This window comes from Homalodisca vitripennis, unplaced genomic scaffold, assembly GCF_021130785.1.
Source record: "Homalodisca vitripennis isolate AUS2020 unplaced genomic scaffold, UT_GWSS_2.1 ScUCBcl_2492;HRSCAF=7318, whole genome shotgun sequence".
In the NCBI taxonomy this organism is placed as follows: domain Eukaryota; kingdom Metazoa; phylum Arthropoda; class Insecta; order Hemiptera; family Cicadellidae; genus Homalodisca; species Homalodisca vitripennis.
In genome coordinates this window covers 1-71,587 of record NW_025778619.1, presented here as the reverse complement: position 1 = coordinate 71,587, position 71,587 = coordinate 1, and the positions used below count along the sequence as shown (strand labels likewise).

At 34.7% G+C, this 71,587-nt stretch overlaps 2 protein-coding genes across 2 annotated transcripts; one reads left to right on the top strand and one right to left on the bottom strand.

The window, feature by feature from the left end:
- Positions 1-18,694: 18,694 nt before the first annotated feature.
- Positions 18,695-38,490, top strand: LOC124372085 (apolipoprotein D-like). Its single transcript, XM_046830452.1, has 5 exons — positions 18,695-18,841; positions 21,768-21,901; positions 23,673-23,764; positions 33,715-33,825; positions 38,194-38,490. Exons 1-5 carry the CDS (start codon positions 18,809-18,811, stop codon positions 38,343-38,345), a joined length of 522 nt encoding a protein of 173 aa, XP_046686408.1. The 5' UTR covers positions 18,695-18,808; the 3' UTR covers positions 38,346-38,490.
- A 22,336-nt stretch (positions 38,491-60,826) lies between these two features.
- LOC124372086 (RB1-inducible coiled-coil protein 1-like) lies at positions 60,827-69,658 on the bottom strand (the record flags this gene model as incomplete). Its single annotated transcript, XM_046830453.1, has 7 exons — positions 60,827-61,197; positions 62,794-62,988; positions 64,370-64,483; positions 65,940-66,089; positions 66,880-67,059; positions 68,248-68,434; positions 69,474-69,658. Coding segments are annotated over 7 exons (1,269 nt in total), but the record flags the coding sequence as incomplete, so codon positions are not given.
- Positions 69,659-71,587: the final 1,929 nt, after the last annotated feature.

The window sequence follows — 71,587 nt, the reverse complement described above, 5'->3', positions numbered from 1 at the left end:
GAATGTGCATAAAGTAAAGGGAATACTCACTGCGACTTGTTGACGGTAAATCCATTGTTCCCGGAGAACTGAAGAAACTGAAAATGGCTGATGTTTTGGCTTGAGCCCTATCCAAAACGAAATGGGCTGATGATGAGAGGGCCACATGATACTGAACAGTTTTTTTTCGGGACAGTTTCGGGGAGATTTTAATAAGCGGTCTACACTCGTTATTAGATTGTTTTTATCGAACATCTCGATATGTTATCCAACTTCGATGTATTTTAAAATCGTACACAATGAGTTATAATAAATTACAGTAATAATAAGAAATATCTACATTACACTTTTAAATCAATAAATTTTACCATAACATTACAAAACCAACTATGGCCTAGGCTTAGATAGCAAATAAACCTTACAATATTTATCATTTTCCCAGCTTGATATCAATAAGTAACAGCTATTGTGTTATAGGCGAAGAATTCACTCCATGTGTTACCAGCAGCCAAAACCACATGTTGAAGCCACATAAACAAATCTCGTCACTTGTGAGAAATATCTGACATATTCATCGCCATTTTCAAAGTCTCAACATATAAATTACTTCTTATTGTTTATGGTTTACAATCAAAATTACTATAACTAATAAGTTGAAATCATATGCTAAGTTAAATAAATTGTAATATCGAATTATACTTCAAATAAAAACAATCGAACCATTCGAAAATAGCAATCGAATAACGAGTGTAGGCCGCTTATTAAAGTAATTAAGTCTGCACTGATGGCCAAGGGCATTTCGGGTTTAGCCTTTCACGTGATCTTAGCTCGAATTTAAGAACTATCACGAGGATGTTTTTTCTTTTATTTTGCTAAAAGTGCGAGGTAGAGTACGATAAGTGGATCTGGTTTTTATATCGAAAACTATCAAACGATAGTTATTGATTAATCAACCAATAGTAATTATTTAGAACAATAAATAAACCATCTGCACAGACTGCGTCAGCTATGCCGGCTTCGAAGTGCACTTTTTTTTATTAAAGTACAAAGTACATGATTGGACCTCCCCGGGATTTCAACCCGTGATCTCTCGGTTTGAGAGCCAAGAATATAACCATTAGTTTACGGAGGAGGACTAGAGTATCTAGTTCACTCCAACTTGAAGTAATCTCATATAAACAGCTGTTAAGATTCAGATCACCATGATTCAGACCACAACCGCTGTTGATATGAGATTAAGTCAAGTTGGAGTGAGATAACTAATACACTATCAGCACACCGCAGTATAAGACCTACTGGTGCTGTGTTTACAACACACAAAACATATTGTACTTAACCAATTAAACTATAGTAGCCTACATTTAAAATAAACCAAAGTACGGAAGAAATAAGAACTGTAATCAACAGTGGAACTACAATAGTAACTTTTCTACACAAACATTAACTGATCCTAGTTCAGTGCCTTTCTGTTTCAAATAAGTTGTTGCGAACAGCTAGAACAGGAAAAATCAGCTCGCTGCATAACCCTCCTTAGCTTGTTATTCCCGAACCAGAAACCCCGATTTCCCTCGGTCCTCTAGATTGTTGAACTATTTGAGGTATAACCTAAAATTTCAAACACATCAGTTATTGTGAAATTATGGATCGCGACCACCTAAAAATTCTTTTTGGGAATGAAAATATACTATTATAAGACATTGATAAAGCCATCGTTATAGGTGACGTGGCTAAAGTAAAGTGCAACCGAAACTTTATGTGTAATACAATGGCCAATAAGAAGAAAATTTAAACTTGATGTTTATCATATAAACGAAAGAAAGTAAGCCGATCTTCAATTTTATTTACCATGGACATACATCCAATGTATACAATATTGACAGATGACTTACAGTTAAATAATAACTAGCTACAAAGTATACAGAACTGAACATTGTCAGAAAAAACATAGTTTAGCCTATAGTAAAAGAAACCACAAGTAGTATACTTTGGCCGTTCCTGGGACAACGCACCCGAGACCGGTTCTGGGACAAACCGTGTGAGACCGAATCTGGGACAGAAAATTGTTAGAGAGCGACTAAGAGTGTGAGTACGGGTGGTCAGAACCGCGCCGCGCGAATCACCACGCATGTCATCGCTGTCCCGCCACCGACACCACGCGTTTTTTTTTTTTTTTTTTTTTTTTTTTTTTATCTATTCGTTTATTAAAAAACAGGCTTAGGTATAAACACCACGCGTTGTTACTGTAAGTATGCAAGCAATCGGCACGCGCCTCGTCAGCACCGCGCCGCGCGACTGCTGAACCGTCCACCGCCAAGCAATTGGCACGCGCCTCGTCATCACCGCGCCGAGCGACTGCTGAACCGTCACCACCACCGCGCCGTGTGAGACACCGCGTGTTGTTTCTATAAGTATACAAACAATCTGTACGCGCCTCGTCACTGTCCAGTCACCGCCGCGCCGCGCGACTGCTGAACCGTCACCACCACCGCGCCGTGTGAGACACCGCGTGTTGTTTCTATAAGTATACAAACAATCGGTACGCGCCTCGTCACTGTCCAGTCACCGCCGCGCCGCGCGAGACACCGCACCTTATAAATTACTAGTTTGGTATAATGTAAGTGTATTGTGGATAGTATTAATGAATCAGAAAAGTCGGAAAGAAATCCTGCTTCGAGCATTAGAGGTTCATAAACCTGTGGTTAAGCGATTCCCTAAGAGAAAAATTGTAACTTTGGGTATTGATGATTTGTGGGCTGCAGACCTTGTTGTAATGATTAGGTTTTCAAAGGAAAATGATGGATTCAGATACATACTTAATGTAATTGATACGTTTTCAAAATATGCGTGGTCAGAACCATTAAAAACTAAAAGCTCACAAGAGGTTACTAAATCGTTTGGTAAAATATTAAGAAGAGCGAAATTGGTTGGTCACAAACCCCCGAACCTTCTTCACACGGATAAAGGACGAGAATTTGTTAATAAGGAATTTAGAGAGTTTTTTACACAAAAATCAAATAAAGTTATACCATACTGAAAATGAGGAAAAAAGTGCCATTATAGAGCGTTTCCATAGAACTCTCAATGAAAAAATGAAAGTGCACTTTGAAATTCAAAACTCTTTTAGATGGGTGTCACATTTACAGAAGCTTCTACGTCAATATAACAGTAAATTTCATAGCACTATAAAGATGAGCCCATCAGAAGTGAATTCAAGCAATGAACAAACTTTAAGAAACATGTACGCAAACACTGGACGATGTCTAGTATTTAGGCCCAGACTTTCGGTTGGAGACCGTGTAAGAATTACTATAAAGAAAGATGTATTTGGAAATAAATACCGCAGAAATTGGACAAGAGAAATTTTTCGGATTGTGGCTGTCAACAAAACTTGCCCTGTTACCTACAAAATCGCAGACCAGTCTGGTGAGGAAATAATAGGATCGTTTTATGAAAAAGAGTTACAAAAAACTATGTTCTAGTTCAGAGTCAAATGTATTAATAATGCTCTCATCCTTCCTTCCACTCATCCCACACACCCACCCTCTTCCTACTCCTCTTCCTATTCTCATCCATCCATACCTCATCCTTTTCCATCGTCAATCGCCCATACAATAAGAGAGTAGCCAGCTCTATAATAATGGTGTTTTATCCTGCTAGCAAGCAAACAGCATTTCTCAATGCTACGGATGGTCTTCGAAGATCATCAGTCAAGAAATGTTCGAATTGTGGAGAAGAGGTTACGGCATCTAACCTATCCCGCCACCAAAAAAACAAAGAAGTGCATCCATACCTCATCCTTTTCCATCGTCAATCACCCATACAGTAAGAGAGTAGCCAGCTCTATAATAATGGCGTTTTCTCCTGCTAGCAAGCAAACAGCATTTCTCAATGCTACGGACGGTCTTCGAAGATCATCAGTCAAGAAATGTCCAAATTGTGGAGCTGAGGTTACTGCATCTAACCTATCCCGCCACCAAAAAACAAAGAAGTGCATCCATACCTCATCCTTTTCCATCGTCAATCACCCATACAGTAAGAGAGTAGCCAGCTCTATAATAATGGCGTTTTCTCCTGCTAGCAAGCAAACAGCATTTCTCAATGCTACGGACGGTCTTCGAAGATCATCAGTCAAGAAATGTCCAAATTGTGGAGCTGAGGTTACTGCATCTAACCTATCCCGCCACCAAAAAACAAAGAAGTGTATGTCAGCGTCAAATCCACCAGCTTATGCTTCTTCCAACGGATTCAATGAAAAACCTCCTTCGATGAAACAAGTATGTTCAAGGTGTGGTGTTGAAGTCAGGAACTCCTCCATGTCCCGCCATAAAAAAACAAAGAAATGCATGTCCACGTTAGACAGACAAACTCCGGATTTTGATATGTCTATGTTGGAAAACTACGCTGATGCTGTGAGTGACAATCAATTCCAGAACGTGATTGCTGATTTTGATATGTCTATGTTGCCAGAGTCCTATTCAAATCTCAGACCTGAAGAACAAGACGCGATTGCTGATTTTGATTTGTCTATGTTAGACACTCCAGATTTCTATTCCAAAATTAGAGCTATAATTGGTCCATCTACAGCTGACGCTCCAAAGTTTGAACCACCAGTAAAAAGGATACACCCCGATTCATCGAAAATTATATCAATACTTGGTCCACCACCATTTGAAGTTCCGGATAAGTCAGACTATTCACTGCATATACCATATAGTCCTGTATACCATTCACCACTACATATCCCAGAGAGTCCAACATACAACGTGCTTAGTCCGACCGATGTACGTGCTCAAATAAAACCCCAGAAGAAACCGTGTCCAAAATGCAGTAAGGAAATAACGGTTTCCAACATGGCTCGGCACCAAAAATCTCAGAAATGTGCCAAAAACCAGCATGGTATGACATATAACGAACGTCTGAAAAAGATGGAAATCAAACCAGCTCCTAAAAGTAAAATGTGTTGGATTTGTGAAACACCAATAGAGTCATCCAACTGGAACCGTCACAAACAATCGAAACGTCATATCCGTTTGTCAGCACTTCATGAAGGTCCTCGATACAGGAGTGAAATATTACCCATTACGAGACTGACACCAAGACTGCCGGCACCTACTCCAGACATCAACATGCTGGTAAAGAAATACCCAAAACGACCAAGGGAAGTCAAACAAGTACCGAAGGTCAATACAAACGATATAGCTCTTGAAGCGATGATCCGAAAACCGACTAGACCGCAAAAGATTACTACAGGTGTGAAAAAGATTATTAGTGAGACACCGACTAGTACAATTAATAGTGAGAATTCGATTAGTCCTACCATGGAAGAGAGAGAGCTTCTGTCTGAAACAGAATCACCTTCAACACCTCATCTGGTTCCGGTACGTACTCCAGAGGAGTCACAGACAATACTTGATGAAATATCAGAAGTCCAGTCGGCATTCACGGGAAGATTGAAAACGTATGTGATTATGAACAAACGTGGGATCAAAGATCCAAAAATGTTTCTTGAGATATGCAAAACCACTCGTTGTTGACAAACTTCAGGAAGCTGTAAAAGAAAAGAATCTTAAGGTAAACATGGTTTATCATGCTGAATTCAAGAAAATAATAAACGATGTGGAGGTGACTCAAGTCATGAACTTTAAAACGAAAAATGAAATTCTTTACTCGACAACGTCTCTGTCTGACTATTATAACTCAGCAAAACTTAAGATGTTGGTTGAGATGGAGGAGTTTGAGGCAAACGGTTCTCAATGGTCACTAAAAAGTGTGAATGACTTGGAGATCAGAGTCAACCGATACGTTCCTTTTCACGGATCCAGCTATGTGGTTCTACCAAAACAGATTCAATCCAAAAAGGCTGTTATTAATGTAAAAAACGAAGATCAGAAATGTTTTATGTGGTCTATTCTGGCAGCTTTACATCCAGTTAAGGTTCATCCAGAAAGAATCAGCAATTACGAACCTTTCAAACGAGAGCTGCTTCATGCACTAGCAACTTGCGAATGCCCCATGAAACTTGATGATATAGCAAAGTTTGAAAGACTTAGTGGCATTTCTGTTAATGTCTATGCTTATGATGACAAGTTCGATATATTCCCGCTGAGAATAACTGATAACGAGATGGAAAAACATGTTAATCTACTGTTTATCAGAGAAAAAACAAACACTCACTACTGCTGGATCAAAGATATGTCCCGTTTGGTTAGTTCACAGATCTCACGAAATGGACATAAGATGTGGATATGCAATAGGTGTTTGCAACACTTTACGAGAGAGGATTTACTCATCAAGCATAGAGAAGACTGTAACACACACGATGCTGTGAAATTGGAACTACCAGAGCCAGGAACTGTAATTAGATTTAAAGATTTCAATTGCTCAATGAGAGTGCCCTTTGTGTATTACGCAGACTTTGAATGCTGTCTAGCACCTATTTCAACATGTCAACCGTGTAAAGTGGATTGTAATGGTAATCATCAGTCGTTCACTATCAAATATCAGAAACATAATGCCATTTCCTTCTGTATGTATGGGGTGTCAGAGGACGGCTTTTCCAAACCACCGATTAAATACTTTGGAGACGATGCTGCACATGTATTTGTAAAATCATTGATTGAGGAGTCGATAAGGATTAATGAACTTTACAAGAGTGAAGCAATAGTCCCCATGCAGTTGATGACAAAAGAGCAACAGGAAATGTTTGAATCTACAACTACGTGTCATATCTGTGGAAATTATCTTGGTGATGATCGTGTTAGAGACCATAACCATTTGACGGGTTTGTTTAGAGGAGCAGCTCACAACAAGTGTAACATCAATTTCAAAAAACCTAGGTTCATTCCTGTTTTCATTCATAATTTAGCAGGTTACGACACTCACCTATTCATTAAAGAGTTTGGTAAGTTCGAAAATCGCATATCATTGATACCCAACAACGAGGAGTGGTACATTTCCTTTACGGTCAGTGTGGAAGGTGGAATTGAACTACGATTCATCGATTCATTCAAGTTCATGTCACAAAGTCTCGATAGGTTGGCAAAGAATCTGACTAGATCTCAATTCAAACACATCTCAACATATTACAATGGTAAGGACCTCAATTTATTGCTACGAAAAGGAGTGTACCCTTACGACTACATGGACAGTATAGAAAAATATAGTGAAACATCACTACCTAGTCAAGAAGAATTTTACAATAGACTGAATAAACAACACATAACAAATGAAGATTACAAACATGCGTGCGATGTATGGACCGCCTTTAACATTCAGAACATGAAAGAATATACAATGCTATATAACGAAACCGATGTCTTGCTGCTTGCAGATGTTATGGAAAACTTCAGGGATGTATGTCTCAATACATACAAATTAGATCCTGCATGGTATTTCACAGCACCTGGGTTGGCTTGGAACGCAATGCTAAAAATTACAAAAGTCGAACTGTCTCTATTGACTGACATCGATATGGTACTCATGGTTGAAAAGGGTATTCGTGGTGGTATTTCACAGTGTTCTCATCGATATGCGAAGGCAAACAATCCCTACATGAAAGACTACGACAAATCGAAACCAAATAACTACCTCATGTACTTGGATGCAAACAACCTGTATGGGTGGGCAATGTCTGTAAAACTACCATATGCAAACTTTCAGTGGAGCAGTACAGACATCGATGTAATGAAAGTTAGTGACGATTCACCCACAGGCTACATATTAGAAGTTGATTTGGAATATCCTGAAGAACTACACGACGTACACTCTGATCTACCTCTCGCTCCAGAACGTAGAGTCCCACCAGGATCGAAAATGGCAAAGCTTCTGACAACTCTCTACAGCAAAGAAAAGTATGTCGTACACTACAAAAATTTAAAGCTTTATTTGAGTCTGGGTATGAAACTAAAACATGTTCATAGAGTTCTTAGTTTCAGTCAAAGCAATTGGTTGCAACCGTACATTAATCTGAATACCATGGAGCGTACAAAGGCGAAAAATGATTTTGAGAAAGACTTTTTCAAATTAATGAACAACTCAGTTTTTGGAAAAACTATGGAAAATATGAGAAATCGTGTGGACATTCGTTTGGGTACTAAATCCAAATTAGTGGAAAGATGGGTTAGCAAACCGAACTTTAAGAGTCGAACCATCTTTACAGAAAACCTAGTTGCTGTACATTTTAGTAAGAAAAAACTTTTGTTAAATAAACCTATTTACGTAGGTATGAGTATTCTAGACATATCAAAGACACTGATGTATGATTTCCACTACAATGTAATGAAAGAGAAGTATGGATCTAACATAAAAATGGTGTACACTGATACCGATTCCCTGATATATGACATCAAAACGAAAAACTTCTATGAAGACATGAAACATTTAATTGGATTATTTGATACAAGTGACTACCCCAACCCCAACCAATATGGGCTCCACCACGTAAACAAAAAAATTCTGGGTAAAATGAAAGATGAACTTAATGGTCGAATCATGCGAGAGTTTGTAGGACTACGATCCAAGATGTATGCGAGCAATATAGAAGACAACCATTTCATAAAGAGGTCTAAGGGTGTGAAAAAAGCTGTAGTTGAAAATGAAATTACCTTTAGCAACTATAAAGACTGTTTGTTTAGTAACATCGAGCACTACAAAACGATGAATACAATTCGGAGTCAAGCACACAATCTCTACAGCGTAGAACACCATAAAGTGGTACTTTCATCAAAGGACGACAAGCGTTTCGTACTCGAAGACAATATCCGAACCCTAGCATGGGGTCATTATAGAATATGCGAAAACTGTTAAATTGTAAATGTATGTAAGAGAACATACTATGGAAGTTCAAGTGTATTGCAAAGATAAATTCGAAGACCAATTTTTACCTAGACCGTTACGGTGTCTTATTGTAGGACCGTCTGGGAGTGGTAAAACGAACTTGTTATTGAATTTCATTTACAACAAAGATGGAGTTCCGTTCAAGAATCTATACGTGTTCAGTCGTTCAATAGAACAACCTGCATATGTAGATCTGCGTGAACAATACAGTAGATTAGAAAAAAACCTTAGAAGACAAATAGCGTTTTTCTATTCGTCCTGTCAAGATCTCATTTCTATCGATGACTGCAAACCAAACTCACTTGTGGTATTCAATGACTGCCTCCTAGAAGAGCAAACTAAAATCAAAGACTATTTCATTAGAGGACGTCATAAAGGGATTTCTTGTGTCTACCTGAGTCAGAGCTATGGTCGAGTTGATATGCAGGTCATACGAAACAATGTTAATCTGTTGTGTCTGTTTACAATGAACAAGTACTATACAAAGAGAGTGTTCCAGGACTTTGTAGGTTCTGACATGACTTTCAACCAATTTGAGGCTCTCTGTTTTGAGTGCTGGAAAACACCTCATGGATTCATATCTATTAATACTACAGCTAAACCACAAAAAAGGAAATACATGTGCAATTTAAAAAGGAAACTAAGTGTTGAATAATACTTCGCTGTACAACGTACCAGTATAAACGTAATTTGACGTTTAAGTATAAACGTAATTTGACGTTTAAGTATAAACGTAATTTGACGTTCAAGTATAAACGTAATTTGACGTTCATAAACGTAATTTGACGTTCAAGTATAAACGTAATTTAACGTTCATAAACGTAATTTAACGTTCATAAACGTAATTTGACGTTCAAGTATAAACGTAATTTGACGTTCATAAACGTAATTTGACGTTCATAAACGTAATTTGACGTTCATAAACGTAATTTGACGTTCAAGTATAAACGTAATTTAACGTTCATAAACGTAATTTAACGTTCATAAACGTAATTTGACGTTTAAGTATAAACGTAATTTAACGTTCATAAACGTAATTTGACGTTCATAAACGTAATTTGACGTTCATAAACGTAATTTGACGTTCATAAACGTAATTTGACGTTCTCTAAACATAATTTGACGTTCATAAACGTAATTTAACGTTCTCTAAACGTAATTTGACGTTCCAGTGTAAACGAGATTTGAAGAATAACGCTGTATCTATTACTATAAGTATACAACATGGCGAATAAACTAGATGCAAAAGAAGCAAGGCGACTTGAAAAAATTCAGACTGTCTTGGCTGCAAAGTTCAAACGTGCTGAACAGGATGAATTAAAAAACTTCTCAAACAAAAATACTATATCATCAAATGCTAATGAGACGTCTGCCAATCGTAACATATCAATAACACATGATCGACAGCTCACTGTTTCTAAAGCTAGAAAGTTGGATGAGTTAAACCGGAAATTACAAAGTGAGTTTGCTCAGACCCATTTTAAAGAGTTAGAAGATGTTCGTGAAAATGAGAAAAAGTACGAACCAATCACCAGAGCCATTAGGGAACAACAACATAGAGAATTGGAAACACAAAAGATACGTAGTCAAAACCGTATGAAACAGTTGGTAAGATTTCAACCTCAAGCATCAGATCGTCGAACGTTTGAGGATGTAGATTACGATGATGAGCCAGAAGTACAACCTCAAGAGCAATCGATGAAACAGTTGATGGATTCTAAAGTAGTAACACTTGGTTCTCTAGGAGCTCGATACCTTCCAAAATCCAACGACAAACAGTTTGGTATTTGGTACGATGAAAATCTAGAGCAGCCGATGATCGGTTCCGAACCGATTACATTTGATTATGATGACATTATATTAGTCAGCTCTCAAAAGAAATACAAAGGGACTGAGGGTCTTTGGAGATTGTTGACGAAAAACAATATAGTAGAGAAGGATCTGTACACCGATGAAGACTGGAACTCTTACAAGGACATGTTGGTGAGGACAAACTCGCTTTTCCAAAGAAACAATCCCAAAAGTAATCGTCCCAAATCAAGTCAAGGACTAAAGTGGAAACATATGATAAAACCTATTTGGGATGAGTTGGTGAATGGAAAAGTGGCAACAATTGGTTCAGGGTTAAAGGTTTACAATGAAAGTCCGGTCGAATATAAGTACATAAAGAACTTCAAAGACCTCATTGACAGGTTACACTACATTCAAGCGCAGGAAGAAGCTGGAAACAACAACTTTCATAATGAAAAACTGTCTGTAGTTGATTTCCTTCACGATGAAATGGAAGACCTAATTGCTACACCTAAAGGGTTGAAGTACCTAGTCAGATGTTTGTCTGTTTTGCCTGAACATGTTATAGAAGGTAAAGGGCTTTTGAACGACATCATTAACAAGTTACCATTCGAGTTACATGCGCCCAAGAACTGGAATCTTGATACGTACAACTACTGTGGGCCCGGCACCCAGCTTGACAAGAGACTTGCTAGGGGAGATAAGGGAATTAATCCCCTCGATGAAGCTTGTAAGAAGCATGATATATGGTATAGGGATCATAAAAACACAGAAGACAGGTGGGAGGCGGACAAAATATTACAAAAGAAAGCTTGGGAGAGGGTTACCTCAGATGATGCTGACTTGAATGAGCGTATGGTCGGTCTAGCAACAACAGGAGGAATGTGGTTGAAACGTAAACTCGGTATGGGGTTAGGAACTTCAGGATGTATCTACCCATCAGATATATAAAGCAATGAAAGCAAATATTTTTTGCCCTATATATAAGAGAGGATATAATAGAACAGTGATCAGTGGTAAAACCAGTGATGGAGAAACTGTATATTGAATTTTCGAGCGGTATAGCAAGAAGTGAGTATAGAACTGCAATGCCAGTTTCAGAGCTCAACTTCAATGCACCCAACAACAATACAACATTCAAACTGGATCATGGAGACGCATTTTATGATTCACGCATAATGTACCACATTCAAGGAAAGTATGTGCAAAAATCTGATGGATCTGATTATCAAACTAACTCTACCGTCAAACTGGTAGACAACTTCGCGGCCTTCTTGTTTTCAAGAATAGAGCTGAGGAAACACAATACATTGATCGACACAGTAGAACTCCCCGGCATCACCAGCACTATAAAGGGGATTGTTAGTTACAGTAACACTGAAAAACAAACACTCTCAAGTAGTGGTTTCTCATCATCGTTTACAGGAGGTGGGAAGTTTGAGGCACTCGGCACACTTGGGCATTTAGGATTAGGGTTCTTTGACCACATACGTTACCCGATGTACAAGGGAGGTTTTGAAATCACATTTACTAGGAATGAAGATAATGATGCGTTGTTTCACTGGAAAGGGGCAGGGTCCACAGCAACCTGGTGATGGAAAAATTGTGATAGAGTCGTTTGTGTTACGAGTCCCCATAGTCGATTATACCAGCACTTCCAAAATCCAGTTAATTGATGGTATGAAACATCTGAGTGACAAGGATGCTTTAGTCTACAACTTCTTTCAATGGCAATGCATCGACAAAAGAGGGGTGTTCGGTTCATCGTTCAGCTTCGATATTACAAGTGTTTACAGAAATGTGTACAATCCTAGATTTGTTATAATCGCACTTCAGACAAACAGAACAAACACCCAGGCAAAAGATCCTAGTAGATTTGACAGCTGCAACATCAAAAATGTGTCTGTGAAAATTAATGGAGAAAGGTACCCTCAGGAATTGCAGAATTTTGATATTACTAATGGTATATACAGGATCATGTACGATCAGTACCTAGGGTTCCGAAAAATAAACTTCGGAGACAATAACGTGTTAGTAAACCTGAAAGAATTTATTGATAACTCACCTTTGGTTGTAATTGACACACATCTACATCAACCAACAACAGACAGATCTCGAAGTGACATTCAGATTGAATTAGATTTTGTAAAAGCTATTGCATCTCCACAGGGGAGCAGCGGCACCACAGCATATGTTGTCGTTGTATCTGAGGCACATTTCTCATATGACATTACTCGAAACATAATCAAATTCTTGTAAAAACAAATAAAAAAAACAACAAAAAACAAAAAAAAACAAAAAAAAAGTAAAATAAAAATGTTTTTTTTTTTCATTAGTAGGCGGCAATTATTGTTTTCATGTAAGTGTTTTGTATATAAGAAAGCGTATAGAATGGAAAGTCAGCATAATTATACAGTTCGGCTATCCGAAGCTCAAAAACGTAAACTTCGTACAGCGTACAAAAGACGGAAACCTACAGTAATCAGATTATCTAATGAACAGCTGTCTCACGGAAGTGATCGTATACTTCTTTCTGGAGAGCAACACAAAGCCGTTTCTAGAGCCGTTAAGAACAAAAAAGGTTTACAATTGCTTCTAAGTTACAACCAACTCGTATCTAATAAACAAGGAGGGTTTTTGAAGGAAATTATGGAAATGGTGGATTCGTCAGTTCCTGGAGGTAAACGTTTCATCTCTCCATTAATAAGAAGAAAGGTGGCTCCTTTACTGAGAGAAAAATTTATACCTTGGTTAAAGAGTTTAGTCGATGAGGAGTTAGACACCATTATTGAAAAAGATCCTACGGGTAGAGGGTTGAAACGACGTATTGGTCGGAAGCTTGATGCATTGTTGTCTGTGAATAAAAAAAAGAGATCTTCCCGCTGTCTCTTGGTGAAATAGAAAAATTAGCAGGTATATTAAACATTAATGAGTTTAAAGGTGTTTTCATGCGACAGTTACTTCCAGACAAACCTACAAATATCGAACGTGGTATTGTAAATCTTGGTGACCTTTCATCTGGTGGTACTCACTGGACGTGTTATGTGAAACGTGGTGAAAAGAAATTGTATTTTGATTCATATGGCGATGTCAATCCTCCAATAGAAGTAGTCAGGTACTTGGGGCCAAAAGGGTTGGTTTATAACTCAGAGCGTATTCAGGGGTTTGACGATCCTCCTATCTGTGGACATCTGTGCCTGGAGGTTCTACGACGAGATTCAGCTGGTGAGGACTGGGAACATATTCTTCGTAGTATAAGAAACAATAAAAATGCATGGAAACCGTGGTTTTATTTTCAACAGATTTGGAGACGAAATTGAAATTGGATCAATACCAACTCAACCCAATTCAGACCCTTCTCCTGACGAGATAATTGAGCTTGCAAGTGATGTATCAAAAGTCTCACAAGATTTATCCGAAGTCAAGAAATTATTGGAATCGCATTTGGTAAAATCGGAAAAAATAATAAATGCGATCGAGATTGTCCCCACTAGTACCGTAAATGGTGAAAAGATATGGGGCAGCTTCCTACTGAAAAACCACCAGAGAATTGGTCAAGTGAGCAAAGCAGTGGAGCCATATGATGTGGTTGTCAAAGTTCAATTGAGTGAATTAGAAGGCAAGATATACATCATGCAGAAAAAATTCAACAACGAAATAAAAAATATATGGGAAGAGGTTTTGAAGACTTCCATGATGGTAGCAACTTCATCTAAAACTTGTATAGAATTATAAGTATATAAAAAACTGCAACCATGCCATTACTCAAACTAACTGGAACTGAGTCTGTACTGAATCTCCATCTAGAACACCCCATCCACTTGGATCCAAACGCAGAGTATTATATGGCTCTTGTTGGATTTTACTCTGAGAACAACATATACAACTTGTTGCAACATGCAAAAGTCTATTTTTGGGACTTGGAAATACATTTCATTCCGAAACCACTGATACTTCAATGCGGTTACTGGACCATTGAAAAACTTGAAAAGAGTTTCAGAGATTACATACAATCGTTGAATCTTAGTATAAATTCTGACGATTTCAAGATCTTTAAAGATGGTGACAAAATATCAATTAATTCTCCAATTAAATTCTACTTGGATAAAACCGTTAGTGATCTCTTAGGTTTTGAAAAATATGATGCAACAAACTTACAAAAAGAATCGTCTTACTTCAACTCAAATGAAAATGTAATTGCATCGAATCCACCGAATCTCAGAGCCGTTGATGTCATCGAGATACACTGCAATATTGTCAACAACAGTCTTGTCAATCATGATGTTCACTCTCACAAACATTTGGAGACAGCAATCCTCTACTCCTTTTCCCCTAATGTACCACACGGCTACAAAATATCTCAATCACCTCAAGAAAAACACTACATACCTCTTCGGAGCGGTTTACGAAAGATTCAACAGATCACAATCACACTTGTAGATCAAAACAACCAACTGCTCCAGAACAACCATGTAAACAACATCGTCTATTTAGATCTGATCAGTAAATCACAAACACATACATTCTCACAATTGTGGTAAATAAACACACGCGTGGTGTCGGTGGCGGGACAGCGATGACATGCGTGGTGATTCGCGCGGCGCGGTTTTGACTACCCGTACTCACACTCTTAGTCGCTCTCTAACAATTTTCTGTCCCAGATTCGGTCTCACACGGTTTGTCCCAGAACCGGTCTCGGGTGCGTTGTCCCAGGAACGGCCAAAGTATACTACTACCACATTCAAAGTTTCTTTAGAGAATAATAAATACTAGATAATCCGTGTACAAGAAAGTCACTCAAACTAAATCGGAGTGTTAGTACCTAACAGAGGTAGATAACTGGGATAGATGAACCGGAGAAAAGTTCAGTTGCGATGTGGTTGCCCAGCAATTGTATCCGTTCCATTGTAGTGTTGAACTCCAGGAAAGATGAATGGGTCCTTCTCTCAAACAACTCTCGGATCTTATACGCCCATGACATATAAAGTAGACATGTTCCAGAAGAAATAGAGAATATATCAAATTTTTAATAAGCTTGTAAAGAAACGTGGCATCTGGAACACTTAAAGCCTCCAGGGAGTTCAAATGTAGGTCTTTTTACAAGTATGGAGATTGGTACTTCATTAAAGTCAGTGATGTGACGAGTCAAATAGTTCTACTCGGTCAACTCGAGTGACAATTCCGTTCTATTCGAGTAGAGTCAACTCGCACTTCGTATTCTACTCACTAATCACTATCCCAAACCAAAGAGAACCCGAGATTTGACGACTCGGTACGAACTCGTCCGACTCGGTACGAACTCGTCCGACTCGGTACAAACTCGTCCGACTCGTTACTCCGACTCGGTTTACTGGGTCCGACTTGGTTACTGGATTCGCTCCGAACTTTTAGCGCGATCCATCTCTTGTCAGAATAAGTCATTTTGTTCATAACTCTAAGTAATGTTTTGAAAGTGATCTGTTGCCAATTTTCGTTATATCTAACTATGGCTAGGTACAACGAAAATCTGTGGTATGGGAGTATTACAAGACAACTACAGACAGTCGAGTGCAATGTAAGCTGTGTTCATCTTCCTATAAACATTTCGGAAACACATCTAACTTAGTAACACATTTAAAGAATAAACATCCGGTTCAGTATTAGGACAGTTCTGATAGACAGTCATCTCCTAGAATTTCAAGTAAGTCAAGCACGAATCTTTCAGTTGATTCCCTTGGTTGATTCCATAAGTAATGCCGCTTCTACTAGTGGAACACAAAGACAAGATACCAACATATCATGTCGGGATAATTTTGACTCAGAACCTCCACGCCAACGCAATAAACAAATGAAGCTAGTGGCACCTACCAAAATAAACAAAAAATCTGTTGATGATCCTTTGTTAGACATGATAGTTTTAGATTATCAGCCCTTACAAATAGTAGAAAACGTTGGTTTCAAAAACTATACTAAGAAACCCGGACTACACTTTTCCAAGCAGAAAACTGCTATCGACCAAATTACTCAATGAACGGTATAAGGTATGCTCAGAAGCCCTTAAACAAAAACTAGCAGAAGTTGAAAATGTTGCATTGACAACAGATATCTGGGCGTCAGATAGTAATAGAAGTTACATGTCTTTAACATGTCATTTCATCCTTGATGCCAAGTTAAATTCTAATGTGTTATCTACCTCCGAGTTACCCTTGGATCATACATCTGATAACATAACTAACGCTATAAAAACATTTCAGAAGAGTAGCAAATACATCATAAAATCGTCACTGTTGTTACTGACAATGCCAGCAATGTTAAAAAGGCTGTCAGAGAAAGTTTACATTTGCGCAATCACTACTGTGATGCGCACACATTAAATCTTGCTGTTAATGATTGCACATCGAAGGGCAATGATGAAAATGATAATTTAAAATATGATGAATTGATCAAAATTATCAACAAATGTTGTTCAATTGATTCATTTCAACCATAGCACTAAATCGTCCTATAAATGGAAAGATATTCAAAATCAAATGGGTCTGGAAACGCTTAAATTGAAGCAAGATGTCTCTGCTCGATGGAATGCAACTTTATTTATGTTGAAACTGTTGGTCAAAGTTAAAATTCCTCTTTCAGCTGCTCTACCACTTATACAGTCACCTGTACCATCTCTAAATGCTTCTGAGTGGGATATAATTGACGACTGCATTGCTTTACTCCAGCCTATAGAGAAAATGTCATCATTTTTGTGTGGAGAAGCTTACCCTACACTAAACAGTGTTATACCATTAGTAAGAGAACTTCAAGGTTGAATAATAAAAACGAACCCCCAAACATCTAAAATCATCACTAATTGAAGTCATTGACAAAAGACCGAATGTTTATGAAAGTAACAGGACATTTAGTTTAAACTGTGTAGTGTATAATACAGACTAACTTGTGACAAATTCATCCAATTAAATTTTCCAATAATATAAAAAGACACTGTTTTTTCTGAGATACATTTTTTACGATGTGTATATTCAATTGAAATGTTGTGCAACATACTCGTATAGTATAATATTGTAACACAAAAATATATTACGGTACTGCAATCTTATTTGTTTAACTATTCATATACCATTTATAGGGAAGAGAGATAATAGGATGTGTGTATATAATATTTTTTAATTTACATACAATACCAAGCATTACACAAAAAACCTGTTTTCTTCTATCTTCCAGAAGAATTTTCTTTCTCAAGTATAATCTTTGCCTCTTCAGCCTAGTTGACTTTACTTTCTCAATCTTGTCGCGACGACGTCGATCCCACATCTTGGCAATTCTGCTGGTCTGACTTCCAGGTGACAATGAAGCTTGAACCATACTTGGGACTGTAGCAATATTCCCAAAGTTACACTTACTGCATCTGCCACAGCAGTTTCTACAAGTCTTTTGGAAGCACTTTTTGTCTTGTCCCATTTACACCAAATGTGTCTATGAAGGCTTTAGTTGCTATTTTGGGTCTGGCCTTGAGGCACCTTAGCAACAATTCTTTTTCTGACAACCTTTTATAAATGGGGACTATGTACTTCAAAACTGTATTATTTATAGGTATTTTTATGTCTTGTACATAGTTACCAGGTGTTTCATTATTCCAATATTGCCACCACTAAAACTTTTAATTCACAACAGTTATTTATGGATCTTGTAAATGCTTATGAAATTCCCTAAACTTTTAGTAGGAAAGAGTGTTTTGAATCTTGAATGATTTTCGAGATATCAATTAATTAAATGTAAATCCCATAAGAAATTAGGCGTTTGTGCGTATGCGTGTGTGTGTGAGGGCATTTTAAAGATAATTCACTTAATTGTAGACCTGATATTCCGAACTCCCTCTATCAATAAGAGTTTGCCTTAAATTTTGAGTCTACACTTGAACATAATCTGTGTGGTATATTTTAGAATTAACATTTCTGTTGGTATTTCTAAATAAAGCTTTTTTACTTTGCACATATTCAAAAGGTATGAGTGGTGGTGTGGGCGGAACTCTCGCCTTTCCTTATAGCAATAATCAGTTGTCTGTAGATATGTGACGAAAATTATCTTTAAAAGAAATGTTATTTAGTCTACAAGTCGCATTTAAATTCTGTAAACTTACAGGTGCTCCACAATTTTAACTCTGATTGTCCTGTTTGTTAATTCGACAAATGGGTGGCATTGGCCTCAATTTGGTAGCTGCCCTCAAATGGAGGTCAAAGGAAACTTCAACCTTCAGGATGTAAGAATATGTTCATTATATATAATTAAAATAAGAGTTACAGATGAGAATATGATCATGTATGCTTATGAGAACTTTAATGTAAATGAGTTATAGTGTTTAGCTCACAGACATAACGACATATGTTTTTTAACTCTAAAATATCGATGATAATATGACAGACAATAGACAAGTTCTGTATTTACATAATCTTGGAGATTAGTAATGTGTCATGTGGTTACAATAATGGTAATTATTAAATATATGTCTTTTTCGCGTACTCATCCATTGAGTGAAATGGTCTCTTTATCAGCCAGTCCCTTGTTTAGTTGTTGTGCAGGTGTGTTCTTCAGTTCTTCTGGCAGCAGGTTGAACAATTTCGTTCCAGCATATGTTGTTTTTTTTGCTGAACAGACTTAAGTGATGAGGTTGTAAGACAAAGCATGTTAGGGTGGTGTATATCTTAATTTCTTGGTTTTAGACAAGTAGAGACTGTGTGCAAGATAAGTTCTTGTATATACAGTGCCACCATCTTAGAATTTTAAGTTCGGCAAAATGCTGTTCAACAGCTTTCTCTGTATCCAAGACATCTAACAGCACGCTTTTGTTGTACGAAGACTCTTTCTAAATTTGCAGAAGTTGTTCCACCCCAAGACGCTATACCATATCCTTTGTGAGACTCGAAAAAGGTGAAGTAGGCAGTTCTTGTTACCTCTGGAGTACAAAGTTGATTGAACCCAGCAGAAGATAAGTTCCCAAGCAGAGTTTCCTGCACAGTTGGACTACATGTGGCTTCCAACATTTAGAGTCAATGAGACGATTATAGTCAATTGCAATGCCAAAATACTTTGTATTAGTTTTAAGGTCATTACCAGTTATTCCTACATCTACATTCTTGCCTTTGGTTTTGAAAACTACTTGGACAGTTTTTTCTTTGTTAAGAACCAAGTGATTAGGAGCACAGTATTCTTTAGTAGCATTGAAAGCTCTATCTGTGTTAATTAGCGTTTGCTCTTTATTCTTTCCTTCTGTAGTAATGACAGTATCATCTGCATACATTATTGTTTTACAGATTCCTTGCATATGAGTTGGTTGGTAGGTCATTAGTCAGGAGAAGGAATAATACTGGTTCCAACATAGATCTTTGTGGTACTCCTCATTTTACATGGAGTGGCTTTTATTGTACTTTTTCTGTTATGTTACGGTACTGGTTGTGTGCTGCATCTCTATGAGCTGTTCTCAATTACTCAAATAGGTATGGAACCCCTTTACTGATTCTCCTTCTGTACCTAGTGCTTTCAGTTTTCTATTAAGCAGTTGTGATTGAGGCAGTCAATTACTTTACTGAAGTCTACAAACAAGCTGGTTACAACACAGCCCTCTTCTAGTTTGTCTATGATGTGCTCTACAAGTTGTACGAGAGCAGTTGCAGTTGATCTGCCTTTTAAGAATCACTGCTGTGGATGAGTCATGAGTAAACAAGGATATGTTGCTCATGGTAATGTAGAAGCTGTTCCAAGACTATCTTTTCAATAACTTTTGAGAAAGTAGGTATGAGAGAAATAGGTCGGTAATTATTTGTTTCCTTTTGTACTTTGGATATACTTCAGCGATTTTAAGTTGGACTAGGAAAACTCCTAACTGTAATGATATATTTGTTAGTGGAGCAGTCAATTCTTTTACAGGTTTTTGCAAGGTATCCCTTTAAATTATTTAGGTTTCGGAGTGTCTATTATATTAATAACATCCTTTTCAGTCATTGATCGAAACTGGAATCTGTTCACAGAATATATTGATAAACATTACATTCGAAACCCTCATTATGCATAACTGTTATTTCTGAATTACAACTGTTCTCGCTCAACTGTAGTTGGCCATTTATATTATAAGTTTTTTAAAAAGGTGTTCATAGAAAGCACTCTATGAGAATTTGAGATATGGTTATTTTTGCTAAAACAACAATATTTGTAGACTCTAGGTGTGGAATATTATAATGTAATCTATTATATTTTATTATTTATCATCACATTTTTTAACCAACTGAATGCATAACAAAAATTATATCAGAAACCATTTTGTTGCAAAATTTATGTGTGACATTTTGGAATGAGAAAATATGTTTTTCCTTAAGAAATACAATATTTTCACAGTACAAATGGGTTTTTAAATAATGAGCTTTTATTTTAATTACAAATATAGATAATGAAAACTAGATTTATCTTACATGAGTGTTTATTTCTTTATTTTTTCATGAATAATGGTAACATTTTTAAGTAAGTGTTTATGAACATTGTGTCAGCACACCATGTGAGGTATCAAATTATTTGATTTAAAATAAATGTAAATAGTGTTAGTTACAGGGGGTTTTTCAAGCAAATTAGTGATGCTCATCGTTCAATGTGTTGTGGGCATGTCTATTTTACACTGAAAATTGGATCTGCATTTACTCTATCCAAATCTGTATAAGACACATTTGTAAAAAATGTTACTTGTACGTTTCTTAAAGTTAGCGATTAAGGGGAGAGGGGGGATATTTAAAAAATGATCCGAGAGAGTGTTGACAGTTTTTCCTTTCAGAGGAAAAGTCTTCTCTCTAAGAAGATTTCAATTTTATTTCAAACCAATTTCATCAGTCAAATGCCATTTGGTAGAAACGAACACTCCCATCTTTTCCTTTGTAGATAAGTGTTACATGTTGTGTTGCAGTAAATTCATAGAAAAATAGCAAGAAATAGCAAAATTTAACTCTTTGAACTTTTTAATGGAGTTTATAATACTTTTGATACTAACTTAGAAAATCTAGCCCATACATAACAATAAAACCCTTGCTTTTTTAGTATGCGATGCAGACTTTATGTGGTCTGTTGTATTATTATAAGAATAATCTAGGTTATGCAATAACAATTACAATTGTTTATTAAAAACAACTAAAAGTGGAACATTTCAGTTCTTGGGCATTTGGTACCAGCAAGCCAGTGCCAACATGGAGTTTGAGGGAAGAGGACGGTGTGTAACCGCTAACTACACTAATGGAGAAAAAAACAATACAGTGGACGTAATCAACTCTATTATCAGAGAACCGTAAGATTATTATTATTATTTGCCCTTAGTATCACTAGTTATTTGGGATTTATTAAATAGGAGAGAATAGTACTGTATTTTATAGCTATAACAATTGTAGTATCCATATAATATAAAGGAAAAAAACAAATTACAACTAATGAATGAAGTACAATTACTCGTAATTACGATCCGGCTGTAGCGTAACGACCTTGAATTTTATCCCATAAAAGCACTGTTAAATTTCAAACACCTTTTTGTCCTTTTTTGTTTACTTAGGATTTGAATGAGAAACCTCTCATTGCACAGCCCTAAAGGATGTTTGCACTTGCTTCTAGAATGATAGGATATTCAGGAGGGGTAAGGTTGGGAGTAGGGGCCGCCTCCTGTGGAAGTCCCCGGAGGATGGATAGCGGATACCTTATTGGTCCACTGTACCTGTTATGTCTCCTTGGAAGAAGGGGAGGCAGCTCTGTTTCAGTCCCTCCAGAAAAAGTGGGGGGGGGCAGCAATTTCTCGTGTCAAAGCCTTTAACACGACAATAATTTGAGATATTATTCTCCCAAATAGAGTAACATATTTTTGAGTCCAAAAATATATCATTAATAATTTATTCCGTAATGTTTTGTATATGGGGTAAAATTAACTCACATTTTTCAAAATAAAATTATGTGAATCCCTCAGGATATATATCACATACTTACTGTAAAAGTTTCAAGTCTTTATCATCAGCAGTTTTCAATTGTACCTGTTATAAAGTAGCCCAAAACCACCACTTCAGATGTCTATAGTTACTGGTGAAATGGTCCAAAACTTTTTTTCAACTTTCTCGGCATCCAAGACATACTGAAAGATTATGGCAGTAAAATAAAAAAAAAATACTTAACTCAAAATCGATTGCATCACCTTAAGGGGGCTCCACACACCCTGAGAAGTCATCCTCTACAGTAGGCTAGACCTATTGATTCTCCTTTTGACCCCCCAATATCTCGACATTTGCAATTAGTCAAGTACCCCTCCTGGACAACCATAGGGTTGCCCAAATTTAAGTTACACGTTGGTTAATACGTAATGTGAAAAAAATAAAAAATCCACAATTTCAGAATGGATTTCTTCTTTTACTAATGGTAGAAAATGAATGGGTATCAAATTAAAAAATGGGTATGAATTTAAAAAATTATGAATTGAAAACCACATTTTTCGATATAATACTTTTATAATTTATTAGCTTTTGGTCTTCACTTATTAGTTTTAAGTTTCTTTCTTTTTTATCATATTTTTTCTATTTTATACGTATGTTTTTCTGTAAACAATAACTGATGATGCCTTAACCGGCGAAAGCGCTTTTAAATAAATTAAAATTGTGGAAGAATAAAAATTTCTTTAATATTAAAAATATGAAAAACCCTAAAAAGCTAATTATATTTTTAAAGTGAGGTATCATCCATAATTCTACGATTAAAAATAAGAGCCCAATTGTTTCAAGTTAACATTGTTGATCGTCTTTTATAGTCATGCAGGTTTTGAGTGTTTTTTTTTACTGAACATGAAGAAATGAAATGATTGAGATTCGTGTAGAAACGTGCAGCAGCTGGTGCAAATGGATATCTCAAGTAATGGTATTTCACCACCTTTAGCTGTTACTTGTCAGATTTAACCCTGTTATAGTTGTCTTCGAAATCTTCCTCCTCTGTTATCAATTAAATGATTTAGTCTTTTACCTTAAAAACAATCATGCATTATCACTTTGACTGAACACGATCACCTTACGTTTTCTATTCCTGCTTAACAGATCCAACAAAATTTTCACAATGGATGGTACCATGGTGCTTGAAGATCCAAGCAAGAATGAAGGCAAATTTGAGGTTATTCTTCCAACACACTGTAAGTTTAGTTGTTACTAACATATATAAGGTAGCAATACATTCCCATGGTGATCCATACAAAATGACAAAAATTTAACTTTGGAGAGAAAACTACAGTAAAAAATCAATTAATTACTGATGATTGTGGTTTATAATCCAGTGGCATAGTAGGGAGTGATCGAGGAAACCTTTTTGTGCCTAGTAAAAATAGTAATCCTTTACTGTTATCAAAAAATCATGGATTTTAAAAATCAAATAAAGGTATAAACTATTATCTGTAACTGATACGAGATAACTCATACAAATTTTGATAATTTAATTTTAAGTAAAACATTATAAACATTAGTTTTCTATAGTTTATTTTATAGTTACTGTATTTTAGGCTGTGATACAGATTTAAGAAGTTAGTGTTTTGAAAAAGAAAAACAGTATAAAAGAAGAAAAGAATCAGCATTTAAACCAAAATTTATAAATTGTTTGTAATGGACCAAATTTAGAAAACTATTGTTTAGTTTTATATGAATTATTTTATATAAACCGGCCTACCCTTGATATTTAACAAATTTGAGTGTTGGGCGGTATTCGTATTTCCAATATCAATCTCTTTTCTATCCAAAATAATGTATTTTTAGGTATAATACATTTTTATAAACATGAGAGAAATGCTTCTTCCTGCAATGAAATTAAACATCACCTGGTGCTAAGGAAGAAAGAATTTAAGGCGAAACTAGTTCAGACTAAAAAATAAACTACCATGATAATGTAATAAGTAACTCGCATAATGTCTGTAAAACAATATGGAGAGTAATTAATTATGAAGCATGTAATAAGGGAAAATCTCTAGACTCTTTTGATGCTTATTTTGATTTAGGCACAGGAGAATCATGTAATCTGTCTGAACTGTGTGAAACGTTTAATAACTTATTGTAATATGGTAGAAGAGCAGATTAAACTTAATTTGACTCATAGCTGTGTGTGTAGAATGTTTTTGCCAGTGAGGATTCCAATGGTTTCTCTCTCAAAACCATCTCTGAATTATACTTGGAAAAAATAGTTTCATCACTCGTTAATAAATTTTCACTGGTTATGGTGATATTCCAAAGCCAATAATTAAATACTTATGCCAAATCATTTTTAATCAAACCACTACTTCATGTAATTAATGCATCCCTTATTAGTAGAGCTTTTCTTAGCAGGCTAAAGATTGCTTACATAAAATCTATATTCAAGATTGGCAAAACAAAAGATTTGAAAATCTACCATCCAATTTCATTACTATCAACATTTTCAAAAATATTTGTAAAAGTAATGTCTAATCAATTGACAGAATACTTATAATCTAATAAACTTCTTGTGACAGAACAGCATGGCTTTCAAGCAAGCAGATATGCTGTTACAGCTGGAATAGAATACATTGGATCAATAATAAATCCCATTGACAAAGGTGGGACAACTGTTGGAGTCTTCATGGACATGTCTAAGGCTTTTGACAGTGTGTCACACAGTAAATTACTGCAGGTGCTGGCTAATTTTGGTCTGAATGATAGACGCTTGTCCTGGCTTAAATCATACCTAGCTGACAGGGCACAGTTTGTTGAGATCAGTTATCGTGATGAATGTAATAGAAAAGTAACTTATCAATCTACTCGAAAAAATATGAAATGTAGTGTTCCACAGGAATCCATTTTGGGACCATTGCTTTTTATTATTTACTTAACCTCCTGAGTCCAGAGTGGCTAATACTAGGCACTTGTCTTGATAGTACTTGAGACCTGAGGATTTCAATAAGATTTAGCAACTATGAACCGAAGTGCCTTTTATTAGGCACTCTAAAAAATTGGCCTTGAGTCCCGAGAATTTTTTTCTTTAAAATATCATATGACATGATAATAACTTGTCTATTAAACAAATGAAAAGAGCCAAAAAAAAATATTTAAAAAATTCTGTTGTGCCTTATTCTACCCTTTTTGATTGTCCTAATAATAGGCACTTCGGACTGAAATGGGTAGAAATGGTATAAAAACATAGTACATCCAGTTAAACCATATATTTTATTGAGTGTCAATTAACATGAGTACAAAAGAATTAAAAATTACTGCACTGAGCTATCGTAATCAGACTTCCATGGTTTCTGTTGATTTTTGAGTTAATTAAAAATACTAAGTTAATTAGGATTTTTAAATCATGACCCTCAAATTACTTTGTGTGGTATTTAGCCAAAACAGTTCCTTCCATCTACAAGGCAAAGATAAACTTTGCACTGTGTACAAAAAACAGTAGATTTTTTTAAACACTTTGGAAGAGCACACCTCTTTTGGATTTTCTTTGTCACCTCCGGTAAGTGGGTGGCGCCTTGCAGTCTTTTCTCTAAACATGGGCCCGCACTCTTCCTACGATCCAAAAATCCTTCTTCTTGGTGTCCTTGATCTTCATCCCCATTTTCATCAACAATCCAGACGAACACTATTCTTCTCAATCATGGATTTACCTAATTCCAACTTGAAATGCCTGAATTGAACAATGTCCTTGGGAGATACTCCTGACGATTTCTTAATCTCCCTCATCTGAAGCCATGCATTTCCTAGGGCTACATCAAAAAAGTGCAATAAACATCTAACTGTCCATTTTTTTTAGTTCTAGATCTCGAAGGGCAATAAGATAGTATTCTGTCTATCAAATCCACCCCTCCCATATTTTTGTTGTATGACTGCACCACACTTGGTTGGGACACTTGAATATACCTCTTCTCAGCCTTTGACCACCTTTTAACCTCACACATGGGCTCAACGGACTCATTAGTTGAGATCATAGTTACGGATTTGTTATCCAGCCACTTTGTTTAATTGCTATCGCACCATCGGCGCGAACACTGACAGTGGCTGAACCCCTACTTTGGCTTTTCTTTAAAAATCTTGTCGTCAGGAAGATCATTATCCTGGGGAAGCCTATCCTTCCTTAAAGTCCCCTGAGCATCTAATTCCACGATTAAGAAGTTCTTCAGCTAATCGTACAGTATTAAAATATCTGTCGATGTAAATGACATGACCAGGAAACTAAAGACCGAGTTAGATAAAAGAACGGCAGACTCACATTGCCAAAAGCTTCCAGCAATATCTTGAGTTAAAGGTGGTCTGATTCTGGTAAACCACAAAGTCACATATAATCCCAGTAGGATTAGCCAAAACAAATACCTTAATTCCTAAGGGGTTGGGCTTGTTGGGAATGTACTGTTTTAAGTCACTTGTGCCACTGAAGGGTATCATCATCTCATCTATACAGATGTGTTGATTTCTGGTTTTGTTTTTAAGCATCCTAACAAAACACCGGTCAATCAGTGGTCTTATTTTCCATAGCCTATCGGCTTTCCTTTGCTCTTCATTAATGTCATCATCAAAGACAATTTTTAGTGAATTTCTCTATTTGAAAAAACCTGTCCCTAGACATATGATCAGCAACTACAGCAACTCTCCATTCCTTGTCCCAATACATACGTATTTGGGGCAAACTGTAGGGATGACATTACAAAATTTACTCCCAACCAAACTTTGAATTCTCTCAAGATAAGTTTCAAACTTTTACCTGTCTTAAGTACATAAGTCTGGTTTGCTTTTCTCCACAAATTGTAAAAGAATATCATCATCATAATATAGTTCAACAAACCTTCTCATTACTCCAATTCGTACAGTCCAGTGGTATATACGAAGGTTCGTGAAGAGTCACAGGATCAGGAGAAAAAATGCCTTTTCTCCATGGTTCGGCAGTAGGTATGTTCTTTGTTCTCTTGATTGGTGGTTGCAGTTTAGTATTTTTCTTCCTTTTGGCTAGTTGATTTTTCTGAAAAACAATCAATAAAATAAAATAAATCATGTACTCAGTTAAAGTATTTAATAATTTTCAACAGAATTTTAAGTAGAATGTGTAAACCATAGTAATTACATGTATTTTTGTTTGTATAAGTTAGATTACATTAGGTTAGGTTAGGATAAAGAAATTTGATGATCAAGTTACCTTTTACTGCTGTTGATGTTGTGGGTTCGTTATCGCTGTCACTAGTTGAGGGATGATAGTCAGGGTCGCTGTCAGTATTGTCACTCCAATTCGCTTGAAATAAAGATTGCTCTCTTGTGCTGGCACTGAGGACATTATCTTCATTTTCTTCATCATTGAAATCCTCGATCTCAGAATCATCAGTCCCAAACAGACAAGCATTGATTTTTCTTGTGTCACTGTAAAAAAGTTTTATACTGAAATTCAACATAATAAAGACCGAAGTTACTAGTATTAAGGTATTAGTAAAATACTGCCTTTTGGTCTTTAGCCCTGTGTGCCTAATATTAGTCACTTAGATTGCACAACAATTTGTCCTATAAAGAAACTGATTATTGTTGCATTTAATACACTACATAATAACCTTGTGATGTGTTTATGACATATAAATATAATTATAAAGTAAAACAATGGTTTTATCTACTTACATCGTTGATTTGTAGAGGATGATTTTCTGGGTGGTGTTGCCATCTTGTTTGTTTCAATGCTGTGTTCACACTGACGCACCCTAGCGGTGAGTTGAGGAACTACATCAACAAGGAACATTTCTAACCTGTACAGTGCTACCCCCTATGGGGCAGTCCTGATAACCAGCAAGCCATGGAGAGAATTTTGAAGTTAAGTGACTAATACTAGGCACTCAGGAATTTGTTTAAGTATACATCAGTTTACGCTCAGGACTCAACTGAGTTGTAGTTAATGGCCTAGTATTAGTCCCACTTAGGAGTTAATTAGAAAAAACAACAAAAATCCCTGGGTCTCAGGAGGTTATATGGATTACCAAGACTTGACTATATAAGCGTTCAAATATCCAGTAATGATAAAGAAAAACTCGAAATACCATCATTTACATGTTTATCAGAAACAAACCAGTATCTTAATGCCAAAAACCTCTTAATTAGTCCTAATAAAACTAATTACATTAATTTTTCAGCAATGTTAAACTATACAAAAATATATTTAACATTGCAATCGACAACAATATCTTAGAAGAAGTGCGATCAACAAAATTTCTGGGAATTAATATTGATAGTTCACTAAGTTATAATCTTCATGTCATCGGTGTCTGTAAAAAAAATTAATTCTGGTCTGTATGCATTGAAAAAATGAAAAATATTTATAGTAAAAAAAACCTTGAGGATGATTTATTTCTCCTTAATTAACTCACATATTACTTATTGACTTGTTATCTAAGGTGCCACATCGCACAGCATGTAAAATAAAATACTTGTTTTACAAAAAAAATTCAGAATCATACTCAATTTACATTGGTTAGATTCTGTAAAGGGCCATTTTTTCTGAATTGGATATTCTAACTCTTTTTGGGCAATATATATATATATATATATATATATAAACAATGCTTTATGTAAAACAAATCAGCAGCCAACAATCTATTCTGGGCTCAACCCATCATTATAGTACCAGAAGCCTTGATAAGCATGCATTTCCCTGTCATAGGCTGGAGCTGTTTGCAGAGAAGCCATTCTATACAGGATTTAAATTCTTCTATCAACTCCCTAGTAATTTAGGAAATGAAAATAATTAAAAAAATTAAACCTATTTAAAAGAATACCTGGTGGATATATCTTTATATTCAATTGCAGAATGTTTTGAAAAGTTATAACTTTTCACTAAGTTCAGAAGCAGTAATGAAGCAGAAAATGTGAAAAGATTTAATTGTCTAAGAATCTAAGATTTAATTTAAATATCTAAGGGTAAAAATAGCATTTTTAAGTTTAATAATTTCTTCATACAATTTTTTTAAATATTGACACCATTTGAATTGTACCATTTACTTTTATTGAATAATGTTGATTGATTTACGACCATGTGTAATCAATGAAAGCATTTTTACAATAATTGAGTCGTGTTATATTTAGTTTCTGCTAACTACTATTAGTTTGGCATTCAAAAAATTAATTTTTTGCTCAGTTTTAAAGATAAGGGACATAACTTTCAATTTTCATCACTAAAATACTATGAATACCAAAACCTTACAATGATGTACCACTTGACCTATGTTACATTGAAATTCTTGACGATTAACTCACCCTTATAGTCCAGGACCCTAGAAACAATTTTTATTTTATAAAGCATATAACCTTGATTTTCTTGAAATCTCCCCTAAGAAAGATAATGATAGCAGCTGCACTAGATTTGGTGGTGGTCAAAATAGGATGACATCAAAAGGGTGAAATATAAAATAATATATTTTTACAGATTATATTTTTCTTAGTTTGACGCAATTAAAAAGCAACTATCAGACAAGTAAATAAATATTAAATTTATGTTAGCTGCCTACAGAAAGACCCTTAAAATGGTAATTTTCAGTCTCTGTCTTATTATCTGACTATAATATAACTATCGTTGATATGTCTTATCATCAATTTGCGCTAGAACAAATACAATCTGAGAAAAATGTATCATTTCATTTTTTAATATTTGTTTATAGGTCAATCCCCATCCCCCAACCCCCCATTTAGGTCCCACTTCAACCTCCACCAAAAGTAGCGTGGCTGACATTTAATTTCTTAGGAATTAATTTTCTTTTTTTTTTCTCCTCTATAGATTTCAGGAAAAACAGGTTGCATGTTTATGCATTGTAAATTGGCTCTTGGCTTGTACATTTTGGTTTTCGGATCATATTATGCTTCAAATCAACAAAATTATTATTTAAGAGTTTTTATGGTCAATTTAACTAGGGAAATACTCATATATAAAAACAAATACAGGGTGAGTGGCTCTTGGTGTGACAAAATTTTTTGGATTATAGCGCAGTGTAAATGTGATACAATGGCGGTTATAAAAAAGTCTAACTCCAAAAATTAGGTCTGAAATGAATTATTTGCAGTTTTTCTAAAAACCCGTGTTTTTGTACGTAAATCTGATATTTCTCAGCAACGGATAGACATATGTGAGCAAACTACATAATTTTTTAGATTCTCCGTTTAAATTTTCAATTTGAAAAAGTTACCGGTTCAAACGGTAAGAAAAGAAAATTAAGCTTCAGGTCGATTGAAATGGCAAAGTTGCCAAGTTTCAGAAAAACTGAAATTATCATTGAACCCCATCTTTTTACCACACCCTGTACATAAGAATGTGTCAAGTGATATTAAAAACTTTGACATTTAATAGGCTTTAAAATGGTATGCCATATGACCATAGTTAAGTATTTCGGTTACCTACTTTTATTGGTTTGAATATTAAAAAACATGCAAGCTACAAAAAGATTAAAACAATTTAATAACAACTGTACTGAATTTTTATGTTTTTTAAAACTGCCCTATAAAACAAGGAATTGAAGATTACAAAAAAGTAAAGCAGTTTTTAAAATAATTTGTGGGATGCTAGTTACGAATAATGGTCACATCCTTTATCAATGTTTTAATTTCTTATCTTATCACTTTCACCTTATTATTGTACATTCATTCCTTATCATGTTTTATAAGACCAGTGTCCACATGAATTACTTCTACCTCCAATAAACTATTTTTCTGCTCAATTTAGTCAAGTGTAGGCTGCCATGGAGTTCACTACTCGAGAATACGCTGATATGCACTTTATTTACGGGCTTTGTGATGGAAATGCGCGTGCTGCCCAAAGAGAGTATCAAGTTCGCTACCCTGATCGCAGAACTTCCCAGTCATTCTGTGTTCTCAAGACTTCCATCAACGTCTTGTGGAGGGAGGTACAGTTCACAAAAGACCTAACGAAGTAGGACACATTGTTCATGATGTAGGATTAGATGAAGTAGTTCTAAATTCAGTTCGGAATGATGGTAGTAGAAAACTTGCTAGAGACGTAGGTGTATCACAATGGAAGGTTTTGAATATTTTGCATAAGAATAAGTTCCATCCATACCATTTAACGCCTGTTCAGGGTCTTAAAGCAACTGATTATGCTCCTAGGGTACAAATCACCCACACCGGACAAGGGAACAATCCTTTCAAACGCGTTTTAGTATTAATGCTTGGTGTCGAGTCTTAGGCGACCAATTGATTGGCCCCCACATATTTGATGGAACTGTAACTGAAACAAACTACTTAGATTTTTTGCAATACGACCTACCTAACCTTCTAGATGGTTAGAACAATGTTAAAAGAAGACGAGCTTATATTCCAGCAGTATGGAGCCCTCCACATTTTAATGCAACAGTACGTCAATGGCTGACTGAAAACTATCCCGAGTGGATTGGACGTGTGGGAACTGTCGCATGGCCTGCCCAATCTCCCGACCTTACACCTATGAACTTTTTTTGTGTGGGGTTTTTTAAGCAGGAAGTTTATTCCACCCCAGTAAAAACTCAGAAGAAGAATTACGAGGCAGAATTGGTCTGGCTGCTCAAAGGCTTTAGGAAAAACTGTCTTTTTAAAATGACCGTGAGGAGCAATGAGGAAAGCGAGCAAGAGCTTGTGTGAGAAAAGAAGGTCAACATTTTGAGAATGAACTGCAATGATTTTACTTTTAATGTTTTGTGTTCATGAGGTATTCTAATTTTCATTTGCTTTATTGATAATTGATTAAAGTTCCATGATTAAATATCTTTACTAATGCTCAAAAAATATGTTTATTATACTGTCCTATGACTACTCAGTGTTAACTTTTAACCTATACTAATTTTTTTTAATAGCAAAACACCTAAATAGTTTTGGTATGGCATACCTTGTTTTATGAGGCAGTTTTATAAAACATAAAAATTAAGTGCAGTTTTTATTAAATTGTTTTAATCTTTTTGTAGCTTGTTTTTTTTTTTAATATTCAAACCAATAAAAGTAGATAACCGAATACTTAACTATGGTCATATGGCATACCATTTTAAAGCCTATTAAAAAATGGCAAAGTATTTAATATCACTTGACACATTCTTGTGTACAGGGTGTGGTAAAAAAGATGGGGTTCAATGATATTTCAGTTTTTTTTGAAACTTAACAACTTTGCCATTTGAATCGTTCTGAAGCTTAATTTTCTTTTCTTACCGTTTGAACCGATAACTTTTTCAAATTGAAAATTTAACGGAGAATCTAAAAATTATGTAGTTTGCTCACATATGTTTATCCGTTGCTGAGAAATATCAGATTTACGTACCAAAACACACGGGTTATTTAGAAAAACTGAAAAATAATTCATTTCAGACCAAATTTTTGGAGTTAGACTTTTTTATAACCGCCATTGTATCATATTTACATTGCATTATAACCCAAAAAATTTTGTCACACCAAGAGCCACTCACCCTGTATATTTCTCCCTCTAAACATATAAAGAGAATCATATTACACTGTATATAGGTTTTATATTCTAAATTAGAGTGGTGAACTTCAAGAAATAGTTAAACACATTGAAATAAAAAAATAGTTCTTATAAATGTATATAGTGTTTTATTTTTTGTAAAATTAACAATTTCAAGTGTAAAAAAGCCTGTTATCCTTTAAAATTATCCATTGTCAACAATAAACTTTAAACAAAACGATTACACTTGATCTTACACTGAATGTTATTTTTCAAAATATATAAAAATCCTAAGTAAATGTTTTCATCATATCATTGTGTATGTATTAATAGCAAAATAACAAGTAAAGTTATAAAATAGTAATTTTTCTTATTTAGTTTTCATCACAAAAAAATTTCAGTGTCCTTTTTTGACACTTGGTAGTACTTTTGAGACTCAGGCACACAATTTTGGACCTTCAGTACAAGATTACAGTCTTGAGCTAAGATAACATAAGTTTTTTTTGCCTTTAAAAGGCTACAGTTTCATTAGTTGGTCAAAAGTAAATAAGATGATTTATATTGTACTCAGTACTATACCTGTAAACTTGAATACTAGTTTTGTTACTGTAAAAGGATTGTGACCAGCTTACCCAGTGGAAGATTATTATCTGTAGAGTCGCAAGATTTATCAACACAATTTTATTGTTTCAGTTATGTGGTGGAACACCGATATTAAAGGATCTTTCTGGGTTTTGGACACGGATTACGAGTCTTACAGTGTTGGTTACAGTTGTGCGCAGTTTTTCTGGTTCTTCCATGACTGTGAGTATAGAATAAGTTTTTAAAATATCTGGTGCTCAAAATAGTTTATTAATTCAAAAACATTAGGTTTTACCAGTTTCCTCATTTTTGCAATCCATTCGCCAGTTGTTCCCTTTGATACGTCGACTGGCACAATCGTGTAATGCAATCAAACCAACACATTTTCCATGAAAATACTTAAACAAAATTTGATTTAAAAACAACGTATCAAACCATTAAAATTGTGGAGAAACTATGGTGCGTTGTCAGATTAAACTTGATCAGCTTTGATTGAGTTTGATTTAGGATGTTTTGAACTGAATCTTTAACAAAGTAATCCAAATATTTGATCAAGATCGATTGGTTGTTATTAGTGAATTTCATAGAGTTTGACCAAAAATTTGTTCAAACCTTTATGAAAGGTTTTCTCAAGTCTAGTTTATGAAACACACTTATCTATATAACATGATATAGTAAATATAACAATAACCTTTGTCTCATTTTTGATTTTATTATAATCGATTAGGTGAATAAACAGTATTATATGAAACAAATGGATTTTACATTGTTAAATGCTGAATTTGTTGATGTAGTGGAGAAGATAACTAAGCAGTAAGAACTTCTAATCTTATCTTAAAGTGTTGATTACACAATGTACCTTGACTTTATCCATAATGCTATTTCAATCAACATGAGAAATATTCTGCACAATGTGCTTTCTCTCAATGTACCAAAATCTTATCCAACCACAGTAAAATTGTAATATTTTGCTTATTTTTCACTATATTTACTTAAACAGCATGTCATTGGGTTTCTAATAAAATCTTCTAACTAAAGTTATTCATAAAAGATATTTGTAAAACGCTTGTGCTTTGAGTTATTTTATGTCGAAAATTGTAAATAGTTTCATCTTGAAATGAAATCATGAAAGATTTGCTTTATATATTTTTAAATAGACATTCTAATGTTAACAACTGTTCAAAATTTGGTTAATGTATATGTAAGGGTTTTTTAGAATAGTGTGTTTGAATAAATTCAATATATACATACAAAATAATAAAAACTGTAGTTAAAAATGTATTTACTATAACCATCGGAAAAATCTTCAACGTGTTCTGAAACACCTTGTATATGTTCACTGTTTCAGGATCTTTTGCATGTACCTTTCCATCAAGAGATTGATATGTTAGATAAATGACTCTAAACGTTGTAATCTTTAAACTTAGGAACAGTCACATAATTTTCAAAATTGTCAATATTGATAACTGAAGTTGAAAAACTCCTGAAACTGGTTAACGTATGCCCAGAAATACGTTGGTTTAGACGTTTTCATATTTAACCAATTGAAGATGTCAAGGGAAAAAGAAGCTCAGGCACATTTTTGAAACTTTTCAGGAAATAGATTTTGAAGTTTAAAGTCAAGTATCTAAGTTTTTTTAAATGCTAATATTAATACTTAACTTTTTTAATTTCACCATTTCATTATTTGTAATACTAGAATTAAATATTAATATCAATGTTTTTAATATGTTTTTGGTTAAAGTACAGTTTTACAGTAAAAAAACCAGCCTGTTCTTTCCTGTTAAACTAGGACTGCGACTGGGATAGTTTTCACAAACCCAAGTGCAAAATAATATAGACATTTATTTTACATATAAGACTTAGCATATTGAAGATATAATTCAATTTGGAATGCTTCATTTAACACTTTTACCGTATCATGAAATTACAATCACTTACAGTATCATCCGGTCTCACAAACCTGAGGGAAGTTTTTTGCTGTTTTTGGGCTATTCTTGTTTTTTTGTTCAGATTTAAACACAAAATATATTTACAATTATTCCCTGTTGATAACAAAACTAAAATTAATATTTTCTAAATTTACATAATTGCAAAAAATTCTAAAATTTATTAATTTGGGGAATTTAGGATGGAAAATAATATTATAGAATACTGGTATAGTATAAAGCTGTATTTACAAGTATCAGAAATACACATACATTTTTACCGAAGCAATTAAAACTTAAAAAAGGCATAAGTACATACAAAAAAGTATCCATATTTAAGTATCCATATTTTAAGATATTCTGAATACACGAAATGCACAACTTTCTGCTGCACACCAAACAGATGGGTTGACCGCATTTGATACATTTGTAATTGGTTTTTCTTTCCTTAGCAGCTGGGCACTTGGAACATGTCTTCCGTTTTTCCAGTTTGTCACTAGGAACACATTCATTAGGATTTGCAGCTTCTGTTTCTCCAACGTACTCAGTGATGATGCGTCTAATGTCTCTTGGCAAATTTTGAATTTCTAGGCGTCTTGTCATGTGAGGCTTTATAAGTTTTAAGGTCAGATGTTTTATGAATTCAAATCTTGTAATGAGTGGATTTCCACAAAAAGAAACATGTACTATGAATGCATTGACACAACTGATGTCTAGCATTTGATAAAATATGGCTAGAAGCCATCTCCTTGTCCTACGAAATACCATCTTTCCCCCCAAAAAAAGTCATCTTCAGATTCCTGAACCAAATAATTTTCGACAATATAGTGGATGTCATCTTCATCTTCCAGTTGGGGTACATCAACAGCAAAACTATCATCACTTTCACTTTGATTTAGTTCGTTATCAGACACTGCATAGTTTGGATCTTCATCCGAATCGTCAACAGGTTCATCGTCACTATCATCCCCTTCAACATTATGTAGGAGTTGTAAAAGTCGTTCGTAAAATCTTCCATCGTTCACTCTTAAAATTTCCGAGTCACTCATGATTATAACAAGTTATAATAATGTTTTATTATTTCTATGTTTAGAAAACTAATATTTACAAACACGTAGCGCTCACAAAATAACTGGACTGATTCAAGGTCAAAAGCTCTCGACAAACTAAAACCGATCAACAACGGCTCAGGAGAGACCGGTTGACAGCTACTGAGCGTGGAGGGGTCAACCGAACACCAGTAGTGCCAATTTCAGAAACATGAAATTCACCTTCGGTCTCACAGACCGGTGATACGGTAAAAGTGTTAAGAACCCAATTTTATTCATCCAATTGGGAAAGACTGGTGAAGTATTCTTGGGCTAAAGAACTCGAAAAATATATTTAAATCCATTGAATTTGCCATTGTTCTGATTCATTCAGTTAAAAATGATCCAACATCACATTTTCCTCTTTAGCTCAACTACAAACAAAAAACACAAGTTTACTCGCTTCAATTGCATACAAACTTTGCAATCAAACAGAGCAAAAATATTAACAATATTAACTTTCAAAACAACTCAAACAATCCAATCCAAGAAAGACAAAATAACAGATCAGCTGATCCTACTCAAAGTTCTTAGCTGGACTGAGTCTTTTTTCCTCCACAAAAGATCTGAGCTTTTCCTCCCCAGGATGTGGATTTACATATTTTTATTACTTGGGACTGAACTTGTTTTTCCCATAATTGATGTGTAGATACATTAACAATGTTAAATTTTATTATAAATAGAAAAAAATGGATTAAGCATGTTTTTTCCAGGCGTCCTCAATTGTGATAATTGAAGCAAACATCAATAAATTCTAGAAGCTCTGTTCTTATTGTAATTAATATTAATATATCTACAAATTCCAAAATTAAATTAAAGAATATATTAGGAAATACCAAGAATAAATTAAATGAAGAAGAAAAATCTGTAATTTATTAAATTAATTGTAACAATTGTGATTTAAAATACATTGGCCAAACAAAAAGAAAGTTAAAAAAGAGAGCTAAAGAACATAGAACATGTTTAAAATACAAACAAGAAGAAAGATCGGCCATGGGAAAACATGCACTTCAAACTGGATACTCTTTTTAAAATTTAAAATTATTAAAAGAAGTCCAAAATAAAAAAATTCTTTGATGCATATGAAACAATTTTTATAAAAAAGAAACAAAATAATCTAGTAAACAACGAACCTGGGCCTTTCCGAAATTCACCGTTACTTTATTTGATCTAACTAAATATCAACCTTATATATATATATATAAAAGGTTGATATATACATACTGTCCTGTTATAGAATATTATCTCCATGTATTTTTAATGATATATGTTTTTATTTAGTACAAAACTATTTATATTATTATTGTAACCACTTTTATTCAGTTATGTGGTTCTGATAATGTGCTCTTTGAGTACGAAAGGCCTCACAGAAGAAATAAAAAAGTATATATTATTAGAGTGTTTGTTTTAAATTAATAAACAACAATAATTTGATAATTTCAGTAAACAGGATTTACAAAAAATACAGTTTCTTCTACTGGGTAAAAAACTGATTGATGTTTATTTTTCGTTGACATTATTTTGATAATATGGTACTGCATCATTAAAAATAAATATAAAATGTTCTGTTCCAGATACGGCCATATTATTCAGTCGGGTGCAGGATTTGAGCCAAGATGAAGAACAGCAAACTAAATTCTTTAAGCAAACTTATCAGGTCTTGATAGACCATAATCTAGATCCAGCCAATTTCAAGATCTCTGTGAATAAAAACTGTACAGTATAATAAAACATGCACAGTATCTGCTACTATCATATGTTTACAAAACACTGCAATAATATAAATAATATGACTTAGTTCATAACATAATAAAGATATTTATGTGTAGAATCGAATTGCATGAATATAATAAAATGTATAAATACAAAAATTGGTGAGTTTATTTTGAACGATTCGTTCCTCCCATACGTTTATACTTTGAAAAATCCTAACAAAGTAAAATTACTAATAATGTGAATAAAATTTAACTTTTGGAATGAATTATATTACAATTTTGTATATGTTTGAATTAAATTACATGAAAAACATAAAACCAATAGTTAAGACTTTTATTCTTAATTCAATAAAAGTCTTAAATATTGGTTTTATGTTTTTCATGTAATTTAACAGTGACCAATATAAACTCCGTCTACAGCATATGTTTGAATGTCTGTCTTGTTTTAATTCGTTATTAATTAAAGAAAACTCAAATGGATTTATCAAGGATGTGATAGCAGGGGTGCTCTAACAGGGGGGGTGGAGGGAGGAAGGAATTGACCTGACCCTCCCCCCCCCCCCGAAGGCATTTTATTTTAAAATAATCAGTCGTCTAATAGACTATTTTAAACTAAATACATAACATTTATATTGGAACTTTGAAATCAATCATAATCCAATATATAAATTCAAACTTTATAACTATTTTAGTTTTTACGAAATACACTGCACTGCTCTACAATAATTCATTTCAGCTCAAAACGCTAAATATTTTACTTCTACCACCACGCAGCAACTAAGAAAGAGAGGTTAGTTCTTACTATTTGTTGTGTATTCTACCTGTACTCGGTACTTTCAGTAACTAAGTACAAAACACTTGAAGTCTGGAACACTAGGGAGTCTGTATAGAAAATCTCCAAATCATTAAAGGGGGTCTGTGAGTTTTTGAAATTTTAGGTCCTAAGATCTTTATTTTATAGTACTTCTGAACTAATAAAAGGAGACCAAAGATCAGGTCAGATTGTATAAAGCTTACAGTACAACTACTCCACCACCGATCACAAAAAAGTTGTGTTCTAACGTGGGTACTACAACGCAAGAGTGCGCTGAAATCAAATCTTGTCGACTTTTGACATTGACTTTCTATCATTTTTCTTTTTACTCTATGAATGAGAATATTAAAATCTCCTATGATTGTATTCATTTTGTTTATAAATGTATTTATTCTGCTATTTTCTTATTGTCACAATGGTTCCCACATGACTAATGTAAAAATGTTTGCTAACGCTCAGCCAAATTTTATGGAATGAGATGCACCCACCATCATCGGACTCAGGATTGCTTAGGTACGTAGAAATTTGAACTTTAAAGCCTGTCAGTCAGTTCGTTTTCAAGATATCGTGCAGAAAGATAGACAGACAGAAATTAAACGTTTCCAGCACCTCGTGCGAGAGGCTTCGCTTTCGCTCAGCTAATAATGATCAAATCTACACTATTAGTGACACAGTATATTGACACTAATTGGTAACTTGTACCTTTGATTGTATCAGTAACATAATCAAAGCTTCTGCTGTTCACTTTGCTCGAGTTCGGTGTCTGGACTGCATGCTAACCAACATTAACCATTAATAAACATTAGTAATGCTGCGATTACAGGACACCGTTGTATTTTTGTACATCGATGCTACAGCAATTTTTTTTTTTCATTTTTTTAAACAATATTTCCCCTCCTTCAAGTGTCTCCCTCCTTTATTATTATTTAATAAATTTAAACCAATAGGAGGTTGTGGCGCTATGCAATACCACCAAGTAGAGACTAGCTCATAGCGCCACAGAATTGGCCAAGTGCTCACAGCGCCAACACAACCGAAATAAATAATCGTATCCAGGCCCACAGCGCCACAGCTCATAGCGCCACAGAGTTGGTTGAGTGCTCACAGCGCCAACACAACCGAATAAATAATCGTATCCAGGCCCACAGCGCCACCGCTCATAGCGCCACAGAGTTGGTTGAGTGCTCACAGCGCCAACACAACCGAATAAATAATCGTATCCAGGCCCACAGCGCCACCGCTCATAGCGCCACAGAGTTGGTTGAGTGCTCACAGCGCCAACACAACCGAATAAATAATCGTATCCAGGCCCACAGCGCCACCGCTCATAGCGCCACAGAGTTGGTTGAGTGCTCACAGCGCCAACACAACCGAATAAATAATCGTATCCAGGCCCACAGCGCCACAGAGTTGGTTGAGTGCTCAGAGTGCCAACACAACCGAATAAATAATCGCATCCACGCTCACAGCACCACAAATTGTTGTGGCACTATGAGGCCGCACTGTTCAGGGGATTAAACCCCCCTCACAAAATTTAAAGACAAACATTAAAATTGCACCCAATAGCGTGTTTTAAGTTATAACACATTTATGGGGTCTTAAATATCAACAATTCTTTGGGTGAATATTCCCCCAACAGAACATTTGAGGGTATTTTATATTTCTTAAGCCTATAACTAATACAATGAAAGGTTGGATTATTAGATTACAATGGTGGGATTGTATGAGACAATTCCTACAAAGGTTTAAACTCTTTTATTGGATCTACAGGGAAGGGTTGTGGAGCATGTATATCGCAGCGTTGTAGTTGTTGTATGGCACTCTACATTCCCAAGACTGTGCGATATGCTGTGCAAAGAGACTTTGCAGCCGCTGACGCTTGTTTTAGATTGCGAGCTATAGTGCATCTTGCAGCATTCAGCAAGGACGTAGCCAGCAAGGGGGCCCAAGGGGTCCGGACCTCCCCCAAATTTTAAATTTTTCGATTACTTTTTAGTAAACTATTATTATTATTATTATTATTATTTAAATAATTCAGTATTACTGATATGTACTGCTGAAAGATCGTTCTTTTGAGGAACAAAATGGGGCCTTACTCTCTGTCCACTACGGGAAAATATCGGTTGTCTGGACCCTCCCCCCAATTTTTTTCCTGGATACGTTCTTGGCAGGTAGCCATCTTGATTTGACCTGTGTACCAACCACCAATTCTCGCTCTCCAACCTGTGTGTGCCGAACTGTATGCCGGTTAAGTAGGTAGATGTTCATTACAACATATGATTTCCCCTTCAGTTTTTTTCCCTGCAAAGTCGGCGCTTTAATGTGTTGAAGATGCCGGCTTCAGTCAGTAGGCTCTACGAGAAATACGAACATCAAATATCCCTTTCTGTTGGGAGAGGCAGAATTGATTTAATAATTATATACTTAGTTATTAGGTATCTGTTTTTTTTTTTACAAATTTTACCCTGACAACTTACATAACTAAAATAATAAATTTTGGTTATTCGGTCCTCATACATAAAATACTCTGCATAAAATAAAGATTGCTTAGTTTACTACCTAATATTATTATTGACTACCATAGCAGTTTATTGTACGAGATAACGATTAATAACGATTTCATGCAACATTTAAAGTATAAATAAATGTCTTCAAATAGTTACGCTTCATGTGTTACTATGTCGTGTTGAATTGCCGTTACGATTGTACACAGTTTGTCTACAAATCTTTCTTTATTCTGCGATTTTCTCGTTGCCATCGTGGTTACTTATTAGGCCATTGTAAAAATGTTCGTTAAAGCGTTACTGAAGTCAGGGACGTAGCCAGCGAGGGGATGCAAGGGATCCGGACCCCCCACAATTTTTTAAATTACTCTTTTAGTAAACGATTATTATTATTTAAATAATTCAGTATTACAGACATGTACTGCTGAAAGATGGTTGTCAACAAAGAAACGAGTCAAGAACTTTTTAAGGAACAAAATGTGGCCTTACTCTGTCCACTACGGGAAAATATTAGTTGTCTGGACCCCCAATCTTATTTTTCCTGACTACGTTCTTGACTGAAGTAAACATGATTTACAGTACTGTAAATTTAATTTATGGCTCGAGATTTATTCATAGGTACTTAATATTGACTGTACTTGTCTTGTTGTCTTAGCAATGTGCATTAAAGAGTTAAAGTTATGTTTAATTGTGAGACATATTTACCCTAATAAACCTGAGTTATAAATGAACCATATTGAAGTTGTATAATGCCTTAAATGTTCTCATCCAAATGGATACAATCATGTTACAACTGAAGAAGCACTGATGTTATCAGGCCAGACAATACAGAATATTTAGCGCAAATTACAAATTACCATTTTACACATAATTTTTCAAATTTTCCCAAGGGAAGACCCTTGGATCCCCTTTTATGGGGGGAGGGGGTATTCCATACCCCCAAACCAAAATCCCAGGGCCCACACCACAGATGGAGCCTAAGGGCCCGTATTTTCTATACCCCCTCCTGTCAAGGTGTCAAATATATGTACCAAATATTATGATGATGTGCATTAAACTGTCATTAAACACGATTTTCCTTAATTCTTCACCGTTAGTATGACAGTTGTAATAAAAATAATACGAGTAGATATAACACCTTAAATACCCCATTTTATACATAATTTCTGATAATTTTGTGCATACGTTTAACTATGCTGTCTAATAGAAGCAAGAAGGTTTATGATAAAAGTAATATATTCAAATACCAACACCATTTCCATGGCGTTTATAACAACGATAAGTCTTTGGGTTCAATATTTAATCAGTTGTCTAACAGTAACCTCCCATGACGATAATTAAAAATCGATACGTGAAGAGATACGTTATCTAGCTTGATCAAAAATTTGACGACTTCATAATAATCTAATGCTAGAACTTATGCAATAATTCGTTTCGAATAAAGTTTAAGAAAAGTTTGACCATTATATGTATACCTACCACTCAATTTTTTTCCGCTACACGTCTTACCGCATAGATATAAATGCAATGCTATTTTTAGCCATTATAAATGGAAATAAATTAGTGATCACACTTTAGGAGTTTTATATTTTACTCATTAGTATTACCTCGAGGGGTGTTACCATCAGCACTGGCTACTGCAGCACAGAGGCGCTGATGCCCGGGGCAGCACTGTCAGCCGTTCAACTACTAGTTCCTTTTACGAGATAAAAAACACGGAAAGCGAACAAAGTACTTGTGATGAATTAACGAAAAAGATTGGCAAAGTTAACCGTCAACTTCATTACATCTCAGATACTTTGTAACAAATACCAGCTCCCAATTTTTTGTCTTTTCTGAAAACGTTATTCTTGGGATTACTTCAAAATGGAAGATAGCGATTGCTTGGGTGACAAATGAAGTTGAGATATATTTCCTAACACGGTTTTAAGAGTTCTCGCTGTCGAACAATGCAAAACTTGTCTCGTACTTTTCTCATAGTAGGCCTACTGAGAAAAGTATATCTCCGGAATAGTTCATCGTTCCACGCTCATCGTACTGAGATAGATATTTGGTTGGTTCATGTTTGTTTTTCCCAAAGTACTTACTCTAATCTACATACTCCTACGCGAGTCTCGAAGATGTAATTATTATAAAATGGAGTTGTTTTAGGAAAAGCTAGTTGCTCACTATGTACTGTCATATTATCACTATCACTATCAAATTTTTAGACAATGCTGACTCAAATGCTGGCCGTTCTTCTGCAATAATTGTCAGAATAATTCTTTTCAACTAAGGGTGAGATTTTCTACATGTAATGTAGCTATGGTGAGATGAGTTGACTCAATGCAAATTTTGAGTTCAGCTCCATTCACCGTCCGCTTACTGTATTGCAGCATCTGATATCTGACGCTCTCACTGGCTTGACTCCTGGAATCTGGAGTCAACATCCGTCTGAAGAGATCCAAAAAAGTCGGTGACAAAAAAGGTCAAAATAACTCTTTTCACCGTTTCGACATCAGAGACGTCTAGACTACCAAAATGTAAACTAGTTGAAGAGTTATTCTCACTGTCTCATCAGGTACACAATTAATTGGATTTTTGGATCTCTTCAGATGAACATGACCCCAGATTGCAGGAGCCAAGTTTGTAACAGCGGCAGATTCCAGAGGGCGCATTGTGAGGAAGATGAACATTCACATTAAACAGTTACTGTATCCTTGTAAAACACTGATTCGACTCGGCGACAAACCTGCATGTAATACTGAAGAGTTGTACAAATTAGGCATCATTAAACTGCACTTTAAACGAGCAAATGCTTATTATAATTGTTTTTTTTTGATATAGTAGTTCAAAAGACCCACGTTATAGTAAATGTAAAAACACATTTTAATATTTATTTATATTTGTAAAACATCAAACTCTAAAAACAGTTTTACGTTGTGAAATATAATATAGAAAAGTAACAGTATAAAGTCGGTTTATTGTTGATTTTGTTGCGAAAAAGCTTTCGATATATACAGTAGCGCTATATATATATTTCGATACCAGGCCACTTTCTATATATCCGACCAGCAAAATTTGCAAGATTGCTCAGGACATAAATTCCCGAAGCATCCTTAGAGCAAGCATTTTAAATTTGATCGCCCCATGTCAGCCCCCGATCAAGGTACATTCCAAGAAACTTGATGGGGTCTGCTTCTTCCAGAAGGACGTCGTCCTTACCATAGGTTAAAGTTCTTGCTTTTTTTACTTGCCGAAGGAAAACATGCATGACGTTTAATTTTGTACTGTTTGTTTTTAAATTGATTGTGGAGAAATATTCGGTGCATGATAAATCGAACTTTGTAGGGCACTGTAGGAACACCTCAAACTCATAATCCAATAATAATCCAAGTCTAATAATCCAAACTCACTAACAAATCTCTCTGATTCAACATTGTAATAAATATAACAGCACTTTGCGGCCAGACAACCAGTTCCATTTTGTGTTTGTCACAACTGCTCCCCCTCCACCCCACCAGGCGTAAAATGAAGATAGACAAGGCTAAAGCTAAAATTTAAATATATCTAAGAGGATTTAAATGTCTCAACTTTATTCACATAACTTGTTGTGTCTAAGTCTGGAGAAATTCTGTTTGAACTTGGGAAATCCCACAAATATTCCTGACCCGACCACTGCTTCAAGGGCGGATCCAGTACTGATTTTCGGTGGGAGGAGGAAGGTAACAAGTTGGTTTTAGTTTACCATTATCTTTACAGTAACAGATGATTTGCATTTTGATACAACAGAAATGAAAATGCGTAGAAAGAAATCTACTTATACTCAAAAGTTTAGTGCATTAAGTTGGTTTTATGGTTACAATACGAGAATGAAAGGGTTTCCTTAAAAACTCTTTTTATAAAAATCTCAAAATCTCTGAAGGGACCATAATCCCATGGCCCCTCCTCTGAATCCACCACTGCCACTAATAGTATTGAAAGAAAACATTTCTAAAGCTTGCATTTTGCTGGATCACTGATAACAGTTCGCGATTGCTCCAAATCATAACAATAGTGCGACTTATTAACCCAACGATAATAACAGATAAAATAGATTTTCATCCTTTTTCGTAGATTTGTTCGGTAAACTCGTAGGTATTACGAGAACCGATATCCGCCTGCTGTCGTTCAAGGCCAACTTGCAAAGGCTCACAAACAACAGCTGACCAGTTGTTTTTGTCCGCGTTGGACCCTCGTCCCAATCAACCACCCCGGCCGACCGTCCCGCCCGACCCTCATCATGAAACCTTTTGTCACATAGTACGCGACTATTAGCTAGAACGTCCTGGACCCCGTTTTTGTTTCATTTCGCGACGATATTCTATATTTAGCACTTGTTCCGTCCCTTCCCACCAGCGTCCTCTCCTTTGTAGTCCTCTCGGTTCAGGCCTTGTAAATTTTGACGGAGCTGATAGCCTAGTACATCTTCGTCCGACCTTCCCGTGCTCGGCCGGACTGAGCGACGTCTTTGCTTCGGCGTCAACTGTGAAACTGCTAATCAATAGCGGTCCTAATTGTTAGCGAATTTCAACGAGCTTTCTGTTCCCACGGTGGAAACTGATTGTTGGCTAGAGCTCGGGATTGTGGACAAATTACTTTGCTATTGAAAAGCAGACATGTAATGAATTTATGATTAAACACGTAATTTTCAAATGTGTGTTAGAACTGATAAGATTTGATCTGTCTTAAATATAGATTTAGTGGACGATTGCAACAGGGTGTAAATGTCGTTAACCCTTTGGACACTAAGCGCCATGAAGCGTTTTGTTACTAAAAGAGCAAATACGTTCTTTGCAGCATAAAATTAAGAGGTAATACACACAGTAATTACAAGGGTACAATGCAACATTGTTTTTCTAAGAAAACATTGTGAAATACTTGTAATTAATTACCAATGAATACTAAAACAATAATAGTTAAATCTTAGAACTAACACTAATTTAGGGAAAATGTATACATAAAACATCACATTCTTTTAAATTTTATATACTTATTACCATCATTACGTGATGAAAAAAGGATATTAGCCGATATATTTTACAAAGTAGGAATATGGCACACCACAAGTTCTGTGAAACTGACCTATCCACAATAGCTAATCACATTTTTTCTTATAGATATTTACTTCTCTTTACCATATACCTGTTAGTTACCATGAAATAATTCGTTATCACCTATTGTATTCCAAATTGCTTACCGGTACCTTATTTTACGTATGTATAGTTGGATCATAGTCCTGTTAGTTATCATGAACAATTCGTTATCCGCTATTGTATTCCAAATTGCTTATTATATTTTGCGTAGGTATGTATAGTTGGATCATAGTCCTATTAGTTATCATGAAAAATTCGTTATCAGCTATTGTATTCAAAATTTACTGCCATATTATTTTGCGTATGTATAGTTGGATCATAGTCCTGTTAGTTATCATGAAACATTACGTTATCAGCTATTGTATTCCAAATTGCTTACCACATTTTTACGTATGTATAGTTGGATCATAGTCCTGTTAGTAGTCATGAACATTCGTTATCAGCTATTGTATTCATAATTGTTTACCACATTTTTGCGTATGTATAGTTGGATCATAGTCCTGTTATCTAGTCATGAACATTCGTTATCAGCTATTGTATTCCAAATTGTTTACCACATTTTTACGTATGTATAGTTGGATCATAGTCCTGTTAGTTATCATTAAAAATTCGTTATCAGCTATTGTATTCAAATTGCTTTCCACATTATTTTACGTATGTATAGTTGGATCGTAGTCCTGTTAGTAGTCATGAACAATTCGTTATCCGCTATTGATTTCGATTTCCAAATTGCTTACCATATTATTTTACGTATGTATGTATAGTTGGATCGTAGTCCTATTAGTAGTCATGAACAATACGTTATCCGCTATTGATTTCCAAATTGCTTACCATATTATTTTACGTATGTATAGTTGGATCATAGTCCTATTAGTTAGTCATGAAACATTCGTTATCAGCTATTGTATTCCAAATTGCTTACCACATTTTTTGCGTATGTATAGTTGGATCATAGTCCTGTTAGTTATCATGAAAATTCGTTATCAGCTATTGTATTCATAATATTGCTTTCCACATTTTTGCGTATGTATAGTTGGATCATAGTCCTGTTAGTTATCATGAAAAATTCGTTATCAGCTATTGTATTCATAATTGCTTTCCACATTTTTGCGTATGTATAGTTGGATCATAGTCCTGTTAGTTATCATGAAACATTCGTTATCAGCTATTGTATTCCAAATTGTTTACCACATTTTTGCGTAGGCTTATGTATAGTTGGTCATAGTCCTGTTAATTATCATGAAAAATGCGTTATCAGTAATTGTATTCACAGCTTCTTACCACAAATTTCTACGTGTGTGTAGTCTTATCACAGCACTGTTAGTTATTATGAAAATATCAGCTATTGTATTCACAATTATTGCTTATCACATTTTTGATTTTGAATATTTGGACCATAGTTCTGTTAGTTATATTGAGGAAACCTAAACTTTGAAATACTATCGTTATTTTTTCACTATTTCCTATAAAACTGTCTTTAAATCAAGAAAAACGATGAATTAAGAGTTTTAATTCAATACTGGTAAGCCAAGTTCACAGCGTGCAAAAGTAGTTTACTCATATTACAATAATGTTATTTTTGCTAATGGTTTCAGAATTAGTTCATTGGTGGTTTCCAAAAAATACTCGTTCCTTCTGAAATATTAAGCATTTTATAGCACTAATTCAAATTGACTATTCAAACTTCAAGCATGACATGTTTCTTAAACCTCTTAACATGTGATAATCAGGTTGCGATATACAGAGTGTCTCAGACTAACCGACCACTATTTATATAAGAAGAGCGGTATGAGCTAGAATCACTAATTAAATTCCAACCCACTAAATAAGCTATCGGTTATCTGATAAAATTAGATTTATCTATTCAATTTACAGGGTGTTCCTCAAATATAGTGACATTGATGCGAAACTTGTAAAGTTTAAAATATAAATATAGGTCAAACAATACATCATTTTAAAGGCTGTTTCAAGAAAATAGTTTAAAATTCATTTTATACTTTTATCTTTATCCGTTTCCAAATGGCGGCCAAATATATAAAAAAAAAATACTTCAAAATAATTTGAAAAAGCCATTAGTAGTTTAGAAAACAGTAACATTTATGGTAAATTAATTTGTAAAATACACGGTTAAGGAATACGTAACACATACGCGTGTCAGTGTGCCATAGCGCCAGAGTTCTTAAAAAATTTATAAACATTGATAAAAAAAATTGATAAAAAACCTTTAAAGATGAGTAAATGAGTTTTTAGTTTAAAATAATAAAAACTACGTTTAACAAGTCTTTTCAAAGAATCCTCAAGGAAGAACTATTTTTAATATTCAACGCATATCAATTAAGTTACCATCCTAAACATTTTGGGTCACTCCCATATTTTTACCGGTTCTCTTTCAAATTTAGACTGTTCGGGAGGGGTCCAACTTAGGAAACTATTCCTGCCTGTAATATGAACCATTTTTTTGCGCTACACTCCTCGTATTCAACAATGTAATTGACACAGATTGGTATCAGTCCTAGTGTGTTTTAGGATCTTCATCCACTTTCTTGAATTTGATCTGGGAGGGTAAGCACTTTGGGGGACCTTCCTTAGCACCCTATAACATAATTATGCACTCCTGCGCGCTGAAATCATGATTGTGTCGCTCATGCAACAAATGGAACTGTAACTGTACAAATTAGCACCCTCCCCCACGGCTTCAAGGAGGCAGATTTCCTTTATAACTAATACTGTTTGACAAATGGAATGTAAATTAGCTACCGTATCCTTACAGAATAGAGTTATCAATAGTCTTCTGTTTCCAAAAGAGGCATCTGAGAATATTTTGGGGATTGGACAAACGGGAGAGTTTCGGGAGTTCTTCCGATCAAGTGGTACTCTAACATTAGCAAGCCTGTAAATTAATTTACCATTCCATGATAAATATATATATATATATATATCAAAACAGAAATAATTTCGATGTTTTAGATTACCCTTACAGCACAAGAAACAAACAAAACCTTGTAATAATAAAATTCAGACTATCTTTATTCAAAAATTATCTTTTTTTCTTTGGTCAAAAATTATTTAATACTATTCTCAGTACATTATAAATAAGCATATGTTTAAATAATCACTTGGCCGGAAACGCTTTTTATAGGCTACACAATGTTCTTGAGGAGATCCCGATGTGATGCAGCAGATCCAAATTGTTTTCTTAAATTTAGGTTAGATTACTTAATTTTATCATTATTTTCCTCGCAGTTTTCTAAACTTTGTGTGTTTTAATATATGTAATTATGTTACTTTACGTAAATCTAATACTATATTTGTGTTTGTTATTATTAATTTTTAATTTATTTCTCGACTGATCTGTATTGACGTACACAAAAAGACTAGTTCAATTGTGTAAATAAAGATTCAGCTCAATTCATAATGAGTAACCATGAAAATACGGATTGTCAAATTGAATAAACAAGAATAACTACTCCTTCTGATAGTTTACAAATAATGTTGAACTATACAGGGTGTAAAAAAGTCCCGATCGCCCGAACGATTACAGGTAAAGCAATAAAACCTAATACATCATTACTGTACGTATAAATATTGGAGCAACTTGAGCCACGACAAGAATATCAAACCATCTAGAACCTGACCTACTCATATATTGTTAATGTTTCAAACTGTAAACCAGCGTAATGTTTTAAATATTGAACTTATTTAGGTCGGATTTGTGTCATTGTACTCTACTAATAAAGACCTTTTGATGTACTACTCGACCTATGCTCTTATTTAAGATTTCCTTCTGACTCCTTGCGGGCCATCCCCCTGACATGACAAACCTGTGGTAGTTACTTCAAAAAGTATACCACTTACTTATAAGTTCAGTAATGATATAACATATTTTATTCTGAAATAGTTCGGGAATTATCAAGCCCGCGCGGGAATCTTTTACACCCTGTAGGTACAAGTTCATAAAAAGAACATTGTAGGATATAGAAAATGTTTTGCAAAGTAAGTTACGGACTATTAACAGCCCTAAAATTATCGTTACGTTTTATGGCATATTATCCCACTGACTATCAGTTTCCATGCAAGTTCTTCCATCAACATCCATGAATATGACAGTATAGACAATGATGTAGCCTACATTAGGTAAACTAAGCCAGTTGTACATGACGATGATGGCTATTTCTACTGTCTAAAAATAGAAAGAGAAAGTCAGCTTAGTGCACATTAAGTATGATATATTGAAGGATTCAGTAAAACGGGTTTCTTGGCTCATTGAACATGCGTATAGAATCAGAGGCATTAAGTTCAGTAATTTCCTTTCTCCAATAGTACCAATCTGTAATGGTAGTAACAACGCATGCGTTATGTTGCTTTATTTTTGTCTCTTGACTGTTGCCCCTAGAAAGACGTTTTTTTAATATTGAACATTTTTATTAAATTCTTTCTTATTATAAATATACATTACAGTATGAAATTGTATAACGGTCTTAGCAAAACGTTATACAATTAAACTAAAATAAATTCATTGAAGATAAAGTCAAACTTTAAATACGAAAAATATTAGGCTTTCAGAGAGCTATTGATAGGTGTAAATGAAAGCCATACCTTGCTATTTGAATACTATTAATAGGTTTTAAATATCCTAAATTTAAATTATTTAAAAACAATGTAAATATACTGAAAATGACAAATGTAACATATTTTTAAAAGGTAGCCTACTTCTTTGGTAACCTTGGATAAAAATTTGGATTTGCTACAATATTTTACAAGGTTAGACCACCCTGTATTAAAAAAGCGAAATAAATTAAATCGGTTTTTCAAAATGATAAGTGAATAGAGACCTTTAAAATGGGGTACAACTCGACCTACCTTTATACACTTGAAAATCTTTCAAAATTATCCCTGCCCCTCCCCATATTCAAAGAGCTATTTTTGGGTATTTTTGGGTGTTAAAAATTATGTTCCTGAATTGTTTGGGGTCGAAATATTGAGGTGTTCGATAAAAAGAAGAAGATAGGTCCTTCAGATCAGTCGCTATATACATTGCGGAAGGGTTGTTTGCCTCACCCTATATATATATATATATATATATATATATATATATATATATATATATATATATATATATATATATATAGATACTATAACGTTTTATAGATGTGAATGATCTCTTATTAAATTATGTACTCACAGCTTGAGGAATCCAATTGAATCCTTAGCTTGACGCTTTTCGCGTGATCACGCCAATTGTCAAAAACGCACACTCAAATAAGTAAAAAAACACAGTGTAGGCCTACACACACAAACATGTGATGTAAAATAAAGTAATTAAAAGTTTGAAATGGAAATAAAAAGATCTCTTATCACTCTGTATCTCAGTTCGCATGAGATATTGTTAAATGACAAGTAAAGCGAATTTTCAGTTTAACTCCATTTCACTTTTCGCTCAGTGCAGCGTTTAAAATCCGACGCAGTTCTGGAATCATGTGGCTCCTAGAATCATGAGAAAGCATCTGCATAAAGATTTTGCTGGGAAACCAGGTAAACCTCTTTTATGATCTGGTTGTCTCTTATGTCGCAAAGATGCAAATAACTCGTGGTGAAAGTCTTCGTCGCTGACTTTTTCGGATCTCTTCTGACGGACGTGGACTCCAGATTCCAGGAGTCAGGTCCGTGACAGTGTCGGATTTCAGACGCTGCACTGAGATGAAGGTGAAACGGAGCTCAACACAACATCCGCATTGAATCAACCCTTCTCACCATAGCTACGTTATGTGAAGAGTAAAGATGTTATACTTTTAATATGAACCTTCCACCACCTCATCAAACAATAGCATATCCCATTGCTTACAAATTGAAAATAAACAGTTCTAAATAAACCATTCTTATTTGCTTCTCTAAAAAAACGAAAGAAAAGGATCTGCTACTTTGTGTTTTTGAACCTGTACCTGGCTGGCCACTTGGGTACCCTTGTCACTTTGCACGGTAGATTGATTACTTCGGCGCTCAGTTCACGTCACTTAAGTTGTGTATCTAACCTGTCGTGGACCCCCTGGGGATCCGCGGACCACCACCACGGCAACCCCTAGACTGACTGCACCCCACGTTCCTTTACGCGACAGTAGATACCGTACCACTTTTTACAGTGAAACAACCTTGAGGTTTACCTCATAAGATGACGTTAAACCTTAAAACACGTTTACACCATTAATTTTTATCATATGGTACACAATGTATCTAAGTTAGATATACGATTGTACAATGTACGTATCCAAACTTTCGTTTTTATTGTTCAGTTTATACTTATGAACGATCTAATAATGAAGAACAAAAAGGTTTTAGGTTTTATCAGATCAAACAAGAATAATATTGAATTTATTTGATATCCCAATTAGGTTTAGCATTGTCCTTATGGAGTTAACGAGTTAAAATAAAGATAACCATTAGCACAGCCTTCCATAAGGCTCGGTTATTTGCCTCTATGATCGATGAAACTCACAAATACTATATTCCAGTATTTTTCTATACTCTACTAAAATGTTTTATAATCAAGGGTACTGCAATCAAATACAAACTAACAAGGACGTAGCCAGCGAGGGGGTCCAAGGAACCGGAACCCTCCCAAATTTTCAATTTTTGTCAAATACCTTTTTAGTAAAAGTATTATTATTTAAATAATTCAATATTACTGACATGTACTGCTAAAAGATCGTCCTGAACAAAGAAATGTGTCAAGAACTTTTTAAGGACAAAATGAGGCCTTACTTTCTGTTCACTACGGGTAAATATCAGTTGTCTGGACTCCACTAAAATTTTTTCATGGCTATGTTCTTGCAAACTAACTGATGATAGTCATGCAACGTATACTCAAAAAGTGGAAATTTCATCATTACGTCACGTGCCACCTGCAGTACAAATCCATGTACAAATTAGATGAACAAGTCCTTTGGTCCTAGAAATGTAATGTACTTTTATGAATTTTGAAAAAAAAAGATAGTAAGATAGTCGTTAATCATATTTTCAATGCAATATCTGGCAATACAGAAGATAAACTGTGCGGCGAGTGCCACTTTAGATTTGAATTTGGCGCGCGTAATCTATCAGTAGCCGCGTATAGCCTACGATAGCCAGCTGCGCCGACCTCCAAACCGTCGCGAGAATACTTTGGGTAGAAGAACCAGCAACTCGTCCAGTACCAAATCAACAGCAAGGGCGGAAAATATGTGGTTTTTACCCTTCAAAAAAGCCGGATGACAACCCGCTTCTGCGAGCGTTGTTCCCGAGCGATGTGTGGAGGGCATCCAGGACAATGGTGCACAATTTAGCGTAAGCTCAAAAAACTGTTTGCCTAGTACTATATTTAAAAGGTTTGTAAACAATAAAATTCATTTTTGTATAAAAAAAATATTGTTTGGAATTTATTTCTTTAAAGTAGTCTCCCAGACGAAGCCTTAACGGTAAAGTAAGTTTTTTTAGCCTTGCCAATCTAGGGTTAAGAGTTCTTGGCCCGTTTCTTTGTTGAGAACGATCTTTCAGCAATACATGTCAGTAATACTGAATTATTTATATAATAATAATCATTTACTAAAAAAGTAATTGAAAAAATTGAAAATTTGGGGGGTCCAAACCCCTTGCCGGTTATGTCCTTGCATTGTGATAGTGATAACGATGAAGGATGATGATATTTTTAATAGTATATGATAAATAAAAGTTGTATTACTAGTGCAGCCAACACCAAAACACACGTTCGATGACATATGAGTCTGTGCTGCCATATCGCTGTTGACCACCAGCTATGGTCACTACTGTCTGTTTGATTTTGTTGTCATACGAATTAAATAAAATGTATGCATATTTATTTATGGTAACAACATTTGCAATGAACAAACACAAGATGTTTACTTATTGCAACAGATGTTGATACAGATCATTAATATTTCATACACGAAAAACCAGCAAAAGTGTTGGGCATGGCATGTACGAGGGAGATTGAAACACATGAGCCACTATCAGATTATTTTGGTGCAGGCCGCTCTAGTTAATATTATAGCCTACATATGTTTTACAATCAAATCAGCATTTGAATTTATTCTATTTAACCTCCTGTCTAATATGATGTCATGTGAAAAATCAATAAATTAATCTTTCCAAGTCTAACCTATTATCTGCATTTTATTTATAGCTATATTTACTTTACTGAACAGTATATCATCTTCATAGACTAATAATAATATTTGTTCGGGTTTTTCCGACAATACAACGTTCTGTGTTGCTTATTTTAATAATTTTTCTCTTTTTAAATTAGTATTTTTGTGAAACATAACAGTCATGTACTACTTTATAAAATTATATGAAGAGAAGCAATAAACTGATTATAAAGCAATATTGCGAATGTTTACACCACACAACTACTACTAGCAGTGGTTTCTCCTAATTAACTCAAAACAACATTATTTTATAGTAGGAAGTTTATGAATACTGAAGTTTGAACACCATACAGTTTGAAATCAAGCAGACAACAGCATACAGGGTTATTGACAAGAGGACAACAAATTCATTAAAAAACTTTTATTTGACAACTAGTACATGGACCAACAACAAATTCTTATAAAATACACTCCTCCACTAGAGCTGACAAGCTACAAAGCCAGCTTCAGGAACAATAGGTGGTGGACAAGAAGATCCACTGTTCCCTTTGCCTTAAATCTACTGTAAAAATCTAGATGTTACATCTAAACATTAAACAGAACACCTCTCCTATTCTGAAGACTTAGTACTAAGCACAAACCTTCAATTACGCGTACAGTTACCAGCTACAAAACACTGTAATGACCACACATCATGCCCCAATGAAGTAACAAACAGCACTCTCAAAAATACATAACCTACAAAACCAATGATATTCCCCAATGGGGAATAGTTCCCATATCCTCCAAACAGGACATCACTAATTTGGAGGGTGGTTCCAGAAAGTTTAGCACTATGTCCACCCTGTCTAAAATACTGTCCAATTGTACAATTCCAGGGCAAAAAAGTTATAATACCACTCACAAGACCTCTCGTTGGCTAAATTGTGATCCACAAATGTTTCTAAGAATTTCCCCCACAAATGTGGACTAACCTCAAATCTAGCCAATAAATACCCAGTTCACCAGTTCGCCAAATGTTGTATTAATAATTCACGATCCATTCAACCAATTTAACTAGTCAAAACAGAAAAATGTTCCTCTACAAACTAAATGCTCCCCAAAATATTCTCTGACTTCTACTAATCTTATTGTATAATTTTTATCCTTAAACAATTGATTCAGAAAAGTTCACAACCAATGTTGAATATTCATCAAATGTCTCGACCTTAGCTGTCTATTATGAACTAATTTTAATTTAGGTTGAGAGGAAGTACTTTTTCCAATTTCATTTCAAATAAGTTAAATTGTTTGCTAATCTACTATAACAAGAAAACAATCAGCCATGCTCATGCTGATTACTGTTTAATAAAAGATCAAACACAAATGCATTATAAAGAAGTCTATACAGTTTAGGTGGTTTAAGACATAACCATAAACAACACTGTCTTTCAGTTCACTTTCCATTCAATTCAGCAATAACTCCAAACTTTACTTTAAGCACCAAACACTACCATACCCCTAAAGAAATCCCTCACATTTACCAACCGTATGATACACCCCTGACAACGTGAATAGTCTAAGTTCCAGGTCATTTGCTTTGGATCAATCTAAATCTTGGATTTGTAGGAAGCACTTGTCCAACTCTTATACATTTCAAATATACGATTTGCCACAGGAAAATAACCAAACGCAGTGTTCATCGTGTAGCAATAAGTCTAGGACACACAAATTGTAAAGATCTGATTTGAAATCTATAAAAGTAAAGTCTGGCTCCATTAAAATAAACTATACAAATAGGGTATACTGAGACATTATTATAAAATACCATTTTTAAAACTAATTTAAATACCATCCACTTTTGCTTCTGATACCAGTATTATATAGCTGCGGGACCTCCAGCTACTCTAACAGATGCAGATACAACTTATAATGTCTGGATAGCAATAATGTGAGAAACATTAGTGTTGGCCTGTGTGTGAATATGTCACTTTAGACAAATAGATAACATTATAAGGAAGGATCTCCTTCAGATCAGTATGTGTACCAACACGAGACATTTTTACAAATCTTCACATTTTCACAGATCACAGCTGTTTGTAGGTGAAACCCATATCTGTTTTTTTTCACTCAGTGGAAGAGTCCTATGTAAGCATGTGCTATTTTGGCTGCAGACACTCTGAGCTAGCTATATATCTGACTGGAAGCAAAGCTATAATGTACAGTGTTTGTAGCAACCTTGAACCCTGTAAGGTGATGTTGGACGCTCCTCAATCCTTATCTTTGTTTTTTCACTCAATGGAAGATTCCTGAATCGTCCTTCATAGGCACACCCTCAGAGCTAGCTGGATATCAATCAGACTCAAAGCGAAGCTGTAATATCTGGTGCTGGTAGCAACCTGGACCCCTGCAAGGTGATGTTGGACACTCCTCAATCCTTATCTTTGTTTTTTCACTCAATGGAAGATTTATGAATCGTCCTTCATAGGCACACCCTCAGAGCTAGCTGGACATCAGACACAAAGCGAAGCTGTAATGTACAGTGTTTGTAGCAACCCTGAAATCTGCCAGGTGATGTTGGACGCTCCTCATTCCTGATCTTTGTTTTTTTCACTTAATGGAAGAGTCTTGGATTGACCTTCGTAGGCACATGCTCGGATCTAGCTGCATATTTGACTCAAAGCGAAGCTGTAATGTCCGGTGTTGGTAGCAACCTTGAACCCTGCAAGGTGATGTTGGACACTCCTCAATCCTTATCTTTGTTTTTTCACTCAATAGAAGAGTCCAGAATTGTCCTTCGTAGGCACACCCTCAGAGCTAGCTGGATATCAGACTTGAAGCGAAGCTGTAATGTATGGTGTTGATAGCAACCTTGACATCTGCCAGGTGATGTTGGATGTTCAATCCTCGTCTGAAATTAGACCCATTAGTCAGTATATGGTATTGCTCACATTTTTAGTGTGAATATATAAACAACTAGTAATGGATACTTCTAGGGAAAGCTGCTTACTATTAATAAACTGTTAAGAATATTAGTTCTAAACTGTAATCATATTTGTCAGTAAAACAATTTTAGAAAATATCAAGTATTTCAAATTAACTAAAAATGTTTAAAAAAATTTGGGAGGGAAAAAGTTTTGAAGCAAGTCCTATAAAATATTAAATATAGACTAATCAATAGTGTAATAAATGTAGCTAATACATTATAGAAAATTAACACCTGTCTGGCAAAATAATAATGTATTATTCATGGCAACGCCTACTTGTGACATCTTGTGAAGTAATATATGATGACAGAGCAAGTTTTAAGCTACTATTTACAGTTGCAGAAAATCGCACATGGAAGTACAATAGTTTTTCAGTAAAAGATTTTTTTATACCGTAGTCATTTTTCATTCTTTCTGGCACGTTTTGAAATAAATAATTTCTTTAAATGTTATTTGACTTAACTAATAATATAAGTCAATTATCGTTGAATAAACTGCTAAATAAGAATATATAACGATATGTGTAATTTTAATGTAACCTCAAGAAATCAGAAATCTTCATTCATCTTCATCAAGAAAATGAGGGATGAATTATGAGGAATTTTCGCATTTTAAAGGTAAATGAAAGATGAAGTGTCAGAGAACTGATGTTGAGCAAATCCATCTGAAGAATATTCTTCACAAAATATAACAGATTCTACTCAGACATTTTCACACATGAAGGGAAATCATACTTGACAGCTTTATTAGTTAATCAAAAGTAAAATTAAAAAAGACCCTATTTAACGAATGATACATGATTTCTTCAGAACAAGATGTAGCAGAAGATGCATTCTAGTAGCATTTTTCTCATTATTATTGACAAAATAAATAGTATATTTTTAAGATAATGTCATATTTAACATCTTAGTGATGGAAAGACCGATTTGCCTCCTCCACCTGATGATCTAGGCCTAGATATCCCTAACAATACTGATTGGTATAAATGTTATTTTTTAGACTATTGGAGTAGAAATAATATTACAAAACAAAATAAATAAATAAATTAAGATACACATAGTCAATAAAACAAATATGTTACGTTATTAACTCCACATTATAGGGTTATCTTAATGTTAGAATAATGAATCGTGAATTAAAACCCTTTTTGAAAATTATTTTATTTCAGACATGTGTTTCGGTATAAACCATCATCAGTGTGAACATTAACCCTGAGAGTTCAACGTTATACTGAACGTTCATAAATATGTTCAGTATAATACGTTCATGATTCTAAAACAATAATGTGATTTGATGCACCAACAGTTTTAAAATATACATTAAACTTGGGGTTTGGTTTTAAAACAACGACAAAATAATTGTTTTAAGTATTAAATTATAAAGTAAAAATATGATGGTGTAACAAAAATCATTGTGTTATACCTTGTTTTACTCTACATTTAAATCCTAATCGTAAACAAAAGTCATGCATAACTCTATTTAAAAAAAAAATTAAAAGTGTTAGTTTAAAACATATAACACTGTACTTTAACTGAACATTTAAATACAACCAAATAGAGAAATAGGCACTTTTTAATGCGTCCCCAAAGGGTTAAGACCTCATAAATGTATTCTAGCTTAAAACAAACAACTTTTAATGTTTGTCTCAAAATTTCGGGAGGGCTTGAACCCCCTGAGCCCCCTTCACCCCAACATATGCCCATATCATCATTGTTACTCACCTGCTTCTCAGCATCCTGTATCTCAGGAGCAAGGTCCAGCTTGCTCTGCCAGCGCTGCCTTTCCTCTGCCAAGTCCTTGGCAGTCTTTACCAGTTCAGTCTCAATCTCCTGAACTGCACAAAAACATATCTGTGACTAATATGCAACATAAAACTCTAGTTATATTCTATACTTCAGTATTTCAGCACTATAACAAAGTCCAAAACAAATTCCTTCGATGTTTATATTACAAACAATTTAATTTTCCTTGTGACCAAGACCTTTCAACAGCGATTCTTAGAAGATTTTTTTCATTGGATACACTTACATCCAGAAGGAACAAAAAATGTTGAAGGAACGTAAAAAAATTATTCATGGTTCAATAGACAGTTACGTTCTTTTAAATAAGATCCAGTTGTTTGTTCCTAGAAGCAACTTGTGTCCATCAATAGTTTTTTTTTGTCCCCAGATGTAACACAATCCAACACTATAATTTTTAGTTTTTTAAAGCCTTAAGACTTTTAAGGCAGAAGGTAGATGTGTTCAATAACATAGTTGGTGAGTTCAAATTCCAAATTGACAAAGTTTGTTGAGTTATTATAAAGCAAACCTTGGAATCAATCAAGTTCAGTCTTTTTATGTCAAATTTAACTCTGTTTAGACACACATGATCAAAATCCTTAGGGTTATGTCTTTGTGCTCAGATTATTTGTTTCACTTAGTAAGTTCTGCACACTTCAGCACAATATGTTTCTTGTATCACCCCCCTCCCCACCCACCCATTGTTGCATAATTCTTTCATTCCATATTGCACTACAGAATTGATTCTAGGTTATAACTAATACTTTTATTGACATTGTTACAAAACTGGTCTCAATTGAAAATGTTGCATACTTTAAATTTATTTATTACAAGAAGAAAAATATATATTTGTGAAAGCGCAGTCATCACATCATAAAAATTGTTCTCATACTTATACAGTAAAACTTTTTACAGAATTAGGAAAAATGTAAATTTAATTTAATACAAATAAATGTATGTTTAGATATTTTATACAGTATATTTATGTGAAAAGAGCTAAACACAGTTTTTACTGCTATGATGGGTAGGTTACCATTCTATTAAAAAACAGCTAACAGGTGTTAGTATAGAACTTGAGTAGTTGTATAGGTTAAGTAAAGCAGGTTTATCTTTACAAAATTAAGAGGAAGGTTACTTCTCTTGTTCCTCTTCAAATAAAACACTACACAAATGAGCTTTTTCATATTACTGGGCATCTTGTCAACCAAAGGCAAAGGAATTGAATTTTCTTGACATTGTCGATACTTTTTAAGCAACAGTTTTTTGTGTTTAGATAATTAATTGACACTTACACCCATCCACTCCAAAATGAACTTAATATAGCTGCGGTCATCGATGTGGCTGTGGCCACAAGGCGGAAGCGAGTGCGAGCAGCTGCCATCTCTCGATCGTGATCCTGGATCAGCTGTCTCTTGACCTCACTCACTGCCTGGTTCCTTGCGGCCTCCTCCTGCTGTCTCTCTTCCCTCTCCCTTTTTTCTGCCTCCAGACTCCTTGCCAGTTGTTTCCGCAAGTCTTCAATTTCCGCTTCTTGACAGGCCACCTCCTGTTACAATCACATTTAGTACATTGTCTTAATTTCAACTCCACTCTCAGCTCCATTGTCCTTGCTTCTGCCTCCAGATTCCATGCCAGTTGCTTCCGCAACTCTCCTATCTTCTCGTCTTGACAGGCCACAATCACATTAGTAATAGCATTTTCTATATTTCACGTTCAACATTCTCTCCCTAATCTTTGCCTTCAATTTCAGCATCAACCTTTTTACTATAACTCGTCCATGTATTCCTCCGGTGTCCCATGAAAATGTAATTTACGGCAAAATATTAAAAGAACTGAAAATTGAGCCCCTAATAATACTTATCTAACAGAAATTGTACAATATACATTTTGTAGAAAGTTTACGTTAGAAACAGAAATTGTGTTTTGGCACTTTTAGACAAACACACAGTTGTATTGGGTAATTTACTAACAATTTTATCAGCATGGGATTTTTAGCACAGCAATAACAACAAAACGTCAACATTAAATAACTAGTAAGATCGATTCAAACTATAATGCGTTATAGTGTAGTATTTCAAATGCTAAGTTATAACTGTGAGAAACATAATATTACACAAAATCTAAGTTGAACTACTTTTATACAAAATTTGAGCTTAGGAATCTGCAAATAATAAAGGCTGAACTTAGATTATATGTGTAAACCTTTTGTCCACAAGAAACATTGAAGGAGTTATACAGATGTTGAAGATGGAGCTTGTATTGGCTACTGTTGACTTAATTACACTTAAAACACATAAACCAATTTTTAAAACTTTTATTTTCGTGAGGCCTTTTGATAGCAAGACTATCTTTGTCAGACACATCACAAAAGTAAATACAAAAGTAAATTTGATTTTTTTAAATAGTTAAACATATGTGATTTTAAAATTAATTTTTCATTTGTGTAAATAAAATTAAATCATTACTGGTATCATATTGGTTTTATAATCATTAATAATTTTAGGTTTTCCTTTGATATAGTGTGTCCAGTATTGATACAGTGGTTTACACACTATGCCAACACATGTTTAACTAGTATTCAAAATCAAATTTACTTTTTGTATTTACTTTTGTGATGTGTCTGACAAATATAGCTTTGCTATTAAAGGCCTCATAAAAATAAAAGTTTTAAATATTGGTTTACATGTTTTAAATGTAATTAAGCTAAATTATACATAGTTTCTGTTACAGTGCAAAGTTTTAAAAATAAAAAACACATAAATACACACACAACACATAACAGCATAAATATTTAAAAAAAAATACTTTTTGCTACTGTTCTACTATCTACAATAATATTATTAATACTTGAGAAGCAGCAATCTGGGAGGTTAACATACTTTTTTTTGTTATCCATAAAAATTTATCCTTTCTTAAACATTTTAGGAGGCAAAAACTGATGATTATAAACATACGAGTATGTATAGGATATTTAGACGAAAAACATTTTTGTAATTAAAATATGTTCAAATTAGACAGATATATCTGCTAGATTCAATTTTTGACATCGTCATAACATTTTGCCTAGGCTATGTACTTAGGAGGAGGACAAAATTTAAAAATACATTTAACTTGAATCAATCCCATACAATGAGGTACACACCTGTCTCAGCTCATAGATATGTTGATCCTTGATGTCCGCCTCACTGCGGTATGCACTGGTCAACTGCTGCAGTAGGCTGTGGACGTGATTGTGCTCACTGTGAAGGCATTCCTTCAACGAACCAAGATCATTCCTCACGGTGGCTATGAATTTCTGTACTTGCTCCTTCGTCTGGTGCAGCTGACTCACTTCCTGCTTCAACAGTAAAACAACATTATTTTTAAACATGTACTTCTAATTTTTCCTAGCATCTTTGTAAAACTTAAATTAAAGTACATTTCTAAATTACCCATTTTTCAGTTTCCAAAAATAACACTAATACCAAGACGGTAAAACATATTTTTAAGTTTCTCTTGACTGTCAAGCCCTTGCACATTAATAATAGCTGCACAGTTATGTAATGCATGACAGCTGTAAACTGAAAAACTAGATTTAGACCCTAGCAGTGTTCTTTTAAACAAGAATTCCACATTATGGCTATTTCACACTTTAGTGGCTGCCTATAAAAATACTACCAAATTGTAGTGTTTATTAAATATAACACAGAACGTTTTTCACTGAGAGTTTTTTTAGATTTTTTTTGCAGTGTTCTCGTTTTTTTTTTTAGTATTTGTTTCAACAGTTTATTTTCTTGCAATTCAAAGTTTATTTCACCCCTAGGAAGTTCCACCTACAGGGTGTGTAAATTTGGCACTGTATTTCAAACAACTCAACTGCGTATTGTAAATTTCCATTAACTCCCTATAAACACAATCCCTTACAATTGTTTAGTAATGTTATGAATCATTCTACTCCAAATTGGAAGTCAGTTAGGAAAGTAGACAGATATCTGAGAGGCTTTTAGGACAGTGGCCCTCTTAACATTCCTTCCCAGGGTATTAAAGAGCGTCTGGGAATGCAGACAGGATTATCTTGAATTAGGCAACAACTTAAAAACACTCATGTAGCCAAGATTCCCAGGGAGGACGACACCACATGAGGAAAGGCCACACGCAGCTTAAAATAACATTCGAAAAACCAATGTCCGGGATGTCGGCTCACCACTAATGGCCCGGCTGTGGGAAACCAGTTCCGTTCTTGGAGGTCACACGTGTAGACCCAAAATATCTACTGGCCAATCAGGGCTCAGAAACCCTGGGGTACGGCACGGTAGGGGAGGCTCCACCTCCTCTGGAGAGGGAACCACCACCTCAGTATATAGACCCAAAATTAGTAGCTCTTGTCTGCTCATCTCTTGTATCGTCATCTCAGTCTCGCATCAGCGCAGTCAAGTCAGGGCCCAGTCCTGTACGAGTTCTGCCCGGTGTCATTCTCCGTGCTGCCATGTCTTTGTTGGCCCTATTGTCCATGGTGCTGGGTAAGTCACGCTAGCCCTCAGCTCTTTAGTATGTCTGGTAGTCTCCAGTATTTAATCAGCTTTGTAAGAACAACTTGTGTTCAATGTACAATTATTATTTAGATGTTTTGGATCAATAAACATATATTCAAAAACTCAAGCACTTAAGTTGCCCATTATTTGCTATCCTGACATTTAAGGTACACCCCAGCCATGCTTAACAATTCCAGTAATACTTACATCTTCCTTGCAATCTACTCTATTCTCGGTATACTCTAGCGAGTTTATTAATTCCAGTTCAGGTCCAGAGGGTTGGCTCTCCAAGGGTTGTTCTATTGCTCTCTCTTCTTCCAACTGCAATCATAAACACTCTAATTAAGGAATTGTTTTTCACACAGATTCTCTCACAAAAAAGCTATTCATTGGTACTTATTGCTTTTAAATGACAGTGTTCAATTGATAGCTGTGCTCATTGTGTTTTATACACCGATGGCACATCTAAGTTAGGCCACACTAGACTCATGCTCTCTACAGTATATAAAGAGAATGGCCAAAAGACCTGATGGTTTTAAAATTAAAATAACACAAGAACTAAAAGTGATACAAGATATTTGATTGCTTATTAAAGAAGAGGGTTCATGGAAGCTAATGAAAATTACACCAAACCAACCAAATTGATCAGTTTAATATCTGAAGATGACATCATATTCTTTGATCATGCACTCTTCCAGTCTTGCACTGGAGCTATCAAACACCTTCTCTAACTTTGCAGGAGAAATGTTTGAGACGTCTTGGCTAATGGCCACTTTCAATTTGTCCAGTGTACGGGGTTTGTTTGTGTAAGCCCCTCTGCATTGTGTAATCATGAAGCTTTAGCTGCTGGACCAGCCATTTTATATAGGTGGATCAAAACGTAATATTTGTCTTACGAGTAGGGACTCTGCCTCTTCAAGCCATATTAAAATGTATACAGAATTGCTGCTGAACAGCAACGCAGGAATCACCACCTTAAAACAAGTGTCTCGACAACAAATGTGCAGGGGTAAACTGACTATTGTTCCATGGCTACTAAAAATATCCACGACTGGGCACTAGAACACGTCTATCCTTATCACCAACTCACCACACAGATCAGCGGTGAAAACTGACAGATCATTTTACCACTCACTGTACATGGACTGAGCAAATGCCATCCTCAGCTTGCTTGTACTGGTTTGAATATCCACCGATTTTGCAACCCAATCTATTTATAGTTACCTTTTGTCACATAACCAGTTTTGCTGAGATTGCACAAAAGATTTCAAGTCTATAACTCACTTCATAAGGCCATATGTGTTACATGTTAAAATGTCAGTGCTTATTTACAAATTTATTCATTCCATAGTTTTTCTTATCACTAGGGATAACCGTAGGGACGATATAAAAATGTCCGCTAATGCTCAGCCAAATCATATGGTGACATGCACCATCATTTAATTTGACGTTGCCAATATAGAAACAAAGCCTTATGCAATGTCTAGAGGTCAGCTCATTATCAAGATATTGTGGGACAGACAGACAAACAGAAATGAAACTTTCCAGCCCAACACTGCTGATACTCAGCCAATTAGTCATTGTCTGGCATTTTTTTCATCAATTTATGGTTCACATTTATTAGTCTTAATCTGTTATCAGATCAAAGTTATTTTGATATTAACATAATGACAAACTAATTTGGAACATAAGTTTGGTACTTTGATCCAAAATAATAGTAAAATATGAATTTAGTAATGGTAACCTTGTGAAAATACAACAACATTAAATAACTCACCAAGCATTCCTCCTCCTTTGGTTTCTTTGGGCTTATAATACAGTTTGACTGAAAGAACTGAGAAAGGGCTTTAAAATCAGGCAAAGAAACTGGTGTGGAAAAATCTGGGATCATATCTTCATTTAGCATCTTTACATTGTCTAATTCCAGCTGAAAAAAGAACGAGAGCTGGAATTAACTGGACTGAAAAGAAACAAACTGAGTAAAACCTTATATTTAGGTTTGCAATATTTAAAATTTGGAAAACAATTTTATAAGCCTATTTACATTTCAATCTCAACACAAGATTTTTTTAGATAAAATATATCCCTGCATGAATTGAGTAAAAATATCTGGCTATTTTACTTCTTTTTAATTTGTTCAGAAATCAAAAACATAAATTTAGGTACATATTTCTGTTCTTACTATTCATATATCCATTTTTGTTCCTGCCATAAATTTAGATAGTTTGAAATTGTATAAGAAGACCAAATAATAAATTTAAAATGTAACCATTCATTAAACACTTTCTTGTATGCTTGCAAAAGAATATTTCTTTTAAATGTACTTAAATCACTTTAGATATGATAAACATAAGACAAAACCACAATGTGTCTATAATTTATGGCTTACGTTCAAAGTTTTAAGAAGGAAAAGGTCAATGTCTCTGAATTTTAATCTTGATTTTGAGGCAAGTAAACTATATTAATGTCTCGACTTATCTTAAGTAAATCTTCAGAGCTTTGAAAGGATTAAAATCACATTTTAAATCAGTTTATATAAATGAATAAATTTGTATTTACTTTTTTTTGTAAATATAATTCTCAATACCTCGTCTAGTAAAAAAGCCATTACAATTCTGTAATTTGATGACTCACACTTCAGTCTCAGTGTTTACAACTGAAATCTTTAGTTTTCCCAACTTCTACAATACACAATGTAAATTATTTGTTAGACATACCTTGGGTAGTTTGGTATCAAATGGCTCTGGAGCCTGGGTTGCAAAAGGTGGAGGAAAGTCTTGTAGTCCAGGAAAGAGACTGCTCAAAATGTGGTCTTTAAATAGGGCCTGGAAGAGCTCACGTTTGTCAACTTCAGCTGCATGAATTGAGCTTAGTTGACTAGAGATTCCATTGGCCCACTGGAATATTGAAAATAGCAATTTAAAACCTTTTTCATCCAAGTAATGGCCCTATTAGATACTTATGACTAAGTAATTATCAGATAATATTACTTTGTTTACTGTTTAAATTGCTTACTGTGCTCTGAAAGTTTAAGACTATTAATAAAATACTCAATGGTCAAATTCGCTTATAGTCACATTAAAATTACATATAAGCTAATATTATGAAACATCCGCAGTAAATAAATTTTAAGAAGTAGTGTTCCATTCAGTATATAGAGTTTATTACACAGTAGTTTGAAAGGATAACAGGATTTCGGACATTTGCCTTTGTTATAGGTTATAAAAGATATAACACAACGTTATAACCTATATACCTTTTATAACCTATAACAATGGCAAATGTCTGAAATCCTGCTATCCTTTCAAAGCTTCCATCGTTAATAACAAACTATAAACAAGGAACAGTAGTTTGTGTAGTCTCAGTGTAAATGAATAATACTAGCCTTTTAGGATTCATAGCAGTCTGACATTGCTAACTCAGTCATTCCAGTCCAGTCTGACTCGGTCCATAAATATATAAAATTAGATACATCAGGCATGATTAAAAATGACATGTATCACAGCGAGTCGGGCTGAGTCCACCTTTGCGTCGGAATGACCTAGTAAGCGATATCACATTGAATTTGCCTATGGGTGCGAAAAGTTAGGTAGATGTTGCATACAAAATAGGCCAATTGGACTGTGTATATTTCTTTATTTCAAAACTATACTACTAATTAATTATAAAATTATATAACTAAAATATTGTTTGCATTTTGACTTTTTTTAATCAAATCTGTCAAGGGAAGTTCAGACAATATCATTAATCACCTGTGCAGGAACTACCCACATAAAGTAAACTCTGATACTGTTTAATTTGTTTATAAGAAATTTAGGCTAATCCATAAAAATTCAACTTTTTCAATCATTGTTAGTTTTAAAAATAGAAATGTGCAATAAAAAAAAAGCAAGAAGGCATTGTCTACTTTCACATTTTATGATGAGGCGTAATATTAAACGTATTTTGTGTTGGTGAAAAATTAATGGTGATCTATATAAGCTAAAACTTAAGAGATGTATGTTTCCCGAAGCAATTAATTTGCTTCTCAGAATCACACTTCCTAGATGAAATTTTTAAACAGTAGCCTATGTGGTTGGGCATACCTTAAGAAATGTACAAGAGAATTTTCTCCTGCGTACGACTTCTTCCACAGCTGTGAAATAGAGCCTAGGGACAGTGTGGATCTGCTGAACTAAGTTTAGCTTTTCCTTCAGTGTCGCCAACCCGGAGGAACTCATGTGAGTGTGTTCTAATAATGCTGCCATCTGGCACTGAACACTGTATGTCCATCTGTCAATATCATCAATGAAATTAGGATAGAATACTAAGAGTAAGGAAACAAAACATCTGTTATTTTCTAAACACTCAAGAAATAATAGTTTATATTATTGCAGCATTATACCTTCATATACAACGTTGTAATATGCATCAGTCAGAAAACACTGATATGATTTGTTTATTTTAACCAAGATTTTAGCTAAGTGTTAGGTTAGTTATCCACCTGATTACGTATCTTTAAATGTAATGTTACAGATTTCTTCTACCACTTAAAGATGGAAAACTTTTACAGGTTAAATATGAGTGAAGATAATATATTCCAGGTATCCTGGATTGAGTCCTTGTAATTTGTGCATATGGTCCAACACATTATCTATATTATACAAAGAGAGCTTTTGAAAAATGAATTTGTAAAGCTTTTCACAATTGTAAAACCTTTTTACTATTAAAAATTAATAAATGTAATTCTTAAACTTATTATCTAATTCTATTTTTAGTTTATTGGTTGTGTAAAATCAATCTTAGAATTGATGAATGTTGCATTATCAGAAACTTATATTTAATTACAGAGTACAACATAGTAAAATTGTTTCAAGATAATATAGGAATTGAAATGTTTTGAACTCTAACCCCTTTGGCTCACTTGTTATTATTCTAAATCTTTGATATTACCGTACTGAACAAAAATTTGATTAGATTAAACCTATCATACAACTAATGGTTGTGATTTTATTGCAGTAGGTTAGTATCATTTATAATTAAAGTAAAACTAGACATAACATTATTTTTTTATCAACATAATCAAGAATATTTTAAGAAAAGACTGGTTGTATTAGAATTACGTTGTTTAACAGTATAACTAAAAGATATTAAAAGTGAGGAGAGCTGTATAAAGTTTAAAACTAAACTAATTAAAAACTACCTAACTACTTTCTTTCTTACAGTAAAGATAATAATAGAATCACATTTTTATGTATCAAACTACCATAGTAGTGTAGCCTGTCTGATAAGACATTTTAAATCACAGAGGTCTCTACTAAGCAATACTCACTTCAAACGTCCATTCAGGATCTTGATCATCTCCCTCTTTGCATGATCCACGCGCCAGTTAATCTCCATGATTTTCCCATGGTTTCTCTGCATTATAATTAACTGGCGCCGGTGACTCATGCACAGGTCTGGCAGAATGGATGTGTCTCCCAGCATGTTGGCTTTTCGGGAATTCATATCCATAGCCTGTGGACAGATCGGGATATTACAAACGCTTTTGTTATTGAACTAAATTAAAATACTAATTTCTCCATTGGTGAGTATTGAATTAAATTTTGATTACGTTCAGCTCACTTCAGGAATGTAGGATTCTGATATGGTAAGCAGCATTAAGATCAATAAAACAAAACAAAGCTTTTCAGCTATCAGTATGTATCTGAAATGGTAATGAATCATCTTTAACCCTTAGCCATCAATAAGACCTGCAATCTGACAGTCAGGTGCTTCTTTCTCAGTTGATATTTATTCATAAACTGGAAATAACAGCTCATATGGTCCACATAATCGTGCCCCCATTTTCTTCGTGGCATGATCTGTCACGCTTTAACCCGCCACTGCTTGGGAGTGCCAATAGTCGAGCGGTCTAAGATGCCGGACTTTGGGACTGAGTTAGAGGCAGGACAGGTTCAAATCCTATTTGTGACTGTAGTACTTTTCATCAGTACCATAGACCTTGTAATGTATCGACTCTCTCCCTTATTCTGTTTGGTAAGAATCTCGCAAAGGCCAGTGGTTCATGGGTTCATTGAAAGATATCTCATGGGAATCATTCTCCAACCCGTTATTTTTGGAGAATATTCCTAACCAATCCAGTGTGTCACTGCATACTGCTAAGTTGGATTATAATGTTCCATTAGTTGTAGTATTGGGGGTATACATTCAGCCGTAAACAAAAGCCGTAAAAAGAAGTAAAACTACGACACGGTAGGTCTAAACCTGGGCTCTTTCATGTTTTAGCAGTGATACTGGTGCAGTAAGGCATGTGTGGACCTTATGAGCTTTAAAGAAAGTACAGAAGTCAGCGATACCGAGTTGAGATTACACATATATGCAGTCTACATGTGATGTCTACTCGAACTGTGAGATCCAACAGTTAGGATAAAAAGCACATATGAACAACTAATGATATCCATGAGCATAATTATCAGCAGCCACGTAATAAGTTTTGTTAATGGTATTTTTTAAATACTTCGGGCTCGTTACTACAAAAACAATTGATAAAAGATTTGAATTTTAATAGCTGGTTTTTACTGTTTTTTTTCCTTTCTTAAAAAAATCATCTGTTATTAAAAATCAACTGTTCTGTTCAATCCCTAAGAACCAGCTTGCTTTATATATTAGTCATTGTAATTGGAACAGGCAATGCTCCACAGCTACAACAGTTCCAAAACCGTTTGATAAAAAAGTAAAAGTTCTTCTTGCAACTGTTTCAAATAATCAAACTTGAGCAGCTACAGTGTTTTTTTGTAAAGAGTAATGGTAACTGGAATATTAAAACAATCTGTTGTATTACTGTTTCCACAGATTTCATAAACTCATTGCAATGGCTCATTGATGGCTATTTGAAGGAACTATGAAGGAAACAGGATTTTTCCGGACATTTGCCATCGTTCAGTGACACAATAAATTCAGTAACACTACGTTTCGATTTAGTTTAGTTTAGTAGTTTTACGTTTTCGTTTTCGGAACTAGATAGTTTGTACTTGTCCTCAAAGAATGTCTTTGACTGAATATTATGTAAAGAATAAATAGGTATTGTCCTTTTTAAAAAAAAAAAGAAAAAAACTGATTCCATTTTAAACTTAAAAATGTGTCTCACATTCTGGCACTATTTTATTTCAATTCACAAAAAAAAGAGTGACGATTTTTGTTACTTGAATATTGGTTTCTTATTTTAAAAATTTCATTTCTCCATGACATCTCAATTAGAGCTTACCTCTGCGAGGTCCTCCCTGTTCCTTCACAAGACAAGAGAGTTTATTGAGGGAGTTTGTTCAAGACCAGAAAACCTCTCTGGAAGGCCTTGGATAGTCCTCATGTTTTGTCCCCAAAGCTGACCATCAACTTTGTAAGAGGCGTCTGTATGTTGGAGACAGTTTCTTCGGTGAACTACAA

Excerpts from the sequence above, each read along its gene's own strand:
- LOC124372085 (XM_046830452.1), top strand. The coding sequence starts at position 18,809 with ATGGAGGTCAAAGGAAACTTCAACCTTCAGGAT. Across the intron at positions 18,842-21,767 it reads GAAACTTCAACCTTCAGGAT|TTCTTGGGCATTTGGTACCA; the intron begins GTAAGAATATGT and ends GGAACATTTCAG. Across the intron at positions 21,902-23,672 it reads AACTCTATTATCAGAGAACC|ATCCAACAAAATTTTCACAA; the intron begins GTAAGATTATTA and ends CCTGCTTAACAG.